The 72,089-nt window shown below is 44.0% G+C and overlaps 1 protein-coding gene across 2 annotated transcripts; it reads right to left on the bottom strand.

The window, feature by feature from the left end:
* Positions 1-5,630: 5,630 nt before the first annotated feature.
* On the bottom strand, positions 5,631-12,346 carry LOC127342861 (ethylene-responsive transcription factor-like protein At4g13040). 2 transcript variants are annotated; one of them, XM_051368883.2, is made up of 7 exons: positions 12,172-12,346; positions 10,600-10,656; positions 8,423-8,529; positions 8,120-8,198; positions 7,199-7,379; positions 6,271-6,392; positions 5,631-6,186 (listed from the first exon to the last, which is right to left on the bottom strand). In XM_051368883.2, exons 2-7 carry the CDS (start codon positions 10,640-10,642, stop codon positions 6,062-6,064), a joined length of 657 nt encoding a protein of 218 aa, XP_051224843.1. In that variant the 5' UTR covers positions 10,643-10,656; positions 12,172-12,346; the 3' UTR covers positions 5,631-6,061. The 2 variants fall into 2 exon arrangements, with proteins under 2 accessions (XP_051224843.1, XP_051224840.1); XM_051368880.2 differs by having other exon boundaries at positions 8,108-8,198.
* Positions 12,347-72,089: the final 59,743 nt, after the last annotated feature.

The raw sequence follows: 72,089 nt of genomic DNA on the forward strand, positions 1-72,089 counted from the left end.
CGGTAACACAACAGTGACTCTACGACTGAAGGCAAATATATTACAACTCTTAGCAGAGTTAAGATCCAAATTTATTACACGCAGAGGTCACTGACCACAATCCAACAAGCAACGGAAAGCAAATTATGTTATCTATATAACAAGACTGCAAAGGGCCTAAGATGCCATAACATAAGGCGACGTCCCAGCCCATAAGTCTCAGGCTGCCGCCTGAGGAACTCCGAACTACTCGTCGACGTCAAGGTAGAAGCCGCCATCAGTTGGAAGGACTTCCTCTGAAACAAAGCATGCAAGGCTGAGTACAGGAACTCAGCAAGACTTACAACCTGTTAGCAAAGCGGGTGTGCGAGGCTTTATGTGGAGCTTATTTTGCGGAAAGCCAATTTTCCTTTGTAAACAGGAGGGAGCAGAAGCTCGTCTATTCAGACCATTTTCAAAAGGGGTAAGAGAGCGATATCAACTCTAGCTCTAAGATCATCATGTTGAATCCACCGAATCTTCATCATCACCTGAACCTGTTACCTAGGATCACCCCCTCGACACCCTGAGAAGGGATCCTTATCACACATTGACAGCAAGTTTTACGATTAGGTTCAAGTTGTCTATGATCATCACGTCCTTTCCCAAGTCGTCCTTAACCATGGACACGGCTTTTCGAAAAGATTTACCCTGCAGGGGTGTACAACTTTACCCACACGCGCCGACCAACTCTTAGTGCCACTAGTATAACACACTTCCTTGGTGTGCTGGCAGAGGGTGGTCGACCAAAACCTTTCCCTTACTTCGCCTATTCCATGAGTCAAACTAACTGGGGAGCTCCATCATCGTAGGTAGCCACTCTCCGAGGCGGTCCCGGTCATTATGCGCAGGGGATCCAGTTCAATGCCTCCAGCATCCTTCACCCCAGCCACGCCTTGTATGATGCACTTTGAAAACCTTTTCCACCTTTCCCCCATGCGTATGGCAAATGGAACTCGCAAACTAATTGACTCATGGGTAAGCTAGGTAAGTTCGGGCCAAGGGGTTCCCATGGGCCCCGTGTGGCTGTACGCTCAGTCTTGGTTCCAGAGGCAAGAACTCAGGTCCTAGTATCGGCGAGAAGGAGTCAAATCACCACATCCCCATGTGGCGGCCCATCCAAGCCTTTAGCATGTTTATTAACATCATCACTGATCTTACCACGTCATCCTGTCAAACTAGGTTCATTCGTAGCTCTGATTCATCAACCGGATGGATCAGACTTCAACAGCTAAGCATGGCTAAGCATAACACATATACGGCTCTAGCGATGCGAACAAGCTCAGACCTAGTTTTGCTGGGAGCGGTGGATCAGTAACTCTGGGCTACAAGGATGGAATTATGCACACATAGGATATCTACAACTACCGATAAAACATATTTGAAGCGGATGTAATATGTAAGAACCAGAAGTAAAGCATTTCGAAACCATATATGAACCAGGTTAGGGCTTGCCTTGTCCCTCGTTGTTCTGATGCTGCTCTTCGGTGGTGTTGATCTCAGGCTCGCGTTCGGTCCCTATCGAGAAGAACCAAATACCGGAAAGGAAGAGCACAATCAAGACATGGTATAATGCAATGCACATACAATATGATGACATGTCATATTAAAGGGATTCGGTTAACCCTAGGTGCATCGACGGAATTTAGAGGGGTTCGGCATCGATCCCGACATATGAGAGGGGCCGATTTAGGGTTTCTTCTAAGGCTCCACATTTAATTGGTTCAAGCATGTATTAAACATTGATAAACAATTAGGAAATGTTTTTCTGATCATTTTGATATATAATTTTATATTTTTCTGATTTAAAATGAATTAATTATGAATTTCCCAAGTTTAATTCATTTTAAATCAATTTCAGAAAATAATAATAAAGTTGGACCCACATGTCATAATTTTATTCTTTTCTAAAATATTTCTTAAATTATTAAAATCCTGACAGATGGGGTCCACCTGTCATATTATTTCCTATTTAAAGAATTAATATGAATTAGTTATTAATTACAGAAAATAAAACAGAAATAAAAGAAAAAGACTTATGGCGTCATGCTGACGTCATGCTGACGTCAGCTGCCATGAGCTCTCTGAGGAGCTCGGCCCGAGCTCAATCGGGCGATTCGGCCGCGATTGAGTCGCGCACGCAGGGGGAAAAAGTGCGGGGCGACGCGGGGAACCTGGAGGAGGCGGCACCGCCCTCGATTGGTCGCCGGAGCACGGCCACCGGCGACGAGCGGCGGAGGCCGGGGCAGGTGGCGCGCGGCGGTGGTGCTACAGGGGGTTAGGGGGCGAGGCGAGGGCACTGGGAGGTTCACCTGCTCACCGTGAGCGCGTTGGAGAGGTCGCTGACGGCCGGGGGGCTTCGCCGGCGGCGAATCGACGGCGAGAGGGCGTCGGCAGTAGGTTAGGGTTAGGGTTGCGTGGGGGCTCGGGAGAGCGCGGGAGAGGGGAAGAGTGGGGAATTAGGGTTAGGGGCGGCGGCGGCGAGCTTCTTATAGGCCTCCGGGGGCGGCGGCGCGCATCTTGGCGCCGGCGAGCAACCAGGCCGCGCCACCGAGCTGCTTGGCGAACGGAGGTGGGAGATGACCCTGGCAAATTTGCGAAAAACCCCCTGTGGGTGGGGTTGGGCTGGTGGGGTGCGGCCTGGGCCACTTGGGCCGTGCCAGGGAGAGAAAAGAGAGAAAGGGGATGGGCTGCGCCCAGGGAAGAGAGAGGGGAGGTTTCTCCCCTTTTTCTATTTTTCTGGGTTTTTTTTCTTTCTCTTTTCAAAATTGCAAATTCAACTTACTTTTAAATTTTGTTTGAAACTCAATTTTGCCAGAGAACAATAAACACACATGGACTTATATTGAATAACAACAAAACCATGTTGTCTATTTTGAAAAACTTGCAAGATTTGAATGAGAAAGAAATAGAGAATAATTTGCATAATTGTTAGGGTTTGATGCAAATTTTACTCAAATGCAAACTACATGCATGAGATGCACATGATCACTCATTTATTTATAAACACAAGGTTGGGATGTTACAGCGGATTTGTCCAGTTCAACCCATTCGGACGCGCGGGCCCGAGATGGATTGCCGCGTTGGAGATGACCTTACATCTTACATAGGTTGTTGCTCCTGGATAACCGTTCGCGGACTGACCTCTTAACAAGTTAAGCGAATTTCAAGAGTAGAAATATTGGCGACTAAGGTTAAGATTTTTATATGGCGAGCCCTCCATAAAATCATACCCCTAAAATGCATACTACCAAATAGACATTGGCACCAACGGTGAGTGTTTTTTTTCGAAAAGGGGAAAAAATCGCCCCAGCTTCTGCATCCAAAGGATGCACACGGCTTTTTTTAGATTATTCGCAAACCTTACAAGAAGCAATACAAAAAATCAACCTCGAAACGACCTCACTAGACCTACAATGGGATGAAGGGGGTGACAATACACCAACTGACATCATCCAAAAACCAAATGCCTTCCCAAACCGCCCAATAGCAGGTGAGAAGCACATCCAGTCAAGCAGACTCTCCGCGCATGTCAACGCACACGCCACAGAAGTTGCTACCGCCGTCTTCCTCGACTCCATCTTCAAGAGAGATCATCGCATTAACCTTGCAAGACCTGCCGTCGATGCCACCATGACGCCAGACGGCTCCGCCATCCTGCACGCATACATCATCCCGCATCTGTCGTCGATACCCTGCAGCACCATGCCACCGAGCCTCAGCGCCAACAATGTGGTAGATGAATACCACTCCACCGACATCCGCCAACATCCAACAGGTGCTCCAAAAAATGATGCCCCAAGAGGTAGAACGACGCAGGGCGCGCCGCCATCGTCCGATCCGGAAGACCCAGACCTAGGGTTTCCCCTGGAGCAGCACGAGTGAGAAACCGCAGACTGCGACGACGATGCCTTCAAGAAGGTAGCGGCGCGACACGTCGCCATCGTCCGCCAACCGAGGTCGGAGCACGGTTTTCACCGGCAGCCGCGCATCCCCAACTCGCCGAGTGTAGTGCCAAGACGGGCAAAGATGACGCCTTCGACAAGGTAACGACGTCGACCGACGCCGCCATCATCCGCCAAGACCGAGGTCGAGGCTCGGTTTTCACCGGCCGCCATGACACCCCGGACTAGATCACCAATGCCGGAAACCTGTGTGAGATCCCATGATCCCCCACATAGGACTACCAGCCTGGCCGACCACCTCCGACGAAGAAGATGACCACCACCACCATGCCCGGGGCTGCTGCCCCAGGTTTCCTCATGACGCGAGGGATGCCCACGAACGCCTCCCTGCCGAGGAGGCAGAGCCACGACAGGCAGATCGTCACCCGCCCCGGCCCAAACGGACCAAGACTGGACCCGATCCACGCCGCCGCCGCGCGCCGCCTGCAGATCGACGCCATAGCCGTCGCCTCCCTGCGCCGCCGCATCAAGGAGAGGTCGGGCAGACGCCGCCGCCGTGCCCTCCAGGTCGTGGGGGCCAGAGGATAGGCCGCCGCCGCCGCCACGCCGCAGGGCTTTGCCCAGCAGCGCTCCCGGCGACGGCAGCGGAGGAGGGGGCCCCTAGGGAGAAGAGACAGCTGAGGGGGAGGAGGGCCCGGCGCGGCGCGGCGCCGCCGGCGCGGGGGCAGAGGAGGGTTAGGTGGGGGGCCACCAACGGTGAGTGTCGTGTAGCCAAGGAGAAAGACGTGTTGCATTTGCTATTCTCAGGTACTCTGCACAAGAGATGCGGACAGCTCTTGGCTTCAACGGAAAAACTGTAGTAGTTGTACAAGTAGACAGATCATGGTCTACGGTTCTGAAACTACTGTTGAGCCAAACTCATACCCTACTTCTGGGTTTGGATTCAGTCTACGTGAAAGAGACCATAGCTAGCACTTGCTGGTATCTTTGGTGGGTGCGGCGCTGATGCACACGAAATGAAGATGTGCCTCAATTAAACAAAACAAGAGGATAACGTCAATACTTGCAATCACAGCTAATGCAGCTAGAGTGACAAAGGAGATCCAAACTCACACCGTGAAGTGGACTATCAGGGAACCTTCATCGCGGCCTGTACCAAGTTTCTTCCACATGTACAGCTATGGCAGAACCTATGGCAATGAGAAAGCTTATCTCTAGCAAATACGATGGGTTGCAACCAACTTTTTACCGAAGTCAGATGCTACGGAAATAATCGAGGCTCACAGGTGAACAAGCATGGTGGTCAGATTCTTCAGCAATTGTTGCTGACTATGTCGGTATGGTACACTCGATTGGGATGGTGGATTTCAAGCATTGTCCAAGGGAAGTGAATCAGGCAGAGGATAAATTAGCTAAAGTTTGGTTTGGTAATAAAATTTTCTATAATTGGATCGATGAACCCCTACGTTTATGCAAACTCATAAACGATGTAGCTGTCGTTGGTAATTAATAAAATCCACAGCAAAGTCCTGCTGCTTCCCTCAAAAAAGAATAGAAATATTGGCTGCACAGCTATAAAACAATATTGGCTGCTGCTGCTACATTTTACCATGTTGCTACCACTGCTGTTAACTCCAATGCTGAAATTCATTGATTGACAATACATATGGATGCATCGGTAGTTTCAATCAAATATACAAGGTGTCAGAAATGGCAACTGTTCTTTAAGGATAACTCATAAGGTGAACTAGTTACATGCTGAGTAAATTTGAGGTAACCCTATCGACAAGATATACACGTTTCTAGCACCTCAGTAAAACACATAAGGTGTCAGAAATGGGAACTATTCTTTAGGGGTAATTCATAAGGTAAACTAGTTACATGTTGAGTAAATTTGAGGTAAGCCTATCGACAAGATATACACATTTATGAAATTGGTACACATTGCTCAGCGAAATTTCCTTCTATAATTGACCATCTCCAGGGATGACAATATTATCTAACCTTTTACCTTTATCAGGCCACAGGGCCTTATGCACATGGATTTAACTATTCAGAGGGAAGAATATCTAAATGTAAATTATATCGAAATGAATCTGATGGACGCTCCATTTGGGTGTCCATAACCTGGCGGCTATCTAAGAAGTCGATGTCTCAACATCTCCATCACGGGAGTGCGAAGACCCACCACCATTGACCATATCAGTATCTCCTACGAACAAGTCCGCCTTGTTACGCCTTAGCGACCCAACCTTTCTTTGTTCTAGAGACAAAGAAGTGAACACAAATTATGCTATGGTATTGCAGTCATTGCTGCCAGGAAGAAATGACTAAGAATGGGTCTTACTTTTGTTGGTTATGGTGTTGCGCGTTATTGCCAAGAAGTCTTCCCATGTGTACGTGCCCAGTTCTTTTTTCTCTTCCTCCGAAAGTTCAAAATTTGGCTCCCTTCCACAAATAAAAGCTGCCCTGCATGTAGATAATATACTTGACTTATCAAATGATATTGAATCACAACAAAACATCAGTACAACAACAAATTAAGCTTATCTGGCCTCAGCATGCCATCACATCCATATCACTTGATCAAAATTTAAAACAAAGAGTGCAAAATTACTGGAGGAGAAAAAAACAAAGTATCGTACCAAAATATTTGGGAACTTTGCTAGCATGACTAATCATTGACTTTTGTTTTAAAAGCATCATGCAAGCATTGAAAAATTATGCATACACTCTTCCACAAGGAAATTCCTTCAAAAAATTCACTTCTCCTATGATGAACTTATAGTGCATGTATGCAAAATGAAGATAAAGTGGGGTGCGCTTTGGGTGTTGTCATTTATGACTTTCTATCTCATATCATTACTGTTGAACTATTTTACTGATACAAATCTCGCCCGAGAGCCAATTAAAGATAATTTAGCAACTAGTAAGTATATTGATTGTAGAAGATAATCCTACAATTTATTGTCATTTATTTAATTTTAGCAATATACTAGAGCAGAATTATTAAACGTTGCATACTAGCTCCTCTCTTACTGCCATCCAGGGCGTTGATGTTCTTAATATGGACGTTAGGTTGTACTGGAAAATTTAGAAAAAATTGTGCGACAATGATGACTGCAATTCTTGTGAAAAGTGTCAAGAGAGTTGAATAGACAAAAAACAGGAGAATGGAAATCAAGCAGAAAGCACCATCATAATCAGACATAAGTGTTTGGTGATGGAAATAATATAAGTGTGCACATGTTAGTAAAGCTTCGGTCAGCTAATACCTATCATATAGCCGGGCTGCTTCATCCTGTGTTCCGACAGTGCCCAAGTGAATTTGTTTCTTGTCAACTTTTATAGCAGCTTGCCATTTCATGTTTTTGAAATAGACCCCTCTCCTTACGCATGGCTCTTGGTCCACATATTGCTTTCTTCTATGTTGATTTCTGCACTTAATCTCCTTGCCTAAAATTACAAGGAAAAAACCAAAAATATAATATAGTGACCACCTGCAGAGTGATTGTGATGTTCATCGCACACGCTATGATCCTTTAGCAAGGATGAAGATAAGGCTAGTGACACTAAAACGGAATGGAAGAAATCAAGAGGTGGTTCTGCACTGGAAAAAGAAATGCATGATGGGTGAATCCTTTAGAAAAAAAGCTTCGAGAACTGAGTGCTAGCTCAGTGGCAAGGCTTGCGAGTGCGCAGCCAGCCAACCCGGGTTCGAATCCCAAGGGGACCGAATTAAACGGGGTGTTATCTAGCGTGTATAAGTCCGCTGCTGGAGAGGTCTCATCATCTATCTAACAACGTGTATAGCCAAGGGAGGGAATCTTCCCCCGTTGGTCAACGTTTTTTAGAGAAAAGCTTCACAAATCATCTAGTCCAGTAATTGAGTAGTTATAATGTTCAATTAGGATGAGAAAAGAAACTTAAACATGAATGTTCTTTCAAGTAGAGCTGACAAATCCAACTTAGACCCTAAATTGTCTTTTTGACAAGGAGATTGCAACCCTCTCAAAGAATATTAATTTTGTGAAAATGTACTGCATGAGTACTAATTTAAAAAGTTGTTAATGGAATCCTATTTTGCTCGAAGGTTCATACATAATTCTAAAGCAAATGACCTACCATATAAAACTACAAAAATAGTATGCTCTTTATATGTAGAAAGGAGATATAAATAATACAACATAAGAAACCAGGACAGTATTGGCTTTTCTCTTCCTTCAAAGAGTCAGAACCATTTGAGGATTCTGGGAGCACATCAGAAATCCTTGTCTGCAACAAAAGGCTTCTTTTATTAGAAAAATTGTCTTTGCAACTGCAAACAACAAGCTTTAAACTTCATTGGCAACCAAAACGGTTCCTCAGAAGAATAACTAACAAAACACATCAGGATTTTTACGGATACAGAAGGCAGGAGAAACACAGGATGCTATTATTAAACATGGCGCTACAGCCGTCCATCAAATTTACAAGGAACATGCAATTGATAAACTTACCAAGGGCAATGGGTGAACACTGAAAAGGTTCATATTTGGGTGTGCAACTTCCTCATGTTTTTCATTATCGACAGGCTTAAGAAGATCAACTGGCAATGCATCTTTGCCTGAAACAAAAGCAAAGCTGATGTAACTGTTCAAATGATAACAAACATACAAAGTTCACTGTTCTATAAAGATGCTTTTTATGTAAATTATCCCAAATACTCCCTCCGTCTAAAAAAGCATGTCTCAACTTTGGACATATTTGGATGTATCTAAATACTAAAATAAGTCTAGATACATCTAAATTTTGATAAAGTTAAGACGTTCTTTTACAGACAGAGGGAGTAGTACTAATAGATTTTATCCTACTTGGGTCCTAAATATGGGAAGGCACATGTGAGATGAATAACATGTTCCGAGAAAATCTCCTTTTCCAACAGTATTTGAGCAGCAGTCCAATCAACAATTAACATAAAAGTCCAGTAGCTTCCATCAGTAACTACATAGCACAACAGAAATTACAAGGGTTTATTTCTATGTATACTTTCATCACTATTTTTTTGCATAAATCTGGTCCTATTCCACGACTGTTCACTCTCTCTTTGCCAATATACATATAATGTGTACTCGTCTGCTTTTGAAAGCGAGTACCAGAAAACTTCATACCACCACTATAAAATTAAAGATGTGGAAAAAGAATGATATGTAAATAATAGTAGTATTCTATGATTTATCTCAACATGAGTAAATTTTAAATTGCACTGTCAGTTTGTATAAACTGGCAGTGAACACGGTTGGAAATGGAAATTCCACATTCAACCATGTAAATTGGACAGACTGACCACTCTGCACCAGGTATAATAGCTCATGTCTGTTCTGAAAGGTTAAGACCTACTATGACAGCGAAGTGATGATGGTGTGTTGCCATGCAGGACACCACGGTAGATGCAGATTTCAGTTGGGCATGTGTGAGCCTATTTGCCCAATGCATGAGGTAGGCTTTGTCCCAGACGGGTCTGATGTGACCTGGGACGGTATACGCAGACAGCCAATTGAAAGGCAGTACGATCAGCCGCTTCCTTATGCCCTATCAGGCTACGAGAGATACACCATTCTGAAAAATAATGCCTGGTTCCACCCATGGACAAGTAAGCCAACTCAGACTTGCAACAAAATTTAACTAATTAACCAGCTTGGAGATGCACCACATTTCGATAAATAAGCCAGCTACGATACGCGCAAATATATTCACAGCCAATGTGGCATCCTCAGTGGTACCTTACCATTGCTAGATCACTCTCGGGGACTCAGGGTGAGCCCGATCAGATACAATGGACATCACTGCTAACACTGGAATATCAGATTCAATTTGCGCAAATTTACATGGTGGAATGTGGTGATTCCACTTATGAAATTCTAGCTGACACTTTAACACAAACAGAAGGGTCACAGTGCAATTTAATCAAACAAAATTGATGCTTGAACCCAAAGGAACACTTTGCTACGTCTTCAGGGAACTAAGAGAATGGTGGGCTTTGCCTTGTCAATTTCCATGATCAGTTCTAGAAATAGAGTGTACAATAATCATACCCATTGCCAGTGAAATATTTAATCTAGTCTGATTCCCAGCATACATCAACATGGAACATAAAATACTGTGTGCCATGCCGCCACCAATTAGAGTACTAGCAGTTCCTATCAAATTGTTCATAACCATGAATCTTGTACTGGAAGCATCTAATTTGTAACGAATTTCAGGCTCATGAAAACTGACAACCTCCAACCACTCCATGGCTGTTAACTACTCACACATCCTCTTCCATTGTTTATAGATCTACCCAGTCCTAATAACACGTGGGCTATGGAGCAACCTAGTACATGTACATGAAAATTGTTTGGATGAAAGTTTGACAAGGGTACTTAAGCACAAAAAAAGGGGGGGAGCAAATCAGAGCTTGTCAAAACTCTTCATATAAAAATATATCATACATTTATAAGCTACAGGATGCATACTATTAAATGTTTTTATTTTTTCATCTGGAACTGTACACACAGGATATCTGGAAGATGTGGTTTTGCACTTCATATACAAAGGACTGAGAACATTTACATATTTCACAACATGAATTATTTGAACAAGTCTTTACAGCATATCCACAAGATGTTTCAAGTTAATACAATGACTGTCTTACCAGAACAAAGGCACAAAAGTCGACGCCTCCTCAAGCTAACCATACTTGAGCTTCCACCTGTGAGAGGATCACCAATATGAGAATATACTACACAAATTAAAGTAACAGTAGACATAATTGATAAGGAAAACATTACTGAGTTAAAAAAATGAAGACTTCGTAAAAGAAAATGCATGCAGTACAAGTAAGCAAGGGCTTCTACAGTTCTGATTATTCCATCCATTACTAATGTGCTTCACAAAATACCAACAGTGCCAGCATTTTGTTACACTGTTTTAATGATCATAACTATTTCTTGGTCATAAGGTAATATCTCCCATGTTGTTCAAAGAAGCGACCTGGTGATTATTGAATATTTGTTCAATACCTCCATAGATGTCATGCCAAAAATATCCTTCCAAACTAGTACATTTCTACACAAACAGTGAAGAATAATCGATACAGCAAATCCTAGTATATAACCTTTATCCTTATTGTCATTCAGATGGTTCTTTTAACAAAAATGGACATAAGAGAGGGCAGTTCTAGCATAATATGGTGTATGTTGCTGACCATAAACCACAATTGTAATATTTTTGGTCTGCTTACACATCCAGTCTAGCTTTCACTGTTACAAGGCCCATAACTTCCATTGGGGCATTCTGAAACAATGACAGGCAGGGAAAAAAATACAAACATGATAGCAGAAAAAACAAACATGACTGCTACTGACAGACCAGTTTTTGATCCATCGGCACTGCATTTTCTCCCATGGTTCCATCACGTGGAGGCTCATTCTGAGAGCAGAGGTGAATTACCCCTAGAAGTAGAAACAGAACAAGGTGGTGTAGTTGTCGCCGCAACCAGTTACCAGAACTGACCAAGCACACACTTGATTCTAGTGCCTAGAAAAATCCTGCTACACATCTCATATCCCAGAAATTTCTAATGGTTGACGACATGTACAGAAACAATCGCAGTTGATCAACATATCACCTCATCCTCCAATGCGGCCCCAAGCACAGGTTGGGCCAAAGAGGATTACAGAATCTGCCATCAAGTCAGGAACTGCAGAACCGACACTTGTACTCATCAAAAACCAATTTTTCGGTGATAATTATGATTCTACTAATCAACGCAATTGAACCAAATCTCCAAGCCACGATTTTTCAATCAACCAATCGCATACAGATATACGGCAGCTGGCAGGAGAGAGGTCCTCGCCCAACCACGCCCCTACAAACCAATCATAGGGTAATCTAAGGAACACCTCGGGAGCCAGGACTGAGGAACACAAGATTTTTTTTTTTTCACAAGGCCACCCCCCACCAGAGGCATCGCCAACCACCGCCCGCCACCTTCCAATCCGAACCCCGCCGGAACAGACAAGATAGAACTGTAGAGCGAGTAAGGAAGTACCGCCACAACCAAGAACGGGCGCGGAGTTCAGGGGAAAGAAAAAGAAAAAGACACGCGGGCCAGTCCTATAAACTCGGCCGATAAGTAAAGAATCACAAGGGGACACTGGCTGCCGGCGGGCGGCGGCCAGAATCCATGGGGCGGTACGTGCAATAGAGATTGTCAAGGACGTACCGGAGGTTTCAGCCGGCCGGCGGCGGCGGCGGTGGCAGGAGAAAGCGCGCGTGGCCGAGACGAAGGCGCTAGCGGCGTCTCAGGAGACGAGGGGGAGGAAAAGAATTTGGTAGGAGAAGTTGGCGAGGGGGTGGCTCACATCACATCTACCACCTTTGCCTCTCGCTGCGACGACTCCTATCCCCCTCCGTCTCCTCCCGTTAATTGCTGGTTTCTCGGGGGAATTTCTCTCCCTAATTTTTGTGAAAAGATCTGTCACGTATCGCCTGGTATAAATGTAGGAAACTGCTGGGCGTCCCCCGGATCTGATTTTCCAGTCCCCGGATCGCTAGCCGTCGGATCGATCATCTTCGATGGCCAGGTCTACTTTTACTGAATGTAGTAAAAAAAAATACCTTCCGGCAGCAAAAAATTAACCCGATTTTACTACATTGTAACAAAAAACGGTTCAGTCACGAAATCAAATAAAAAAAGCTGAGCTCGCCGGAGACCTCGCCGGAGAGCTCGTAGCAAAAAAATTATGCTATTGTAGCAGAAAAATGCTAATGTAGCAAAACCCAATATCATCGAAAACCGAAACCTGCAGCCGATAGCAGCGCTGCCCAATGTTGCAGCAACTCCGTCCACCCAAGACAGCAATACCCGAAATCGTTAGTAGCAAACCTCGAGACCTAAGGTAGCAAAGCATGCCTCCGCCGGTAGCAAAAACGCCCTCCGTCGGTAGCAGCGTCGGACGCCTAAGGTAGCAAAACCGGTCTCTGCCGGTAGCAACTTCGCATGCCTAAGGCAGCAAACTTTCGGAGATGTATGGTACCGGTGCATGCAGGTCCTTGTAGCACCAGCAGGCAGCAGCACCTCCTCATGGGAGCACCACCTCCCCTTCGCCGCACCGCCCGACAACCACCACTCGTAGCAGCACTGCAACCAGCATTTGCAGCTCCGGTGTGAAACACTTTATCTCCTCGTTCTCACTGCTGCCCCTCACGCCGCTCCCTCGCCACCAGTCGTCGCTGCTGCAGACGAGGGATCCTCCTCCAGCTGCTACGGTCAGTTCGGGGACGAAGCTTCGGAGGCCGGGGAATGACAGTGGACGGGGAGGTCGACGAGAGGCAGATACGGTGGCGGCGCAGGGGCCTGGAGTGGAGGCGCAGGGGACCTGGAGCGGTGGCATCGTCAGATCCATCGCGGTCATGGCCTCCCGGAGTGCTGCGAGGGAGGAGTGGTGCTGGTGAGGTCCGCTGCGGTTTGCTCTCCGCTCCGCTCCGCTGCCGTCTGTCGTCCTTGCGGGCGAGGAGGGAGCACCAACGGCGGTTGGGGGCAGGTGGCGTTCCCGCGAGGAGGAGGCCGGCGCGGAACTCGTGCTGGGTCGAGTGGCGGAGCTCGTGCTGGGGCAGACGACGGTGTGGCGGCGCCGGCGAGTGGTGGAGCAGCGTGAGCTGTGGGCGAAACAGCAGGCATCCATGGCCATACGCGAGATCGAAAAGTGAAAAAGCAGTGGAGGCTGGGGCATCGGAGAATCTGGGGAAAGAAAACCGGAGGTGGAGGACGGCCTGTTAGGTGGGGCCCAGTGACACGCGTCACACGCGCGAGCAGGAGGTTGCGGGACGTCCGTCCCCCGGGGGAATCTAATCATTTTTCATAAATGTAGTACGTACTAACATTTTCCAAAGTGTAGTGACTTATTCAATTTTCTTTACTGCTAATTCGTGGTATTATTTGCAGTGGCATAGCCAGGTGGGTGTAAAGGGTGAAGCAGGCCCACCCTAAGATTTGGCCCAGCCTAGGTATCATCAAATTATATAATAGAAAAAAAATGGAAAAAGGCCCAATCTAACTTAGGATTTGCCCTAGCTTAGGAAATTGGGTTAGATCCACCAGTGAGTAGTTGGACGATAGTTTTGTGGTTATGAGCATCTATTGCAGATCCACTGTCCACGATAACTCCGAACAAAAGTGTTGGATAACGTATATCCAATACGTATGAGCGAGTGACAGAACAATACCAAAAATGACACAGAAAATTTTAAAAGGATCTCGCATGGTAAAAATGAAGAGAAACATGGGTCATAGTTCATCATATTTCATAGTTTATTAATTTACAACCATGCCATTGAAAAATTAACACAGTACCGAACCTAACCCTACCCTACAATCGTCGAACCTAACCCTAGGTAGATTGGTCGGAAGACCTAGTGGCGCTCACTGGAGTACCCACGCTTCGGCGGATGCATAATGCCATGTTGAATGTTGAGGCTCTCCAGAAACGTCTGTCCTGACTTTATTGACGAGGCCCCACCTGGGCCCACGCCACAACGTGGGTTGCTCCAGGAGAGGGCACCACGAGCTTATGCCTAGCACGAGCGCCAGGCACTAGTAGGAAAACGATTAACAGGGACGCATCAATTTGTGTTACCTGTGGCGCAGAGACTACGCCACAGCTATCATGCCACTCGTAGCAACTTACTTGCGGCGCACCCTCCTAGTACATATCAGTGGCACCACTGGTAATACCAGTTTCATGGACGACGGCTACCATCGACATCCTCGATCTTCTCTAGCACGGGCAAACCACGAATCGAGACGATTGGAGGTGAACTAGGATGGGGAGATGGGGGCCCGAGGTATGCCTTGACGCGGTGGACCAGCAACGTGTGATGCAATGGTCGGGAAAAGCATCGAAGCGCGCTGGCGTCAATGACCAGCGGGGAAGAATGACGATGAACGCCAACAAGATGGAGAAGAGCACTGTGGAAAACAAGGATATGTCTAGGAGAAATAGAAGGTCACTACGAATGCGGTGAAGGGATTGAAAAGGCTGGAGGAGGTCTAGGGCGGCCGAAATCCTCACCGTAGCGCTGCAGCCGATGAATAGAAACGGCGACCGTGTCGACAATTTGAGGCGTCTTTCTTTGATTCCTTTGGTGGAGAGAAAGCTGGCGTTGAGTCAGACATTCTGGTGGCTTCAGATCGGAGCGGCATGACCGGAAACAACATGGACGCCGAAAGCGGTGGTGTTGCGCTGGTTCTCGGGGATTTCCGTGGAAAGGGGGAAAGGGAAAATGAGGCGGATGCTTTGTGTGGCTGGGGTTCCCCATGGATAAAGGAGGGAGCAGGGTAGGATTCACGTGGAGCCGGTAGGGAAAGTCACGGCGGTAGGGACGGCTCCATCAATCAATTTTGACACTTAGGTTCCCCGTGGCACACCCAAATGTGATGCGCCACTAGTATTAGGTTAGTCATGGCCTTGAGGAAAGTCACGGTATGCTTCACGTGGGAGCTGGCGGCCGTGAGGGAAAGTGATGACGGCAGGGACGACTCCATCTATCAATTCTGACACTCAAGTTACCCGTGGTGCACCACCATATTAATGTAGTGCGGCACTAATATTAGGTTAGCTGTGGTGCATCGAATTATGACCCGTCACTAGTATGTGGGTGCACCCCGGTCAACCTTGTCCCCACTTAACTGTGGCGCATGGATTTAGCTGGTGCGGATTGGAACCCTATGTCAGTTGCGGCCCCGATATATAGCGTCACGATGGGTTCTATCAGGTGCCCTGGATATAAGTTTCGGGTCCGAGCCATTATTGAGTATCTAACCGGGCCGCAAAAAACGCAAAACCGGGAAACCGCCGGAGTTTCCGGTTCTAACATATTTTTTATGATATGCTAGAGAAGCTCTAACTAATTATTTTATTGGATAGAGCATGTAATTAAGGGGATTGAGGGGATTAAATCGCTTATAAGTCAGGATCCCATCAAATCGAATAAAATCCGCTCTAATTTCATTGGACATGGGATTAATCAACCAAGGCTTTGGTTGGACACCCTAGGGTTTAGCAAATCTTTCGATCCGTGTCCTAGCAAGTTTGTTGAGTCATCTCCATGCACCTAAGCAGCTCTTGGCGGAGCCACGACACATCGTTCACGGGCACCTACACAAGGCCCCCCAAAGTCCGGAAGCTCCATCGGCGACGTGCGCTTGTTCCCGAGAAGAAAATGGGCTCCATAGTAACGGCTGATTCGGATGTACTTCAGGCATGTAGATGCTTTAAAACTTGTGCTACATGAGGTGAGTCCATGAGTTCAAACAGCTCATTTTCTTCCCCCCGAATCAGATTAGAGCTACGGGCTACCAAACACGCCATTTGTTCACTAGCTCTTACACAAGCCGCCCCGAAATCCGGCAGCTCCATCGGTGCACCAGGTGCACTTGTCCACCAAATAACCTGCCTACGTACCCAACGATGGGCTGGGTTTTTTAAGAGCTCAATGGCGTGGTAGTGTGGTGACTATGCATCGGACCCAAAATAAACCGACCCTATCTGACAAACCGCTTCTTCAAAGACAGAACCAAGTTCAGCTTGGCCTTTTTAATTTCTCACAACCACTAAAGGACTCATGCATACAGCCACCGAAGAACTCACATGGATTTTGTTTGTTTTCTCTTGTGTAAACACAACTACCCTGGTAATTCTCTTTTAACTTTTCCAAATTATTTATCCATCTTGACGGTTTTATGGGTCAAAAGCTGCATCATCTGGCTACATATCGCAGCCCAAAACTAGGAGCTTTGGCACGTGTGAATTCCAAAACAAGGTTGCCACTTAATGGGTTATCTTAGAGTATCAGCTGTATGTTGCTCAATTTGAACAACTCGGAATGACATTAGTTTTAATAGATAAAAGGGAACTAATTTTTTTTGCAGCTTATCCGACGAGCGGCGTATTGGATTCATCAATGGGCTTTCCTTCTCTCCAGGAGGATCAGCGGGAGATTATGGTTATTGGGTACAACCGTCTGTTAACGGTTACTTAGGACTTCTATTTTCAGGCTACTGGGTGGTGACACACTAGTAGACTACAAAATGGATAAGTCGATGTTGTTATTCATTTTCGATGGTTGATACATGCCTTAACCCTCTTTGATCCGTGATGTAAAACCTTTTTTTTCTGAACCTTGCAATAAATGAAAAGGCAGTGTGCATCGTATCGATGCAGATACTAAGCGTTGCGCCATTACGAAAAAATGGGTTATCTTAGACAAGGAGCTGAGTACTGATTTAGTAGCCGCTTGAAACCCTTTAATTTTGTGCTTTACATTCTCTTTTACATACCTACGTGCTAATATAAGAGACAACTTTCCTGCATCTTTCAGAAGGGTCGTTTGTTTTCCTTCTGCTTAGATACCGTTTATGGACAAGAAAGCACAAGGAGATTATGAAAAGGGTGGCACTGAAAGGTCTACTACACTTCAACCTCGTCTGAAGGCTCAACCGGGTAGGGATTAAACAGTTTGTCTAGATCTACCTAACGACCTTGTTTCCAGCACTGCGTATCCAAAAAAGGGTTTGGTGCGGTGGTACCGTGCTCTTTCCCCATGCCTCTTGATCCTAAGTGCTCGAACAAAAAACCTTTGAGTGTGTATAATTTGGTGGGAATAGTTGGGGCTAGGGTGGACTAACGAGCTGCTCGGATCGTTAAGGCTCGGCTCGAATCGTTAATCTCGTTAAGAATAACAAGCTGAAATCATTGTTCGGCTCGACTCGTTATGTTCTTGCGAGCGCTCGCGAGCAGCTCATTAAGCATAGGTTTTTAGATCCTAATGTAGGAGTTTCAAGCATGGTTAAAGAACACAATTTTGCTTGGCCCATTGCTGCCAAATATTTGAGATAAATAAAGTGACTCGCAGTAAAAACTGGTGAAGCATAGCTTGTTACCGATCTTAACGAGTAGCTCACGAACATAGTCGGCTCGATTGTTTAGCTCGTTAACCTTAACGAGCAAAAAATGATGCTCAGCTCGGGTCGTTAACAAAATGAGCCGAGCTCAAACGAGTCGAGCAAACAAGCACTTATTTAACTCGCTGAGCTTCGAGCTTTTTGTCCAGCCCTAGTTGGGGCTAACTCTTAGCAACCTGGGCGGTGAAAAACGAAACTCTCTAAGAAACTCTATGGCATGCATGGTGGAATAGTACGTCTCCCCATGTGAGCACCTCTCCATTTATCTCATGCCCATCATCTTTCGATGATATCTTGAAGAGTAACTCTCTCATCATTAAGTGGATGATGTTTTGTACAAGATTTGGTGCAACGAACGCAAAATTAAAGTTTGTATAGATGTTCGAGGTATAGTTTTTCGTTTCTTTTGCGTGACATGGTACAAACACAGATGCGCATAAATACGTACGCACATCCTACTACTGTGTAAGTACCTTTGAAAGACTATTGATCCAATAAATCTTAAGATTGAAAAAGTCACCACATCCACCTCGATATCAATGGAACCAGCGCTACTCACTAAAAAATATTTTGCCTTTAAGACACACCAAAGTCTCTAGACACGTGCCAGCTTGGGGAGCATGTCGGTCGATTCAGGGGGATGCGGTGCATGTTAGTTGCCCAGGCCTAAGAGCATCTCCAGCCGCATCCCCCAAACGGTGCCGGATGTGGCTATCGTGGTTGATCGATGGTTACCTTGCTTCCCGACACCTTAGCGGATATTCAAGGTGAGAGAGAAAGTTGACGAAGATAGAATCAGTGGACAATTTACCTAGCGCACGCCTTACTTCTAAGAGATAAAAAGTTTGAATATTCCACATTGAAGTGAGAAATTCAAAACCCTTAGAATTTCAATATTAGTATAAGAGAAGGTTGTATTGTATATTTAAGCTAGATTAAGATCACAATCCAACTGTACACGACAACAAAAAAACACAGAACATCTACGACAAAAAAGTAGAAAAGAGAGGCGATCCTTACACGGCTAGGGTTTCAGCCCCCTCCACAAGTACCAACGGCAGTTTTGTCCTGGCACCTATGACCTTTCAGGTATTGGAGATGTGGCGGACCCCGGCCTATCGCTGACGGGAGGGTTCCCATTTCTTGGTTTACGTTTTTCCTATGTCATCTTTAGGATAGTTGAAAGTGCATGGAGCCCCCGTGTGTGGTTTTGGTAATTAATGACAATCCCTATAGACTAATGTTTGGATTGAGTTATATTTGTTGGAGTTGTCCATAGGCAATGCTTGAACCATATGTTGGCTTCAAGATTGCAATAAGAAGCAAATGAAAAAGATCAAGTGTCAAGTATGTCTTGAAGATGAAGATGAAGTGAGCCCTCAAACTTAACTTCAAGACATCAACATGATGAAGAATGAATAAATGAAGTGCAAGTTCTGTTGGAGATATGCCCAAGAGGCAATAATAAAATGGTTATTATAATATATCTTTGTGTTTATGATAATGTTTACATACCATGCTATAATTGTATTAACCGAAACATTGATACATGTGTGTTATGTGAACAACAAGGAGTCCCTAGTAAGCCTCTTTTATAACTAGCTTGTTGATTAATAGATGATCATAGTTTCATGATCATGAACATTGGATGTTATTAATAACAAGGTTATATCATTATGTGAATGATGTAATGGACACACCCAATTAAGCGTAGCATAAGATCACGTCATTAAGTTCATTTGCTATAAGCTTTCGATACATAGTTACCTAGTCCTTTCGACCATGAGATCATGTAAATCACTTATACCGGGAGGGTACTTTGATTACATCAAACGCCACTGCGTAAATGGGTGGTTATAAAGGTGGGATTAAGTATCCGGAAAGTATGAGTTGAGGCATATGGATCAACAGTGGGATTTGTCCATCCCGATGACGGATAGATATACTCTGGGCCCTCTCGGTGAAATGGCGTCTAATTAGCTTGCAAGCATATGAATGGTTCATAAGAGATGACATATCACAATACGAGTAAAGATTACTTGTCAGGAGACGAGGTTGAACGAGGTATAGAGATACCGATGATCAAACCTCGGACAAGTAAAATATCGCGTGATAAAGGGAATCGGTATCGTATGTGAATGGTTCAGTCGATCACTAAAGTCAACGTTGAATATGTGGGAGCCATTATGGATCTCCAGATCCCGCTATTGGTTATTGGTCAGAGAGAGGTCTCAACCATATCTACATAGTTCGCGAACCGTAGGGTGACACACTTAAGGTTTGATGTCGTTTAAGTAGATATGGAATATGGAATGGAGTTCGAAGTTTTGTTCGGAGTCTCGGATGGAATCCAGGACATCACGAGGAGTTCCGGAATGGTCCGGAGAATAAGATTCATGTATAGGAAGTCACTTTCCAAGTTTGGAAATGATCTGGTGCATTTATGGAAGGTTCTAGAAGGTTCTAGAAAAGTCCGGAATAAATCACCATGGGACTCCACATGGCTTGGCCGGCCAGCCTAAGGAGGAGGAGTCCCAGGTGGACTCCACCCCATGGTGGCCGGCCACCCCCCCAAGGAAGGGGTGGGAGTCCCACCTTGAGTGGGATTCCCCCCTTTGGGTAGGTTTCCCACCTTATGGCAAGTTCTTGAGTTGGGGTCTTATTCGAAGACTTGGAGTCTAACTCTTGGGGGTTCCACCTATAAAAAGAGGGACAAGGGGAGGGTGGCCGGCCACTCTTGGCACCACCTTGGCCGCACCCCTTTGAGGGCCGGCGCCCAAGCCCCCTCTCCCCAAACCCTAGCTACCTCTCCTCCAACACTTCTCCCGCATACGCTTAGCGAAGCTCCGCCGGAGATCTCCATCGACACCGCCACCACGCCGTCGTGCTGCCGAGATTCCAAGGAGGATCTACTACTTCCGCTGCCCGCTGGAACGGGGAGAAGGACGTCGTCATCAACACCGAACGTGTGACCGATTACGGAGGTGCTACCCGATTGTGGCACCGTCAAGATCTTCTACGCGCTTTTGAAAGCGGCAAGTGATCGTCTACCACAGCAACGAGAGCCTCCTCTTGTAGGCTTTGGAAATCTTCAAGGGTTAGTCTCGTTCATCCCCTCGTTGCTCCCGTCTTCTAGATTGCATCTTGGCTTGGATTGCGTTCTCGCGGTAGGAAATTTTTTGTTTTCTATGCTACGAATCCCATCAAGTTCAAGATGAGCCATCTCGAAGAGATCCTTTGCTTGAATTTTTCCATCCATATGGTGATCATGGATATGACAAGATGCGACGAATAAGAAGCTCTCCCATGATGGATTATGGGGGAACAATCCACAAGACTTCGTCAAGCAAGCACAATCAAGAAAGGTGTTCCATGTTGTTGCGGTCAAGACTGTCATCATCGAGCTCAAGTGAAATGCGCAAGATTACGGTTTTCTCTTGATAGGTTTTCTTTCTCACCGGTCTCATAGTGTAGTTGGAGACTGGTTTATAGTTTAGTTGCCGTACTATCAAGAGGGCTCTCGAGAGAGTAACTCGATCGTATCGTTCGGAGCGAGCTCAAACCTTTGCATACTTGCATCATCTTTCTTGGTTGTTATTTGGATCTCATCCATATGGTGTTTTAGATCTTGTGCTTATTCTCATGACAAGCTCTAGTTCATCGAAAATGGATTTCGCATAGATCACTTGTTGCGTTTTCGAGTTTGGTGATTTTATCGGTTTTTCATGTTGAGGTTTTGCACCTCTAAAAATAATAGAAAATCATCCCCCACTAGTTTCCATATTTATTGGGGTAGCTCGTGTCGTCCCCTTTCTAACAAAATTGGTTTCACTCAATTTGGAGATACCAATCTTAAGTTTTTGAGTTTACAAGTTTGCCCACACCGGATAATCCGGGGCCGAATTTTTGCACAACATCCGGCCCCTGAAAATCAGCTAAGGACTTTGGCGTCGGGCTTTCAGAACTCCCCTGGATCCAGGCCGGATATTTAGCTGGATATTTTTCTTGGCATCGGATAATCCGGGGGGGGGGGGGGGGATAATCCGGCCTCTGATTTCCCAACGGCTCGATTTTTCTGGGGGGGTATAAATACCCCCTTCTTCCTCCTTGGGCTGGTGCTTCTCACACACACACACTCTCTCTCTCTCCTCCATTGTTTAACTTGAGAAGCTTGCTCTATCTCTCAATCCCTCTGAAAGTTCAGAGATGGTAAACCTAGAGGGGGTGAATAGGTTTCTACAGATTTTAATTCTTTCTTTGCAATATTAGGCTTTGCGGAATATAAAGATGAGCCTAATGCAAACTAGGTGAAACAACCTATATGAGGATACAATTAACTCAAGCACGAAGGCTCTCACAGGCAGTTATATCACAAGTAAGGAGTTCGGTTAGAGATAACCGATAGCACGCGGAGACGAGGATGTATTCCCGTGTTCCCTTCCTTTGCAAGAAGGTATTCACGTTAGGAGGGGTGGAGGTCCCACGAAGGATTCCCCATGCCACGAAGGCTCACCCTATTCTCCGGAGCCTATCCCACGAAGGAATAGCTCACTCACTTGTGGTAGACTTTGAGGTAGCCTCCAAACCTTCACAATCTTGTCAGGAGCAAATCCATAGCCCGGATGCTTCCGGACCACTCTTGCCCACCTAGGGTTTCCAAGGAACCCTAGAGAGCAAGCTTCTTGATGAATACAAGGGGGGATGAGATTTGGCTTGGTAGAACAGTAGATCAGGTCCTCCTCTATCGTTTCCCCGGAGGGATTTGAGTTTGGGTGGAGGAGGAGGGAGATCTGAGGCTTTTGGTGTTTCTAGCAATGGAGTATGCGAGAGAGAGCTCAAGAACAGCTTGTAGTGTAGTGCCTACCCCTTCAGAGGTAGGAGAATGGGTATATATAGTGTCCCTTGAAATACGGCCGTTGTCAACTTGCAAACACAGCTTTCTCCACTACTAGGAAAAGGCCTAGCCGTAAGACTGCCAGCAGTGGCGCACCATGACTGCCGTGCGCCACTACTACTTAGCAGTGGCGCACCACAAAACGGTGGGCCACTGTTACAAAAGTAGTAGTGGCGCACCATGATTGTGGTGCGCCATAAGTAAGTGGTGACAGGAGTCCAGCTCCTCCCCCAAACTAGTAGTGGCGCACGTCTCTGTGGTGCGCCACTGCTACATTCCTTACCTATGGCGCACGTTGTTGAGGTGCGCCACTGCTAGGACGTGTCCAGAGCCCGTTTAGAGATGATAGGCTTAGCAATGGCGCACTTATGTGGTGCGCCACTGCTACATAGGTTACCTATGGCGCATGTCGTTACATGCGCCACTGCTAGGGGGGTGGCCAGAGCCCATTTAGAGATGAGAGGCTTAGCAGTGGCGCACCACCAAGCAGTGCGCCATTGCTATGTCACCCTAGCAGTATTTTAAATATTAATCTACATAATTATAATTATTTTAAATATTCTACATAATTATAATTATTTTCTAGATTCTATAGATTCTATAGTATTTTAAATATTCTACATAATTATAATTATTCTACTATAGAATCTAAAAAGTGCGTCCGTCGAGACGAGACGGACCGGCTCGCACCCTACCACGGAGAGTCCATCACCGACCGAACACAACAAGGCCACGTTACCCACCACACAGAACAAGGGAAACACACCGCTGCCAAGGAGAAGAAGAGCGCAGAAAGATCCGGAAGGATACGGCCTTCGCATCGCCATCGGCCGGCGCATCCCCTCGCTCGCGGCGTCACCACCGTCCCCTCGTCCCCAGCTCCGCCGCCGGATCGCATCGCCGCCGGCCTCGAGGTTCGCACGTCCAAACCCCGTTCCGCCTCCTCCCTCCCTGTCACCGCCACGGCGCGGTCGGCTCCACCTTTTCCCTCCCGAGTCCTGTAGCGAGCCACTGTTCCATTCATGGCGTGCCTGCCACACACATCACGCGCGCTCAGCGGTGGTGGAGCACCGCCCACCCCTACCACCGGCAGCAATCTCCCGGAGATTCCCTCCCGCACCCGCACTCATCACTCCCACAAGGAAAAAGGCGCTCCCCTTTCCGCCGCCCAAATCTGCCTTTCCCTCTGCTCCCTCGTACGCACGCGCTCCCCTTGTGGGAGTGATGAGTGCGGGTGCGGGAGGGAATCTCCGGGAGATTGCTGCCGGTGGTAGGGGCGGGCGGTGCTCCACCACCGCTGAGCGCGCGTGATGGGTGTGGCAGGCACGCCACGAATGGAACAGTGGCTCGCTACAGGACTCGGGAGGGAAAAGGTGGAGCCGACCGCGCCGTGGCGGTGACAGGGAGGGAGGAGGCGGACCGGGGTTTGGACGTGCGAACCTCGAGGCCGGCGGCGATGCGATCCGGCGGCGGAGCTGGGGACGAGGGGACGGTGGTGACACCGCGAGCGAGGGGATGCGCCGGCCGATGGCGATGCGAAGGTCGTATCGTTCCGGATCTTTCTGCGCTCTTCTTCTCCTTGGCAGCGGTGTGTTTCCCTTGTTCTGTGTGGTGGGTAACGTGGCCTTGTTGTGTTCGGTCGGTGATGGACTCTCCGTGGTAGGGTGCGAGCCGGTCCGTCTCGTCTCGACGGACGCACTTTTTAGATTCTATAGTAGAATATTTAAACATGTCCGTCGAGACGTGTTTGGATATTTTCTAGATTCTATAGTATTTTAAATATTCTACGTAATTATAATTATTTATGCCTTTTATTTTGGTGTATTATGCTATTTTGGATGTTTATTATAGTGTTAAATCAATTTAAAAAGAAAAGGAAAAAAAATGGGGCCGCCAGGGTTCGAACCTGGCCGGCAGGGGTTTGGCACAAACCAACCAGGAACAGAGCCAGTGCGGTACTAAGCGGGATATGTCAATCCCCCCCGCGTTATTGTTTTGACCCAGACATAAGGAGGCAGTGGCGCACCCCTAGAGGTGCGCCATTGCTAAGGCTCATAGTGGCGCACCCCGAGAGGTGCGCTATTGCTAAGGCGTCAGGGGACTTAGAAATTTCCCCTTCTTCCCCCGTCCCGACCAGATCCCACCTGAGCCGCCGTCCCTCTTCTCCCTCGATCTGCCTCGCGGTGCCACCCCTCCCCTGAGCGACGCCACCTCCCACCGGCGGTCGCCACCCCTCCTCTCACGCGGCCTCGACCTCGATCCCCCTCCTCCCACCGGTGCGTGGCCTCTCCCCCTCGATTTAACGCCGGCGACCGCGTCTCCCACCTCATCTGCGACCTCGTCCTCGACCTCGCCGTGGAGGAGCAACACCTCGTCTGCGACCTCGTCCCCGACCTCGCCGCGGAGGAGCAGCACGCCACGCACGCGTCGTGGAGCAGCAGCTGAGCCTCAGGTATGTCTCCGCCCATCGCCGTCCCCCGCCGCCCTGTCTCTTTCTCGCGCGCCCGTCAGTTCCCCTGCTCTAGCGGCGCTCTCGATGTGCTCTGATTTCCACTACCGATGCGCTCTCTATGCGCTCCGCTTTGCGCTCTAGATTCGTTTTGCGTTCTATATGTGCACTAGATTCGTTTGTGCCCTAGGTTCGTTTGCGCTCTGAGTTGATTTGCAGAGGGGCGGATGGTGGTGGTGGTGTTGGCAGATGGATTAGGGGCTGGCTGTTTCAGGTGTGCGTAGGGGTGAGGATATAGTGAAGAAATTGGCAAGAGATTTTCCTATCAATTTTCGTCTATGGTCAGGGTTCAGTAGTTTATCATGTCCCTGCTATGATTATGTGCAATTGCTCCCGCTAAATCTTCATTTCCCTGAATTCATTCTGTTTGATGAGACATAAGTCAACGTTCAGTAGCTTGTCATGTGTGCTCGTTATCCAATTAGTGTAGAAGCAAACAAAACAGAATCACTCATATTGCCGGAGAGTGTGGAGTGTGCCTTTGCTTTGGTCATATCAATCATGTCTATTTAACATCACTCGTATATCTATTTTTCAGAGTGTAGAAATCAGGGGGCCTTTTTACGGTAGGGACTAGGAATTATTGACCGTTCAAGTAGGAGATCTAATGGTCTGAATTGATCAATACTTGTTGATTAAATGAGTAGTATTTTTCCACCAAAGTACAGATTAGGCAGGTAAAAAAGCTACTGACTATTATGTATCTGATATTGCATACTCTATTTGGAAAATAACATGGAAACTAAAAAAGAATTAGTACTTACTATGCTATGGCACTATGAGCACCAGCACTCCTACTGCTGTTAAGCTAGTATTTTTTTAAGAAGAAATGCATTGCAAAATGGGTGTAATTCTGGGAATATGTTGTTGCATGAATGTTTGCATTCTATATTTTTGGAAATCATGGGTTTTCAAACAATCTGCATAGCTTCTTTTTTTTAGAGGTGAGGTGCTGCTAAGTGCATGTGCTAGGTAACTCTTTTATTTTTAGAGTTCAAAGCTTACTGGTGCTTGCTAGGTGTTGTTGCTGCTACTAGGTGCTTGCTAGTTGCTTCCTGGTGCTTGCTAGGTGTTGCTGCTGCTGGTGCTTGCTAGTGCTTGCTGGTGCTTGCTGGTGCTTGCTAGTGCTTCCTGGTGCTTGTTGCTGCTGCTAGGTTGTTAGTTGCTAGGTTGATTGCTGCTGCTGCTGCTAGTACTTTGTTTTTATAAATAGGTTGGTTGCTCACAACCATTTTATATGTCAAAAGATATCTGGTTACACATTGTTGCTAGCTGCAATGTGGTTGTGGTGGCTTTGCTGCTGCTTGTGGCTGTTGTTGGCTGGTTGCTAGGTGTTGCTGCTAGCATATTAGTGATAGGTGCTGCTGCTAGATGTAGTTCTTTTATTTCTGCCATAGTAGTAGCAACAGAATCAAGCTATTCCATCATGAAGTAGCGAGCAGTAGCAAATAAATCAAAAATAACACCATTGGCATGGGCTGCTTGGATTATTCAGTAGAATCATTTAGATGAAAAGCTTACTGACTTTTTATTTCTGCCATCATAGTAGCAAATGTAGCTCTTTTATTTTCAGAGTTCAAAGCTTACTAACTTTTTATTTTAAACATTTGCAAGGCTGAGAAGCAGCTTGGAGCAGCAGCTTGGAGCAGCAGCTGGAGCAGCAGCTTGGAGCAGCAGCTGGAGAAGCAGCTTGGAGCAGACAGGAGGTTTTCAAACAATCTGCATAGCTTATTTTTTTAGAGGTGAGGTGTTGTTGATGCATGGTGCTAGCTGCTGCTGCTAGCTTCTGCTTGCTGTTGATGCATGCTGCTGCTTGCTGTTGATGCTGCTGGTGTATATGGTGTCATATTCTTGTGCATGTGCCATGGTGCTCAGCTGGTGTATATGAGGAACAATTGTACATGTGCCATGGTGCTCAGCTGGTGTATATGGTGACATATTCTTGTGCAGAGATCAACAGAGTTGCCCATTATCGCCGAAATGTTGATTCATTTCCGTTTCGGCGAAAATGGGGCACTCATATGTACATAAATTAGCATAGGTCATGCCCAATTTTTCCGTGAAATCTTGCGCTAATTTATGCATTTTTCCTACTTAGTTCGAACATGGCCGACAACGATGAGGCCGGCGGCAGCGGCAGCAAGCCATTTTGGATGCTAACCGATGAAATGGAGGTGATGGAGTCACAACCTCGCCGTGACGACGGCGAGGATGATGGCACCGATCCAGAGTACCGAGCGGACGATGCCGCCGACGATGACACCACTGATGGTGCCGGCGAGGATGACCACACCACGGATGGTGCCGGCGAGGATGACACCGGCAAACGGAAGAAGCTACGGAGGGAGCGTCGCCCAAATGTGCTCAGCACCGTGAACGAGTGCATTCACCGAAGTGAACGCCAGTGGGCATCCAACGGCGCCCCCTGAGTTAGTCAAAGGGTACTCGGCCCAACTCGGGTGCATCCTCCGGAGCACGGTCTCGATCAACACCGAGAACCTCAGGCATCCCGACCGAGCGAATTTGCGCACCCTCCTCTTCCAGAAGCTGCACGAACGATACGAGTTCCCGGTGGACTGCTCAGAAAAGCGTCTCATGCGGAACAAAGTGCGCAATGCCGCCCTCACGAAGATGAGCACCGCCCTCGCTAGTTGGAGGAACCGAGTGAAGAAAATGATTAATAGTGGTGAGAGTTACGAGAAGATCAAGGAGTTAAATCCCTCGATCACCGAGCAAGACTACGCTGATTTCAAGATCAAGTGCGAGAGCGAGTCAACGTCGGATTCTAGTCAGTGGGGGAAGGACATGCGAAAACTGAACTTAGGCACCCACAAACTTGGTCCTGGCGGTTTTAGGGTGGCGCAACCGAAATGGGACGCCGCGGATGAGGAGCGTGTGAAGAACGGCCTCGAGCCCCTCTTCCCGCAATACAAAAACAAGCAAACCAGGAACTTTCTCCTGGCCCGGTACCGTATTGACCCGAAAACAAAGGAGCTCACCACCACTCCGGATGTGAAGGAGTTTGAGGCTCTTCTGGTAAGGAATGCACCCGCTTAATTAGCTCCTTTATGGTTGCATTCTTATTGATGAATCCAAATTTCTAAATGGTTCATGCATGTTCCTCCCGTAGGCTAAGGAGATTGCTGCGGAAAGTGAAAAGGAAGCTAGTAGCGGCGCGGGGTCCAAGAGCTCCTCGCAGTGTGCCCCTTGGGACAACCCTTTAAATAGGGCATTGAATGCCCACAAGAAGAGGGATCCATTGAGTAAGCCGACGTCGGCTAGTCGTGTGGTCGGCGAAGGATGCTCTATGAAATGGTCAGAATACTATAAGTCGGGGAAAAAGGAGAAAAAGGCCACCATCGATGAGAAGGAGGTCGCACATCTCAAGGCACAAGTTGCGCAGATCCCGACATTGGTCGAGACATTGGTCGAGGAGCAAGTGCGGAAACAAGTGCAACATATCGTGGAGACCCAACAGAGGACGCAACGACAGCAAGTGGAGGACCAAGTGGGCACGACGCTTAGCTCCATCATCCCTACCTTGGTTGCCGGTCTGGACGCGTGGTATAGGGGAGGAAAAAAGGGGCCTCCCCCGGTTCCCAGTTTCACGGGCAGCAACTCCCACAACGTGGAGCCATCGGTGAGTCCGCAGGCGGCAACAATGGTGTCTCCGGCGGCGCCAGCATTGGTGGCTCCCGCGGCGCCAACCTTGGTGGCTCCCGCGGCGCCAACCTTGGTGGCTCCGGCGGCGCCAACCTTGGTGTCTCCCGCGGCGCCATTACTTCAGCTCAATGCACCCGTCGCTGCGGATAATACGCCGCCCGGCACCGTGCCAACAAGCGGCCACTCCATCAGTGGCACGCCCGCCGCCGGCGGTGCCTCGACCTTAGCCGAGCTGGACGCCATCACGGTAACCAACCCTCGTCTCCGATGACTTCCATATCCTTGCCTTTGACTACGCTAGCCATCCCTAACGCCCTACATGTTTTCCGCAGGGTGCCGCCGCCGACGTCCCATGCACTCTCCTGCATTTTGTGAACGGCGAGTTGATCGATGTTGCCAAGGCCAAAATTGTTCAACCGAGCAACCGCCAGTTACACGGTGTACCCATGGCACCCGACGTCTATAGGATTCAACTGGTTCGGGTGCTTAGTGGCTATGACGACGTGGTACCTCCCTTTCAACCCCATGGCGCCGACGCAGATGAGGTCCTTGCCCTCCACCAATGCTTCAATTGGTCCATGGTTTGGCCAAAGAGCCAGATTCATTTGGGGGCGAGCGACACCACCCCACGGACAGCACCCCAAGCCATGCCGGCGCCAAGCCATGGCAAGACCACCCCAACGGTGCCGCCATTAGCCGACGAGGACATGCATATGGCACAGGATCCGAACGATGGTCCGGACGAGGACAGTACGTTCGCCAACCTGGATTGCCACTTCGATTTTGGGGCGGACTACAATCTCAGTAGCCAACCCTCTCAAGCTGCCGCCGAGGGGAAAACCTATTGCAACAAGCAGCGCCTATTCTGTTCTCAGGAGACGCCTCCAGCTGCCGACTTCACCGAGACTGAGCCGATAGCCGAGGTGAGAAGTGTTATCAGTCCTAACACACGGAAGAAGGCTTGCGAAGAGGAGAATGCAGTCCCAATAAATACGAAGCCGAAGGGACGGAAAAGAAAGAATAAGAACGACAAGTCTGCCAGCCAGCCGGCACCGATCCGTGCTCAGGACGGGCCACCAGTGCCCAAGAATATCGAGTCAAGGGTGCATGTGTCGGGTCAGCGGATGCTAATTCAAAGATTGTACGATGCTGCACCCGGTCCTATGCGATCTCTCGTTGACAGTATTCAGTTTATGGAGGAGCGGCGTATCAAGGAGAAAGATCATGGATACCCAGTGTATGTTGCGAAGGTGCCCTCGGGCCATGGCTTTGTCGATAGTGGCTACGCGGAGAAGATCTTCCTGCGGTATGATGACATCTTCGCCATGCTGAACAGTTATCCGCTGCACTACACCTTCATTCGCCTATACTCGCTCAGCAAGGCGATGCGGATCATTAGAAACAACATCCCGGACATCGCGATAGCCGACCCCTTCTACATGCGTGCCGTCCACTTGGCCACCGCCGGAGACCGGGCAGTCGCGAGTGGATACCTCAAAGACTTGTTCCTAGCGAACCAGAAGAAGTGTAACCTCCTCCTGCCTGTATTTCCCGAGTAAGTCACCCCTCACCGTACCGGTCTTAACTCGTGATTTTTTTAGATTTCAATCGTCATGTTCTTAAACATTATGTGTTCTACGCAGAGACAAAACCTGCACACTCATCTCCATAACCCCGAAACATTCTGTGGCCACATACCTCGATGCGGACGGTGAGTCAAAAACCGACTACACGAATGTCAAGGCCGTACTTGATGATGCTCTCAATGGCTACGTCAAAGCGAAAGGCCACATGCAGAGGCCAAATGTTAGGTACGGGAAGCATGTGTTCAAGCACCAAACAAAGTTTCCCTGCGTCAAGAAGCCGCCTTCTAGTAACAAGGATGCCTACTACGCCCTCTATCACATGGATAAGTTCATACGGGACCAGCAGCAGCTTATGCTACCTGAGCATCTCAGAGACTGGGCCAACAAATTGTTGCGGGTCCCTGACGACGGCATCAAGCAAGACTTCTTTCGCATCCAAGTAGAGTTCTGTGAAATCATCTTTCAAGATGTCATTAGAAGCGCGGGGGAGTTCTATGCCGGCTATCAGCCGTCGAACAGTGAAATAGACACAATGCTCCAAATGTAGGGTGACGACTACCGCTCATGGATGTGCTTGAAGAAAGGCGGCGGTTTTATCCACGCTCCTAAGTCCACATAGCCGAGTCTTGATGTGCGAGCCTAGTTATGTAGTTGTGAACTAAAGACGAGCTTGTGTTGTAATAAACTTTATCCAGCACTTTACTTGCATGTCTGTTTAATTACTAGTTCGACTATGTTTGTGAACTTATATATATGGCTCTATCGTTTTCCGCACTTGATTTGGTCGTTAATTTTGTTTGCATATGCCGATGATTAGAATGGTTGGTCACTTGTACACTCGGGGGTGGAGCAAGCGAGCCTGGTGTGATGGCACAAATATCCATGTCTTGTGCATCCTACCTGGCCTCGCTTACTCCATCCCTGAATGTTAAAATTTGTTTTGACCAACAATGTATGAGGCCCTCGTCATTCCATTTGCTTTGGTTTTTCAGAATGCCGATGATTAGAATGTTCGGTCAACTGTACACCCCGGGGTGACGCAAGTGAGCCTGGTGTGATGGCACAAGTATCAATCTCTTGTGCATCCTACCTGGCCTCACTTACGCCATCCCGGGATGTTCATATTTGTTTCGACCAACAATGTATGAGGCCATCGTCATTCCATTTGCTTTGTTTTTTCAGAATGCCGATGATTAGAATGTTTGGTCACCTATACACTTGGAGGAGGGGCCAGTGAACCTGGTGCGATGACACAAATATCAATCTCTTGTGCATCCTACTTGGTTTCACTGACGCCTTCTCTAAATGTTCATATTTGTTCCGACCAACAAAATATGAGGCATTCCATTTAGTTCATAATAGCTACTTGTCTCTTATTTGAGTTGGCACTTCTTAATTGCATAGCCCTTTCTTCCATTTTAGTGCCGATGATTAGAATGTTCGGTCAACAGAGGACCCCGGGGTGACGCAAGTGAGCCTGGTGCGATGGCACAAGTATCAATCTCTTGTGCATCCTACCTGGCCTCACTTACGCCATCCCGGGATGTTCATATTTGTTTGGACCAACAATGTATGAGGCCATCGTCATTCCATTTGCTTTGGTTTTTCAGAATGCCGATGATTAGAATGTTTGGTCACCTATACACTTGGAGGAGGGGCCAGTGAACCTGGTGCGATGACACAAATATCAATCTCTTATGCATCCTACTTGGTTTCGCTTACCCCTTCTCTAAATGTTAATATTTGTTCCGACCAACAATGTATGAGGCATTCCATTTAGTTCATACTAGCTACTTGTCTCTTATTTGAGTTTGCACTTCTTAATTGCATTGGCCGATGATTAAATTTTGTGGTCACTACACTTGGGGGAGGCGCTAGTGAGCCTGGTGCGATGACACAAGTATCAATCTCTTGTGCATCCTACCTGGCCTCACTAACGCCTTCCCTAAATGTTAATATTTGTTTGGACCAACAATGTATGAGGCATTCCATTTAGTTCATACTAGCTACTTGTCTCTTATTTGAGTTTGCACTTCTTAGTTTCTTTGGCTTGTTCATATATGTGCAGATATGACGTGGTATGTCGTGTACAAGGGCAAGGTTCCCGGAGTCTACAACGATTGGGAGGAGTGTCGGAGACAGGTTCACCGTTTTAGCGGTAACAGCTACAAAGGGTACACCACTAGAGCGGAGGCCGAAGACAGATACGCACGCTATCTGGCGGGAGAGTGGACGGAGCGGAGGAGGAACCGGATGAAGACCACTTTCATCGGGACGGTGCTAGTAGTGACTCTAGCTCTCTTCTATGTGATGCTAGTTTAGATGATCGACCTTGTGTAACCACTAGCTCATTTGTGACTTGTAACACCGTAACTTGCATTGTAACCTCTTCTCTAATGCGAATGCTTGTGAATCATGTGTGGCTAATGTGAAGAACTATGTATGGATAAGCTGTGTTGTTGTTTATATACTGTTATATATCCTGTATTGTGCTATTGTACTGTCATATACAACCTGTATAAATACCTGCCAAGATACAAAAAAAAAATTCGAAATCTTAGCAGTGGCGCACTAGTGGACCATCTGTGGCGCACTACCACTAAGTAGCAGTGGCGCACCGCTGCGGATCGATGGGCGCACTGCCCTGTGATCCTCTCCGAGACTAGCAGTGGCGCACCAGGATAAGTAGCAGTGGCGCACGTCCTGGAGAGGGCAGTGGCGCACGTATTCACGCAGCAGTGGCGCACCTCCTCGCTGGACCAGTGGCGCACGCAAGATGGTAGCAGTGGCGCACCTCCTCTACACAGTGGTGGCGCACTGCCTCTGACCAACAGTGGCGCACCACTTTGGAGTAGTAGTGGCGCACTGGAGGACATGTCAATGGCGCACCAGTCAGTGCGCCACAGGTATCCGGGCTAGTAGTGGCGCACCCCTAGTGCGCCACTACTATGAGTTAGCAGTGGCATGATAACAGTGGCGCACCACTAGTGCGCCACTGATGGGTAAAAGTGGTGCGCCACTGATTGCCCTTTTTCTAGTAGTGCTCCCGAGATTCTCGGTCAACCGGGCCACAGACCGGAGCGTCCGGCGCAGGGCCCGGTCCGACCGGGCCAGGGACGGACCCTTTGGTCCAAATCGGGAGGCCGACCGGACCACGACCGGAGCGCTGAAATGTCGCGCAGTACTCCCTCCAGTTGGTATCAGCGCAGAGCTCGGTCGGTGCCGGGGCGCCCGGTCACCCATCCGGTCCGACCGGGCCTGGGACCGGACCCGCCGGTCCAAACCGGGCGGCAGACCGGGCCGAGACAGGGGGCGCTGAAGTGTCTTCCAGTAAGTCTCCCGGAAGGCATTAGCGCAGGGCCGGTTGGCGCCGGAGCGCCCAGCCGTGCACCAGGTCGACCGGGCGGCAGACCGGAATAGGCCGGCGCGTGGGCCGGTCCAACCGGGCCTCTGACCGGCTGGATGCTGTAGACCCCTTTTTGATTGTTGTCGAAGTGGGGGGTCTCTTTAGCCTTCTTGTTCCTTTGATACACCCTTTATGCCTCTTTGGCTAATACCTGGGATTATCCTTTCAAACATGTATTAGGCCAAATACTCTAGCACGGTGTCATTGTTACCAAAATAATGGATAAGGGTAAAATACCCTTACACCCTCCATGATTCTTGCCCCCATTTGAGGGAAAAGAGAGAGGAGATCTAGATCTACATTTCCACCAATCAATATCCTCTCTAAGTGAGGGGAACACACTTGATCTAGATCTTGAAGTTCTTCATGGTTTCCTATTTGTTCTTCCTGTTTTATTCCCCCAATAGCTTTTGTAGCTTTGCTGGAATTCGAGAGAGAATGATTTGAGCATCTTTGTGGTGTTCTTGACATTGCATTTGGTGCATCGGTTTGAGATTTTCACGAAGATTCGTGGTGGTGAAAGAAAGAAGGTTGTTTCTCTTGGGTTCTTGGAACCTTAGACGTATTCTAGGCCTTTGTGGTGATTTATTGGGAGCCTCCAATTAAGTTGTGGTTGTGTGCCCCAACCTTTGTGTAAGGCCCGGTTTCTGCCTCGAAGGAAATCCCTTAGTGGAACTGTGACCTAGGCCTTTGTGGAGAGGGTCACCGGAGAATAAGGTGAGGCGCCTTCGTTGCGCTCGGTGTGTGGTGTGTCTACTGCATCTTGGGGTGAGGCCTTTCTGGCGTTGGTGTGCATTGAGCAACCACACTGATACGTCTCAAACGTATCTATAATTTCTTGTGTTCCATTCTAGTTTTATGACAATACTCACATGTTTTATATAAACTTTATATCATGTATACGCATTTTCCAGCACTAACCTATTAACGAGATGCCGAAGCGTCAGTTCCTGTTTTCTGCTGTTTTTGGTTTCAGAAATCCTACACAGGAAATATTCTCGGAATTGGACGAAACGAAAGCCCAGGGTCTTATTTTTCCACGGAGCTTCTAGAAGACCGAAGGGGATACGAAGTGGGGCCACGAGGCGCCGACACCACAAGGCGGCGCGGCCAAGGAGGGGCCCGCGCCACCCTATGGTGTGGGGCTCCCGTGCCTCCTCCGACTCTGCCCTTCCGCCTACTTATACTCTCCGTCGCGAAAACCCTATTACCGAGAGCCACGATACGAGAAAAGTTCCAGAGATGCCGCCGCCGCCAATCCCATCTCGGGGGATTCAGGAGATCACCTCCGGCACCCTGCCGGAGAGGGGAATCATCTCCCGGAGGACTCTACATCACCATCATCGCCTCCGGACTGATGTGTGAGTAGTTCATCCTTGGACTATGGGTCCATAGCAGTAGCTAGACGGTTGTCTTCTCCTCATGTGCTATCATGTTAGATCTTGTGAGCTGCCTATCATGATCAAGATCGTCTATTTGTAATGCTACATGTTGTGTTTGTTGGGATCCGATGAATATGGAATACTATGTCAAGTTGATTATTGATCTATCATATATGTGTTGTTTATGATCTTGCATGCTCTCCGTTGCTAGTAGAGGCTCTGGCCAAGTTGATACTTGTGACTCCAAGAGGGAGTATTTATGCTCGATAGTGGGTTCATGCCTCCATTGAATCTGGGACAGGATGTGAAAGTTCTAAGGTTGTGGATGTGCTGTTGCCACTAGGGATAAAACATCAATGCTTTGTCTAAGGATATTTGTGTTGATTACATTACGCACCATACTTAATGCAATTATCTGTTGTTTGCAACTTAATACTGGAAGGGGTGCGGATGCTAACCCGAAGGTGGACTTTTTAGGCATAGATGCATGCTGGATAGCGGTCTATGTAATATGTCGTAATGCCCTAAGTAAATCTCATATTAGTCATTGATACGTCTCCAGGGTATCCATAATTTCTGACGTTCCATGCTTGTTTTATGACAATAGTTACATGTTTTGCTTGCACTTTATGATGATTTCATGCATTTTCCGGAACTAACCTATTAACAAGATGCCACAGTGCCAGTTCCTGTTTTCTGCTGTTTTTGGTTCCAGAAAGGCTGTTCGGGCAATATTCTCGGAATTGGACGAAATCAACGCCAAACATCTTATTTTTCCCGGAAGCATCCAGAACACCGAAGGAGAGTCGAAGAGGGGCCAGGGGGCCACCACACAACATGGCGGAGCGGCCCCAGGCCTGGCCGCGCCGGCCTACTGTGAGGGGGGCCCAGGCACCCTCCGACTCCGTCTCTTCGCCTATTTAACCCCTTTCGACCTTAAAACGCGATACCTTTTGACAAAACTCCAGAAAGACTCCAGGGGCGCCGCCGCCATCGCGACACTCCAATTCGGTGGACAGAAGTCTCTGTTCCGGCACCCTGCCGGGACGGGGAAGTGCCCCCGGAAGCCATCTCCATCGACGCCACCGCCTCCATCATGCTCCGTGAGTAGTTCCCCCATGGACTACGGGTTCTAGCAGTAGCTAGTTGGTATTCTCTCTCCCATGTACTTCAATAACATGATCTCATGAGCTGCCTTACATGATTGAGATTCATCTGATGTAATCGGTGTTGTGTTTGTTGGGATCCGATGGATGATACATTATGATTAGTCTATCTATAAAGTTTGTGAAGTTATTGTTGTTGCAATCTTGTTATGCCTAATGCTTGTCACTAGGGCCCGAGTGGCACGATCTTAGATTTAAGCTCTATACTTATTGCTTAGATTGTATCTACAAGTTGTATGCACATGTCTATGTCCGGAACCAAAGGCCCCAAAGTGACAGAAATTGGGACAACTGGAGGGGAAGGCGTAGGTATGAGGATCACATGTTTTCACCAAGTGTTAATGCTTTGCTCCGGTGCTCTATTAAAAGGAGTACCTTAATATCCAGTAGATTTCCTAGAGGCCGGGGTGCCACCGGCTGGTAGGACAAAAGATGTTGTACAAGTTTCTCATTGCGAGCACGTATGACTATATATGGAAAACATGCCTACATGATTAATAATCTTGATGTTCTATCTTAATGCTTTGAATCCTATCAATTGCCCAACTGTAATTTGTTCACCCAACACTTGTCACTTGTTATTGGAGAGTTACCACTAGTGTAGATCGCTGGGAACCCCGGTCCATCTCTCATCATCATATACTCGTTCTATATGTCATTGGAAGTAGTATCAACTATTTTCTGGTGCCATTGCCTCTATGTTACTATTACTGCTGCTGTGTTACTGTTACTATTGCTCTCATATTACTACTGCTTTCACATCACCCCTGTTACTAGTGCTTTTCCAGGTGCAGCTGAATTGACAACTCAGTTGTTAAGGCTTATAAGTATTCTTTACCTCCCCTTGTGTCGAATCAATAAATTTGGGTTTTACTTCCCTCGAAGACTGCTGCGATCCCCTATACTTGTGGGTTATCAAGACTGTTTTCTGGCGCCGTTGCCGGGGAGGCATAGCTCTACTCATAAGTTCACATGGGGAGTACACTCTACCTCTCTCTGTTTTATTTTGTTTTGTTTTGCTTAGGTTACTTTTATCTAGTTTATTTGTGCTTAGTTTATTTCTGTTTAGTGTTATTTTGCTTAGTTTACTTTTGCTTAGTTTCTTTTTGTCTTGTTTCATTTTATACCCAAAAATCCATAAAAATTTGAAAAACCTAAAAATTAAAAACTGCTATTATGGGAGAACCAACAACCTACTTGGAGCTTATAGAATATTATAATAATTATAGAGAATCAAGAACTGGTAAAGTAATGAGTGCTATGATAGAAAAATCGAATACAATTGCTAAAATTTTGCTTAAACGCCATGATATAAATTGTTGCTCTAAAGAGGATACTAAACATCTGAAATTTCAATGTGGCTTTAGTGAAGAAGCTTTAATTAAGAACTATAATTGGAATAGCTATATTCATCTTGGGTTCGAAGAAGTAGAACAATTTGTCTTATTTATGGGAGCTTCTGAGATCGAATCCTTCATGGTTAAAAATTATGAAACTTGTGTTGTTTGTAAGGACCTTAAAGATTATGTCTCTTCTATCCTTAATTTTTGCAATGAAAGTTACAGTGATAATCCTTATATCATTGATTATAAAGAGAGACTCATTAATGCACAAGAATGCACTCACAATTTGCAGGAACCGGTGGAAGAAGAAATTGATGAACCTGAAAGCTCATTGGATGAAAAATAGGAGGAAATTGATGAACCTGAAAGCTCATTGGATGAAAAAAGAAGAGGAGAGTGATGAACAAAAGGAGGAAGAATGGATTAGCTACCCATGCCAGCCTTCTAATGAGAGTAACTCTTTATCTCTTACACTATTTGATTGTCCTCCATGCGTACCAAAAGAGGTTGAATGTTATGTTCCCGTGGATTCTCTTGAAATAGTACCTATGAGTAAAACTTGTGAGAATAATTATGCTAATGTTATCTATGATAATCCATGCTATTTTGATAAATCTTATGATAATGCTTTGTTTGTGCCTGATGTCGAAATGCATGGTACTAAAGATTTTTGCTTGGCAAATGTTTATGATAAAGCTCTAGATGATGGTCCTATGTTACTTGATAATATTAATTGTACTACTAATGAAAATGGGATTGGAGAGTTCTTGACTTTATCTATGAGTCCCATATCTCTTGAGATTGATCAATCATCATGTTATATTATTGATAAAAGTGGGTTTGAAAGTTTTAATCCCACTATTTTTGAGCTTGATAAAAAATTATGTGTTTATGGATCATGAGAAACATGCTTTATGTGATAGTTATATTGTTGAGTTTGTTCATGAAGCTACTGAAAATTATTATGAGAGAGGAAAATATGGTTGTAGAAATTTTCATGGTACTAAAACACCTCTCTATATGCTTAAAATTTTGAAGTTACTCTTGTTTTATCTTCCTATGCTTGTCACTTTGTTCTTCATGAATTTATTTGTGTACAAGATTCCTATGCATAGGAAGTGGGTTAGACTTAAATGTGTTATGGATTTGCTTTTTGATGCTCTCTTTTGCTTCAACTCTTATTTCTTGCGAGTGCATCATTAAAATTGCTGAGCCCATCTTAATGGCCATAAAGAAAGCACTTCTTGGGAGATAACCCATGTCTTTATTTTGCTACTGTTTTGTTGTGTTTTGGAAGTTGTTACTAATGTAGTAACCTCTCCTTATCTTTATTTTATTGCATTGTTGTGCCAAGTGAAGCCTCTAATAGAAGGTTGATGCTAGATTTGGATTTCTGCGCAGAAACAGATTTCTATCTGTCACGAATTTTTGCAGGGTTATCTGTAGGTAACTCAGAAAAATCTGCCAATTTACGTGCGTGTTCCTCAGATATGTACGCAACTTTCATTAGTTTTGAGTTTTCTGATTTGAGCAACGGAAGTACCTCTTTAAAATTCGTCTTTACTGGCTGTTCTGTTTTGGCAGATTCTGTCTCTGTTTTTTGCATTGTCTCTTGTGGACTTTAAGCAAGGCTTTCTAGACGTGGAGAGCTGTAGCTAATGTTTTATTGAGTTCTTGCAATGTGTCACTACAGGACCAAGGTGGATTCAAGTTTTTTGAGTACTAACCCCTCTAATGAAGTTTATGAGAAGTTTGGTGTGAAGGAAGTTTTCAAGGGTCAAGAGAGGAGGATGATATATGATCAAGAAGAGTGAAAAGTCTAAGCTTGGGGATGCCCCCGTGGTTCATCCCTGCATATTTCAAGAAGACTCAAGCGTCTATGCTTGGGGATGCCCAAGGCATCCCCTTCTTCATCAACAATTTATCAGGTCACTTCTATTGAAACTATATTTTTATTCGGTCACATCTTATGTGCTTTACTTGGAGCGTCTGTGTGTTTATTTTGTTTGTGTTTGAATAAATTCGGATCCTAGCAATCCTTGTTTGGGACAGAGACACGCTCCGCTTTTTCATATGAACACTTGTTCTTCGTTTTACTTTTAATGTTCAATGATAAAAGTTGGAAGCTACAACACTTATTGTTATTTGGTTGGAAACAGAAAATGCCGCATATTGTCTTGGATAATTTGACACTTGGCAATTTTTTTGAGCTCTCAAGTAGATCATGATTAAGTTCTTGCACCCTGTAGTGTAAACCTATTAGTGGAGTACTACCGTAGAGCTTGTTGAAATTGGTTTGCATGATTGGTCTCTCTTAAGTTCTAGATATTTTCTGGTAAAAGTGTTTGAGCAACAAGGAAGATAGTGTAGAGTATTATAATGCTTGCAATATGTTTTTATGTAAGTTTTGCTGTACCGGTTCATACTTGTGTTTGCTTCAAATAACCTTGCTAGCCTAAGCCTTGTACTAAGAGGGAATGCTTCTCGTGCATCCAAAACCTTGAGCCAAAACCTATGCCATTTGTGTCCACCATACCTACCTACTACATGGTATTTTCTACCATTCCAAGTAAATACTTCGTGTGCTACCTTTAAAAAATTCAAAATGCTTCTCGATTTGTGTCAATGTTTTATAGCTCATGAGGAAGTATGTGGTGTTTTATCTTTCAATCTTGTTGGGCAGCTTTCACCAATGGACTAGTGGCTTCATCCGCTTATCCAATAATTTTGCAAAAAGAGCCGGCAACGGGGTTCCCAGCCCCAATTAATCACAAATAGACACTCCTCCATGGTATGTGAATGATTGGTAGGCACCCGAGGATTCGGTTAGCCATGGCTTGAGAAAGCAAAGGTGGGAGGAGTGTCATCACTAAATAAAACTAAAATAAAATAGACACTACTTCATGGTATGTGATTGTTGGAAGGCACCCGAGGATTCGGTTAGCCATGGTTTGTGAAAGCAAAGGTTGGAAGGAGTGTCACCCAAAAATGAAAACAACATGGGAGCCGCTCTTCGAAAGTCTGTTTGGCAAGGGGGTTAGAGTGCCCACTACCATTCGTTGACAACAACAAATACCTCTCAAAACTTTACTTTTATGCTCTCTATATGATTTCAAAACTAAAAAAGCTCTAGCACATGATTTAATCCCTGCTTCCCTCTGCGAAGGGCCATTCTTTTACTTTATGTTGAGTCAGTTTACCTACTTCCTTCCATCTTAGAAGCAAACACTTGTGTCAACTGTGCATTGATTCTTACATACTTGCTTATTTGCATTCATCATATTACTTTGCGTTGACAATTATCCATGAGATGTGCATGTTGAAAGTTAAAAGCAATCGCTGAAACTTATATCTTCCTTTATGTTGCTTCGATGCTTTTACTTTGCAAGGCTTTTGATGCTTGTCTTGAAAGTACTCTTCATGAAAAGTTTTGCTATATGTTATCTATTTGTTAGCAACTATAGATTATTGCCTTGAGTCACTTCATTCATTTCATATGCTTTGTAATAGTATGATCAAGGTTATGTAAGTAGCATGTCACTACAGAAATTATTCCTTTTTATCGTTTACCTACTCGAGGACGAGTAGGAACTAAGCTTGGGGATGCTGATACGTCTCCAACGTATCCATAATTTCTGACGTTCCATGCTTGTTTTATGACAATACTTACATGTTTTGCTTGCACTTTATGATGATTTCATGCTTTTTCCGGAACTAACCTATTAACAAGATGCCACAGTGCCAGTTCCTGTTTTCTACTGTTTTTGGTTCCAGAAAGGCTGTTCGGGCAATATTCTCGGAATTGGACGAAATCAACGCCAAACATCTTATTTTTCCCGGAAGCATCCAGAACACCGAAGGAGAGTCGGAGAGGGGCCAGGGGGCCACCACACAACATGGCGGCGCGGCCCCAGGCCTGGCCGCGCCGGCCTACTGTGAGGGGGGCCCAGGCACCCTCCGACTCCGTCTCTTCGCCTATTTAACCCCTTTCGACCTAAAAACGCGATACCTTTTGACAAAACTCCAGAAAGACTCCAGGGGCGCCGCCGCCATGGCGAAACTCCAATTCGGGGGACAGAAGTCTCTGTTCCGGCACCCTGCCGGGACGGGGAAGTGCCCCCGGAAGCCATCTCCATCGACGCCACCGCCTCCATCATGCTCCGTGAGTAGTTCCCCCATGGACTACGGGTTCTAGCAGTAGCTAGTTGGTATTCTCTCTCCCATGTACTTCAATACAATGATCTCATGAGCTGCCTTACATGATTGAGATTCATCTGATGTAATCGGTGTTGTGTTTGTTGGGATCCGATGGATGATACATTATGATTAGTCTATCTATAAAGTTTGTGAAGTTATTGTTGTTGCAATCTTGTTATGCCTAATGCTTGTCACTAGGGCCCGAGTGGCATGATCTTAGATTTAAGCTCTATACTTATTGCTTAGATTGTATCTACAAGTTGTATGCACATGTCTATGTCCGGAACCAAAGGCCCCAAAGTGACAGAAATTGGGACAACTGGAGGGGAAGGCGTAGGTATGAGGATCACATGTTTTCACCAAGTGTTAATGCTTTGCTCCGGTGCTCTATTAAAAGGAGTACCTTAATATCCTGTAGATTCCCTAGAGGCCCGGCTGCCACCGGCTGGTAGGACAAAAGATGTTGTACAAGTTTCTCATTACGAGCACGTATGACTATATATGGAAAACATGCCTACATGATTAATAATCTTGATGTTCTATCTTAATGCTTTGAATCCTATCAATTGCCCAACTGTAATTTGTTCACCCAACACTTGTCACTTGTTATTGGAGAGTTACCACTAGTGTAGATCGTTGGGAACCCCGGTCCATCTCTCATCATCATATACTCGTTCTATATGTCATTGGAAGTAGTATCAACTATTTTCTGGTGCCATTGCCTCTGTGTTACTATTACTGTTGCTGTGTTACTGTTACTATTGCTCTCATATTACTGCTGCTTTCACATCACCCCTGTTACTAGTGCTTTTCCAGGTTCAGCTGAATTGACAACTCAGTTGTTAAGGCTTATAAGTATTCTTTACCTCCCCTTGTGTCGAATCAATAAATTTGGGTTTTACTTCCCTCGAAGACTGCTGCGATCCCCTATACTTGTGGGTTATTAGTCATCATGATATGTATGTGCATTGTTATGCCCTCTCTATTTGTCAATTGCCCAACTGTAATTTGTTCACCCAACATGCTATTTCTTATTGGAGAGACACCACTAGTGAACTGTGGACCCCGGTCCATTCTTTTACATCTGAATACAATCTACTACAATCATTGTTCTCTGTTGCTCATTGCAAACAAACATCATTTTTCACACCATACATTTAATCCTTTGTTTACAGCAAGTCGGTGAGATTGACAACCTCACTGTTAAGTTGGGGCAAAGTATTTTGATTGTGTTGTGCAGGTTCCACATTGGCGTCGGAATCCCTGGTGTTGCGCCGCACTACACTCTGATGTCTACTCACGCTTCTTTTCCTGTAGACAGTGTTGGGCCTCCAATAGCAGAGGTTTGTAGAACAGCAGCAAGTTTTCCCTTAAGTGGATCACCCAAGGTTTATCGAACTCAGGGAGGAAGAGGTCAAAGATATCCCTCTCAAGCAACCCTGCGATCACAATGCAAGAAGTTTCTTGTGTCCCCAACACACCTAATACACTTGTCAGATGTATAGGTGCACTAGTTCAGCGAAGAGATAGTGAAATACAAGTGGTATGAATGAATATGAGCAGTAGTAACGGCGCTAGAAAGTAGCTTGCTGGCGTGCAGTTGATGGTAGTAATATTGCAGGAAGTAGAGATGCAGTAAAACAGTAAATAAGCGATGATTATAGTATTTGGAAACAAGGCCTAGGGATCATACTTTCACTAGTGGACACTGTCAACATTGATCACATAATAAAACCACTCTACACTCTCTTGTTGGATGATGAACACCATTAGTTGTGTAGGGCTACAAGAGCACCTCAATGCCGGAGTTAACAAGCTCCACAACATTCGATGTTCATATTTAAATAACCTTAGAGTGCATGATAGACCAACGCAATTATACCAAGTACTAACATAGCATGCACATTGTCACCATCAGGCTATGAAAGGAGGAATAGATCACATCAATACTATCATAGTAATAGTTAACTTCATAATCTACAAGAGATCACAATCATAAACTACGCCAAGTACTACATGATGCACACACTATCACCATTACATCATGGAGGAGGAATAGAGTACTTTAATAACATCACTAGAGTAGCACATAGATGAATAGTGATACAAAGCTCATATGAATCTCAATCATGTAAGGCAGCTCATGAGATCATTGTATTGAAGTACATGGGAGAGAGATTAACCACATAGCTACCGGTACAGCCCTTAGCCTCGAGGGAGAACTACTCCCTCCTCATGGGAGACAGCAGCGGTGATGAAGATGGCGGTGGTGTCGATGGAGATGCCTTCCGGGGGCACTTCCCCGTCCCGGCGGCATGCCGGAACAGAGACTTCTGTCCCCCAGATCTTGGCTTCGCGATGGCGGCGGCTCTGGAAGGTTTCTCGTACTGTGGCTTATTCCTCCGAAGTTTTTAGGTCAGGAAGGCTTAAATAGACGGAGAATCGGAGTCGGAGGGGGTCTGGGGCCACCAGACAATAGGGGGGCGCGCCCCCCTTGGGCCGCGCCGCCAACACGTGTGGGGCCCCCAGGGCTCTCCTCTGGCCCCTCTCCGGTGTTCTGGAAGCTTCGTGGAATTATAAGATATTGGGCGTTAATTTCGTCCAATTCCGAGAATATTTCCTTACTAGGATTTCTGCAACCAAAAACAGCAGAAAACAGGAACTGGCACTTCGGCATCTTGTCAATAGGTTAGTTCCGGAAAATGCATCAAAACGATATAAAGTGTGAACAAAACATGTAGGTATTGTCATAAAACAAGCATGGAACATAAGAAATTATCGATACGTTGGAGACGTATCAGCATCCCCAAGCTTAGTTCCTACTCGTCCCCGAGTAGGTGAACGATAACAAAGATAATTTTTGAAGTGACATGCTACCAACATAATCTTAATCCAATAATGATGTAAAGCACATGAGATGAATGCAGCGATTCAAAGCAATGGTAAAGACAATGATTAAACAACTGAATCATATAGCAAAGACTTTTCATGAATAGTACTTTCAAGACAAGCATCAATAAGTCTTGCATAAGAGTTAACTCATAAAGCAATAGATTCTAAATAAAGGCATTGAAGCAACACAAAGGAAGATTAAGTTTCAGCAGTTGCTTTCAACTTTCAACATGCATATCTCATGGATAATTGTCAACATAAAGTAAAATAATAAGTGCAATAAGTAAGCATGTAAGAATCAATGCACAGTTGACACAAGTATTTGCTTCTAAGATGGAAGGAAGTAGGTAAACTGACTCAACATAAAGTAAAAGAATGGCCCTTCGAAAGAGGTAAGCATGGATTGCTATATTTGTGCTAGAGCTTTTATTTTGAAAACATAAAGAGAGCATAAAAGTAAAGTTTTGAGAGGTGTTTGTTGTTGTCAACGAATGGTAGTGGGCACTCTAACCCCCTTGCCAGACAGACTTTCAAAGAGCGGCTCCCATGAAAGATTTTTATTTTTGGGTGGCACTCCTTCCAACCTTGCTTTCACAAACCATGGCTAACCGAATCCTCGGGTGCCTGTTAACAATCTCATACCATGAAGGAGTGCCTTTTTATTTTAGTTTTATTTAGATGACACTCCTCCCCACCTTTGCTTTCTCAAGCCATGGCTAACTGAATCCTTGGGTGCCGTCCAACAATCACATACCATGGAGGAGTGTCTATTTGTAAAATTATGAAAGTTAATTAATTTGGGGCTGGAAACCCCATTGCCAGCTCTTTTCGCAAAATTATTGGATAAGCGGATGAAGCCACTAGTCCATTGGTGAAAGTTGCCCAACAAGATTGAAAGATAAACACCACATACTTCCTCATGAGCTATAAAACATTGACACAAATAAGAGGTAATAACTTTTGAAGTGTTTAAAGATAGCACTCAAGCAATTTACTTTGGAATGGCAGAGAAATACCATGTAGTAGGTAGGTATGGTGGACACAAGTGGCATAGTTGTTGGCTCAAGGATTTTGGATGCATGAGAAGTAATCCCTCTCAATACAAGGCTTAGGCTAGCAAGGTTATTTGAAACAAACACAAGTATGAACCGGTACAGCAAAACTTACATAAGAACATATTACAAGCATTATAAAACTCTACACTGTCTTCCTTGTTGTTCAAACCCTTACTAGAAAATATCTAGACCTTAGAGAGACCAATCATGCAAACCAAATTTTAGCAAGGCTCTATGTATTTCTTCACTAATATGTGCAAAGTATATGATGCAAGAGCTTAAACATGATCCATATGAGCACAACAATTGCCAAGTATCAAATTATTCAAGACATTATACCAATTACCACATGTAGCATTTTCTGTTTCCAACCATATAGCAATTAACGAAGCAGTTTCAACCTTCGCCATGAAAATTAAAAGCTAAGAACACATGTGTTCATATGAACCAGCGGAGCGTGTCTCTCTCCCACACAAGCATGAACTTATTCAGAGAATGAAAATAACAAAACTAAAATGAAACACACAGACGCTCCAAGTAAAGTACATAAGATGTGACGGAATAAAAATATAGTTTCAATAGAAGAAACCTGATAAATTGTTGATGAAGAAGGGGATGCCTTGGGCATCCCCAAGCTTAGACGCTTGAGTCTTCTTGAAATATGCAGGGATGAACCACGGGGGCATCCCCAAGCTTAGACCTTTCACTCTTCTTAATCATATATCATCCTCCTCTCTTGACCCTTGAAAACTTCATCCACACCAAACTCAAAACAAACTCATTAGAGGGTTAGTGCATAATCAAAAATTCACATGTTCAGAGGTGACACAATCATTCTTAACACTTCTGGACATTTCCCAAAGCTTATGAAAGTTAATGGAACAAAGAAATCCATCCAACACAACAAAAGAGGCAATGCAAAATAAAAGGCAGAATCTGTCAAAAAAGAACAGTCCATAAAGATGAATTTTTTAGAGGCACCAGACTTGCTCAGATGAAAATGCTCAAATTGAATGAAAGTTGCGCACATATCTGTGGATCACTCACGTAAATTGGCAGATTTTTCTGAGTTACCTACAGAGAACCCTGCCCAAATTCGTGACAGACAGAAATCTGTTTCTGCGCAGTAATCCAAATCTAGTATCAACCTTGTTATCAAAGACTTTACTTGGCATAATAATGCAATAAAATAAAGATAAGGAGAGGTTGCTACAGTAGTAACAACTTCCAAGACACAACAAAACAGTAGCAAAATAAACACATGGGTTATCTCCCAAGAAGTTCTTTTTTTATAGCCATTAAGATGGGCTCAGCAGTTTTAATGATGCACTCGCAAGAAATAAGAGTTGAAGCAAAAGAGAACATCAAAAGGCAAGTACGGAACAAATTTAAGCCTAACCCACTTCCTATGAAAAGGAATCTTGTACACAAATAAATTCATGAAGAGCAAAGTGACAAGATTGGGAAGATAAAACAAGTGTAGCTTCAAAAATTTCAGCATATAGAGAGGTGTTTTAGTAACATGAAAATATCTACAACCATATTTTCCTCTCTCATAAAGATTTTCAGTAGCATCATGAACAAATTCAACAATATAACTATCAAATGAAACATTCTTATCATGATCTATATGCATAAAATTATTACTCTCCATATAAGCATAATCAATTTTATTAGTAATAGTGGGAGCAAATTCAACAAAGTGGCTATCATTATTATTCTCATCAAGTGTAGGAGGCATAGTATAATCATAATAAAATTTACTCTCCATAGTAGGTGGCACCAAAAGACCACTATCATTATAATCATCATAAATAGGAGGCAAAGTATCATCAAAGAAAATTTTCTCCTCCATGCTTGGGGGACTAAAAATATCATGCTCATCAAAACCAGCTTCCCCAAGCTTAGAATTTTCCATATCATTAGCAACAATGGTGTTCAAAGCGTTCATACTAATATCATTGCTACTAGCATGCAAATAAGATTCCATAGGTTTTTTAATTTTCGCAGCAAACAATCCATGTCTTAACTCAAAAAATAGATTAAAAAGCTCATAGTTGCTTTCCATTATGCCTAACTAGTGAAATGAAAACAAGAAACAAAAAGATGCAATTGCAGGATCTAAAGGAAATAACTTCGAGCACTTACAATGGTACCAGAAAATAACTTAGTTACCTGGGACCGAAGTGTGAGTGTCTTTTACCTTTCCTCCCCGGCAACGGCGCCAGAAAATACTTGACTATCTACAACTGGCGCGTGGTTGACGTGGGAGGTAGAAATCTCTGTGGTGTAGCTTTTCTTCGTTCCCCGGCAACGGCACCAGAAAATAGCTTGATGTCTACTCACGCTTCTTTTCCTGTAGACAGTGTTGGGCCTCCAAGAGCAGAGGTTTGTAGAACAGCAGCAAGTTTTTCCTTAAGTGCATCACCCAAGGTTTATCGAACTCAGGGAGGAAGAGGTCAAAGATATCCCTCTCAAGCAACCCTGCGATCACAATGCAAGAAGTCTCTTGTGTCCCCAACACACCTAATACACTTGTCAGATGTATAGGTGCACTAGTTCGGCGAAGAGATAGTGAAATACAAGTGGTATGAATGAATATGAGCAGTAGTAACGGCGCCAGAAAGTAGCTTGCTGGCGTGCAGTTGATGGTAGTAATATTGTAGGAAGTAGAGATGCAGTAAAACAGTAAATAAGCGATGATTGCAGTATTTGGAAACAAGGCCTAGCGATCATACTTTCACTAGTGGACACTCTCAACATTGATCACATAATAAAACCACTCTACACTCTCTTGTTGGATGATGAACACCATTAATTTTGTAGGGCTACAAGAGCACCTCAATGCCGGAGTTAACAAGCTCCACAACATCGCATGCACACTGTCACCATCAGGCTATGAAAGGAGGAATAGATCACATCAATACTATCATAGTAATAGTTAACTTCATAATCTACAAGAGATCACAATCATAAACTACGCCAAGTACTACATGATGCACACACTATCACCATTACATCATGGAGGAGGAATAGAGTACTTTAATAACATCACTAGAGTAGCACATAGATGAATAGTGATACAAAGCTCATATGAATCTCAATCATGTAAGGCAGCTCATGAGATCATTGTATTGAAGTACATGGGAGAGAGATTAACCACGTAGCTACCGGTACAGCCCTTAGCCTCGAGGGAGAACTACTCCCTCCTCATGGGAGACAGCAGCGGTGATGAAGATGGCGGTGGTGTCGATGGAGATGCCTTCCGGGGGCACTTCCCCGTCCCGGCGGCGTGCCGGAATAGAGACTTCTGTCCCACAGATCTTGGCTTCGCGATGGCGGCGGCTCTGGAAGGTTTCTCGTACCGTGGCTTATTCCTCCGAAGTTTTTAGGTCAGGAATGCTTAAATAGGCGGAGAATCGGAGTCGGAGGGGGTCTGGGGCCACCAGACAATAGGGGGCTGATAACCCACAAGTATAGGGGATCGCAGCAGTCTTCGCGGGAAGTAAAACCCAATTTATTGATTCGACACAAGGGGAGACAAAGAATACTTGAAAGGCTTAACAGCGGAGTTGTCAATTCAGCTGCACCTGGAAACAGACTTGCTCGCAAGAGTTTATCAGTAGTAACAGTTTTATAGCAGTAGCAGTAGTGAAATAACAGCAGCAGAGTAACAGAAACAACAGTAGTGATTATAGTAAACATCAGGATTAAAATACTGTAGGCACAAGGATGGATGACGGGCGTTGCATGGATGAGAGAAACTCATGTAACAATCAAAGCAGGGCATCTATTATATACTAAAAGCAAAATAAGAATGTTTTTTCGAGCCACCAGGTTAATCCACATATACTAAGAAAACATAAACCGCTGATTTTATTTTCAACGTCTGAGATTAAAAGTTAAGAAGCGTTACGTACATCTATTATATACTAAAAGCAAAATAAGAATGTTTTTTCGAGGCACCAGGTTAATCCACATATACTAAGAAAACATAAACCGCTGATTTTATTTTCAACGTCTGAGATTAAAAGTTAAGAAGCGTTACGTACAATAATATACATGTACAAAACTACACTTTTGGCACGTCCAAGAACTTCTTTTGCGTGCCAAATAAATGTAAGGAACGATTCCCTCAAAAATATGTAAAGAAAGAGTCCTTACCATATATGGGTATGCATCTATCATGTTTATGGAAGCCATTTTTAAATTACATATCTGGGTAACATGGTCCACGCTATGAAGGAATCACCCGTGTGGCTTTTGGAAAGCAAATATGCTGGCTCCTAATGAGTCCTACATGATTTAGACTAGCTCATAATAGGTATGCAAATTGATTTTATTTTATTTGGATAAATAATATTTTAGAATCAAGGTAAATTACGTAAACTACCAGTTTAAGCACGTCGTAGAGTTGGAAAAATATACTGTGACAAGTTCCGAATATATTCAGGCCATGCCGGCTATATATGCACGCGTGCATAAGGCCGTATATTTAAACTCTAAATACATAAATGTTACTAATTAAAATTTGAAAATATTAAAAAAAACTAGGACACAGTACGTATATATTCACGCCAGACTACACTGCCGAGTACACGTACATCAGTATGTATATACAAATATTCGAAATATATCTACATTGCTAAGTGAAATTCAAAGTCTATAAATTGATAACTAAATTATGAAAATAGTATAAAATACTAGGACATTGTCTGAATATATTTATGCCAGGCTACAATGCCGGCTACGAGTACATGAGTGTGTATATACAAATACACAAAATACATATATATATTTAATTAAAATTTAAAGTGGCTCCTAATAACTTCTACTTGATCCAGCTTTAAGTACGTGGCAGGGACAAAAAAAACTACTAGGACACAATTCTTAATATATTCAGGCCGTACCGTCTTCGCGCGCGTACGTAAGCGTGTATAGAAAAACACTCAAAATTCATTAAAATTGCTCATTGATATCTAAAGTTGATACACAAATTTTGAAAGCAGTACAGAATATTAGGACATAGTTCGAATATATTCACGCCAGGCTATACCGCCGGCTACGTGTACATGAGTGTGTATATACAAATATTCAAAATACATATGTATTGCTAACTAAGAATCAAAATACAAAAAATTATATACAAATTCTGCAAACATTATAAAATACTCGGACATTGTCCGAATATATTCATGCCAAGTTTTATTGTCGGCTACGTGTACATGAACATGTATATAAAAATACACGAAATGCAACTATATTGTTAATTACAACCCATAATGTAAATATTGATACCCAAATTTTGAAAACTCTACAAAATACTAGGACACGATCAGAATATATTCATGTCAGGCTATACTGCTGGGTACACATACATGAGAGTGTATATACAAATACTACAAATATATCTTGATATATTGCTAATTATATAAAAAAATACCCAAATTTTGAAGATAGCTATTAAAGTTTTCATTCGAGTTTGCATGTCTATATATTTAAAAAAGATGAAAGTGATATCAGAGATAAAAGAAAAAATATTATTTCCAAATTTTAATGTTAATGAATTTATTGTTTACGAGTTTCCTTTTTGTCTGAATGTGATGAGTGTCAGATCCTTAACCTATTAGCACAGTTTTGATCGAATGAAGGAGATAGGTTCAGTAGTGAAGAAGGGGTAGTATCTGTTGTAAATAATTAGGCATGTGTTTGCACCGGAGGGAATGATGACTTATACTATTATTATTATTAAAAGTCAATATGATTAAAAACATCTTTGTTGGCACAACGTGTCACCTATAAGGGTGGCTGTATTATAAGTATAATTATAAACCTACAAATTCTTCTATAAATTACACCAAATTTGATATTAGACCTGACTTTTTGTCACAAATGGCAACTTGAAACAACATGTGATAGCTTGGGAGCTAAGTTCTGTTCTATGTGGAAATAAATTATCACATACAAACAAGACATATGAACAGTAACCCTTTCTATGAAAAGTAAACATAACTAACGATGTCCTGTGCAGCTGTAATATATTTATTTGCATGATATCTTTGGTGGTTACAAAATCATAGAATACATTATTGACATAATATGATTATGCATGACTACAAAGTATTAAAGAACAAACTGAAAAAATAACATCAGAGTTAAGATGTTGCCCTCGCATTTGCGAGGGCCACCTTGCTAGTTTGCAGATAATAATAAAACGGTGTCCAAGTACAAAGCAATCAATAGGCATGTGTTCCATATACAGTCGTACGTGCTCGCAATGAGAAACTTGCACAACATCTTTTGTCCTACCAGCCGGTGGCAGCCGGGCCTCTAGTGAATCTACTGGATATTAAGGTACTCCTTTTAATAGAGTACCGGAGCAAAGCATTAATACTCCGTGAACACATGTGATCCTCACGTCACTACCATCCCCTCCGGTTGTCCCGATTTCTGTCACTTCTGGGCCTTTGGTTCCGGACAGCGACATGTGTATACAACTTGCAGGTAAGATTATAAACAATGCATATCATGATGAAATAATAACATGTTCAGATCTGAGATCATGGCACTCGGGCCCTAGTGACAAGCATTAAGCATAACAAGTTGCAACAATATCATCAAAGTACCAATTACGGACACTAGGCACTATGCCCTAACAATCTTATGCTATTACATGACCAATCTCATCCAATCCCTACCATCCCCTTCAGCCTACAGTGGGGGAATTACTCACACATGGATGGGGGAAACATGGCTGGTCGATGGAGAGGCGTTGGTGGTGATGATGGTGATGATCTCCTTCAATTCCTCGTCCCGGCGGAGTGCCAGAACAGCGACTTCTGGCCCCCGAGACGGAGTTTCGCGATGTGGCGGCGTTCTGGAGGGTTTCTGGCGACTTCCACTTCTCTCCCGCGATTTTTAGATCGAACCCCTTAAGTAGTCCAGAGGGGGGCGTCGGAGGCCAGCCGAGGGGGCCACACACTAGGGCGGCGCGCCCCCCTGGGCTGCGCCGGCCTGGTGTGTGGGGCCCTCGGGCCTCCACCTGGCTTGCCCTTCTGGCTCCCTGAGTCTTCTGGTAAAATAGGCCCATTGATATAAATTCCGAGGATTTTCCCGAAAGTTGAATTTCTGCACAAAAACAAGACACCAGAGCAATTCTGCTGAAAACAGCGTTAGTCCGTGTTAGTTGTATCCAAAATACACAAATTAGAGGCAAAACAATAGCAAAAGTGTTCGGGAAAGTAGATACGTTTTGGACGTATCAACTCCCCCCAAGCTTAGCTTATTGCTTGTCCTCAAGCAATTCAGTTAACAACTGAGTGCGATAAAAGAACTTTCACGAACATATTTGCTCATATGATGTAAATATTCTCATGATATGGCTAACACTTAGGCAGTTCATAATAAGATACATGCAAATAAGATCATCTAATAGTTATGTCAATCATGGAAAGGTACCAACAATTAATAATAAGCATCATGAATCATGTCTACAAGCAGGATTGCAATGTTCATAAAAGAGTATGATAAAGTGGTATCTCGCTTGCCCATATTTGATCAGCAAAACATAAATGCTCAGGCACCTCTGAAGTTCATAGAAAGACTAGAAATAGAGATTGTCAAAGATAAAAGCATCAAAGTTATACCACAATCAATCATATTTTGGGACAAGCATATTATACTAAGAATGGAAGTTGTGCTCTCAAGAAAGTGCTCAAAGAAAGGATGGAGACACAACATAAAAGTAAAAGATTGACCCTTCGCAGAGGGAAGCAGGGATTAACATATGCTAGAGCTTTTCATTTTTTTTAAACAGGAGTAAAATTATTTTGAGAGGTGTTTGTTGTTGTCAACGAATGGTAATGGGTACACCAACTACCTCGCCAACCAGACTTTCAAGAGCGGATCCCATGAAGGACGTTATTTCTACCAGCAAGGTAGATCATCCCTCTTCTCTTTTGTTTACACATGTACTTTAGTTTTTATTATGAGTGACACTCCCCCCAACCTTTGCTTACACAAGCCATGGCTAACCGAATCCTCGGGTGCCTTCCATCAATCTCATACCATGGAGGAGTGTCTATTTGCAAAATTAAGTTGCTTACTGATGAATCAGAGCAAAACATGTGAAGAGAATTATTAATGAAGTTATTAACTGGGGCTGGGCACCCCGTTGCCAGCTCTTATTATGAAAGTCCGTCAAAAGCAAATGACAAGGTCGAAAGATAGACACCACATACTTCCTCATGAGCTATAAAACATTAACACAAATTGAGAAGCATTTTGAAGGTTTTAAAGGTAGCGCATGAGAATTTACTTGGAATGGTTTGAAATGCCATGCATAGGTATTTATGGTGGACACTTTGGAACAACTTGGTTTTCAGGGGTTTGGAATCACGAGCAGCGTTCCCGCTCAGTACAAGTGAAGGCTAGCAATAGACTGGGGAGCGACAAATCAAGAGAGAAGTCACTGTCATAATTATGGTTGCGGCAAAATAAATTAACGGGGGCATAAAAGTGATACAAGAACTCTGAAGCAATGTAAATCATCGAGGCTTAATTGACTTTTGTTCAGTCATATGCATGCGTGAGCATGTGCCAAGTCGATACAAATGAATTATTCAGAGGAGGATACCACAATGTCATACCTATTTATGAATAAAACAATGCAAGCAAACATCCATGACATGCTACTCATATTAATAAATTGGAGCTAAACATGAGAGATCATGAACTACTACACTTTCTTTAAATGACATATACCTCACATGAACCAACTAAGCATGCTCACATGGATGAGTATATGTACAAAAATGAAAACAAATAGAGTTCATACCAGCCTCTCACCACAATCGAATTGTCGTAGATCGTCATTATTGCCTTTCACTTGTGTAGCTTGGATAATATGAAATGAAAACCACGCCCCAGCCACCGAAGACCATTGAACTCAAAATGAACTTTACAAAACCAAAGAAGAACAGCAAATATTTTTGGTGTTTTCGAATTTGGGAACAAGAACAAAAGAAAACAAGCAAATAAAGCAACATCTTTTTGGATTTTCTTATAGCAAACCAACGATAGCAAACAAAGCAAAATAAATGCAAGAAACCAAAATAAACAAATGGTGAAGAGAAACAACAGAAATATTTTTGGTCTTTTTGTGTTTTAGGAAAGAAACAAAGCAAAACAAGAAAATGGAAACTAGAAGAGTCACATAAACACAAAGCAGCAGGAATTCATCAAACTTGACAGCAGTACAGTACTCGATTTTTAATAAATTCTTCCACTGCTCAATCGAAAAGTGTTCAACTAATGAAAGTTAGATAACAACCTGGGGAACATGCACAAAAATTGGCTTCGCAAAATATCGTTCTGGCTATGTTTGAGAATTTTTTTGGTAACAGTCTAGAATCTGTTTTCAGGCAGCACTTCCCCAAATATCATCTCCCTCTCATTAGAAAACCACTCAAAGAAACTAAACAAGTATATACAAGTATCCAGCAACCATAATATGCAAAGAATGAGTGATGCCGGTATACCTCCCCCCAAGCTTAGGCTTTTGGCCTAAGTGGAGTTCAACCCCAGCGAGGGTCGCTGTTCCACGCCGGTGGATCATACATGGCGTAGTCATAATGAGGTCCCTGTGCAGAAGAAAAGCGTGGAGGCTCCACATGTCCAAAATGTTGATGCGAAGAACTTGCTGCATCGGATGACGAGTCGAGGTGTTCCTCGGCCTCCTCCGTGTTGTCTCTTGCATGATGGCCTCCTCCCTCTATGTGTGTATTCAGTCCACCTTCTGTGACTGACCAATCCTCCCTGGAATCAAGGTTAAATAGAACAGGCGCAAGCAATCTTACTAGTTTTTCAGTTTTCTTAGTTATTCTCCAAGCTTTCTTATAAAATGTTATCTTGTAAAACAGGTTACCCAAATTAGATGAATTAGAAACAAATTCATGTTTAATCATGGAGACTATATCAAGTTTTTCTATGAAAAGTTGAATATCAAGATGGTGAGGTTCTACTCCATGCAAAGCTAGTAAACGAGAGGCGATGAGACCTCCACAAACTTCGCCCTTCTCACGGTTAGTAGCAAGTCTATAAGCTATCAATGCACCCAAATTATAAGCCCTATTGCTTTGCAGTACAGCAGCTAGAAAAGCTAAATCCTGGATAGATAATTTACTACCATTCTTTCTAGCAAGTACGCACTTGGTAATGAAATAAGCAAAGTAGCGGATAGCTGGGAGTTGAATGCTACTGATTTTACCACCATCCTCTGAGAAACTCCTTCCATGACAAATAATCTCGAAGAGGTTTAAGAGCTCTCGCGGCGATCCCCTTATCTTCTCGCATGATCCCCATTGCGGTACTCTAATTGCTGTACAAAAATCATTGAATGGCAAGTTGACAGTTTTATTATAAATTTTGTACTGAACCATGGGGTTAGATTGCGACCAATTGAACTTAAAATCCTGCACAACAGACATAGTCAATTTGGCATATTGGCATGGTTCTCCGTCAACAAAATCATTCAACCCTGTACGAGAAATTAGATTCTGAACATCTTCCAAGATTCCAGCACTTCTCATGAAATCTGTGCACGGGTAGTAAGAGGGGTATACTCCCTCTTCGCGGTTCACTCTCATGACTTGTTGCACCTCCAATTCTTGTTGGTTTAGTTGATGTCTATTCCACTGCATTTTCTGAAATTTTCATCAATCATTATAAAATTTGATCTGGTGAAATATAATTGAGGGGAACTACTATAGGAACTTGCTAGAGTACTAATCATGCATCAAAACTAGTTTCTACAACTTAGAACAAGCATGTAAGCTCACTAAACATGTTACCTACAGCAGCAAAATATTGAAGATATACTCAACCAAACAAAATTCTACTTGGATAATCGGAGGAGTCACACACCGGAGAGCAAATGTGCCAAATTTCAGACAGAAATCTGGGTTGAGTAAAGAGATCGAGAAATCCTGAGCTCTTGAGCAAAAACACGAGTGAGAGAAAGCTGGTGCTGATTTTTTCGGGAGAGAGAAGAGTGTGGGAGGAAGAGATGCTGAAGTGGGGCAAGGGGGAGCCCACACACCAGGGTGGCGCGCCCCCCTTGCTGGCCGCGCCGGCCTGTGGGGTGCCACCCTGGGGTGCCCCACTGGTCATCCCCAGGTGCTCCCAGGTGCATTTTCGAAAAATAGGACCAACAGTATAATTTTTGTGAATTTTTGAAAACTTTGAAAAATGCACATTTATGGGTATTAAGTTTATTATTACTGGACATGAAATTTTTTGAAATCTCTAATTAACTAAGGAACTTTGCAAATCAAAAAGTGTTACAGCAAGTAAAACAAGTGGAGGGAGAAAGAGATGTTGTTTACCTCCTCTATGCATATAAAAAGTATTTGTTAACAAGGTTGATCAAGTCTTGCCACCAAATAAATTTTACATAGCATAAGAAGAAACAAACCTCAAATCAATCATGTTACCTTGAATTGTATTGATATGGATCCAATCATAAGATTTTGATATCCTTCTTTAGGCTCATATATAGGACAATCGAAAGTTCCAACTTTGATAGTTCTCACATTAGAAATAGTATTAACTCCACATACTTTATAAATCCTCTTGGGGAAATAGACGGTATGCTCCTTATCATCAACATTGAAAGTAACCTTTCCTTTATTGCAATCAATAACAGCCCCTGTGGTGTTAAGAAAAGGTCTCCCAAGAATAATAGACATATTATCATCTTCAGGCATTTCCAACACAACAAAATCAGTTAATATCAAGCAGTTGTTAGTAACTTGAACAGGATCATCCTCACATATACCAACAGGAATAGCAGTAGATTTATCAGCCATTTGCAAAGATATATCAGTAGGTATCAACTTATCTAAGTAAAGTCTCTTATAAAGAGAAAAAGGCATAACACTAACACCGGCTCCCAAATCACATAGAGCAGTTCTAACATAATTATTCTTAATAGAACAAGGAATAGTAGGTATACCTGGGTCGCCCAACTTCTTTGGAATTTTGCCATTGAAAGAGTAATTAGCAAGCATAGTGGAAATCTCCTCATTAGGGATTTTCCTTTTGTTAGTGACAATATCTTTCATATACTTTGAATAATGAGGCAATTTAATAGCATCAGTCAAAGGGATTTGCAAGAATAAAGGTTTCATCCAATCACAAAATTTATTATAGTGTTCTTCTTCCTTTGATTTTAGTTTCTTAGCAGGAAAAGGCATTTGCTTTTGCACCCAAGGTTCCCTTTCATTACCATGTTTCTTAGCAATAAAATCTTCTTTAGTATACTTTTTATTTTTAGCATGCTTTTCAGGTTCATCTTCAACCTCTTCTTTATCAGAAGCATCATTCTTATCCTTATCATTATCATTATCATGTTCATTACCACTTTCAGTTTCAGCATCAGAAATAGAAATACTATTAGGATCATTAACAGGTTCAGAGGATTCTACAACATTTTTATGTTTCTTCTTCTTTTTCTTAGAAGGAGCGCTAGGTTCAGTGCGTTGAGAATCTTGTTCAATTCTTTTGGGATGCCCTTCAGGATATAGAGGATCCTGGGTAGAGACACCGCCTCTAGTTGTTACTTCATAAGCATGTTTCTCCTTAGAATTATTTTTTAACAGGTCATTTTGCACTTTAGTGAGTTGATCAATTTGAGTTCGAACCATTTGAAAATGTTTAACAAGCATCTTAACATCATTGGAGGTTCTCTCCACAATATCATGCAAATTGCTAATAGCTTGAGAATTTTCCATTAGATGATTCTCTACTCTCATATTAAAATTTTCTTGCTTAACAATATAATTATCAAACTCATCTAAGCATTGAGCAGGAGGTTTCGAATACGGAATATCTTCCCTAGTAAAGCGTTGAAGGGAGTTTACCTCAATCATGGATGTAGGGGGAATTATCTCACATATATCTTCTATGGGAGGTAGATTCTTCACATCTTCGGATTTAATACCTTTCTCCTTGAGAGACTTCTTGGCTTCCCTCATATCTTCATCATTCAATTTAATTAAACCCCTCTTCTTCAATATTGGCATCAGAGTTGGTTCAGGTGTAGTCCAATCATCATGATTCCGGCCTATTTTAGCCAATAATTCTTCAGCTTCGTCTGGAGTTCTTTTCCTGAAAAGACAACCAGCACAACTATCCAAATATGCCCTAGACTCAACGGTTAGTCCACTATAGAATATATCAAGTAAATCATGCTTTTCCAATTCATGTCTAGGTCGAGCCCTGATAAGAGAGCAAAATCTTGCCCAAGCTTCAGGCAATTTCTCTCCATCTTCCTGGTCAAAGCTATAAATTTTCTGTAAAGCAGCATGTTGAGCACTAGCAGGAAAGTATTTCCGAAAGAAAACATCAAGCAAATCACCTGGACTTTTAATAGAACCAGGGGGCAAATTATTATACCAAGTTTTAGCATCATCCTTTAATGAGAAAGGAAAAAATTTAGCAACAAAATAAGTACGCATCTTAACATCATCTGAAAACAAGCTACTCATAGAAGAAAGTTCATTCATATGTTCTACAACACTTTCTTTTTCAGTACCACAAAAGGGTGTTTTCTCAACAATAGCTATATGAGATAGATCGAGAGAAAAATCATAATCTTTATCCTTAATGCATATAGGAGATGTGGCAAATTTAGGATCAGGAGATAGCTTATGTCTAACAGTATATTGTGCGAGAAACTTTTTAATTTTTCTTGCATCAGCAGTAGCATTGCATCTATTAATAAAATCATCATTAAGCTCCACATAATCCTCATCAGGATCATCACTAGAATAATCAAGTTCAGGTGAATACACAGGTGTAGCAGCATTAGGAGTTTCAGTATTTTCAATTTGTCTAGACCTATCAATTTTAGCATCTAGAAAGGATCCCAATGAACCACTATCATCAAGCACAGCAGAAACATTATCAATATTATGAGAATTTTCAGATTCAGCAGAAGTACCAGCATGTGAAGCTTGCGGCGGTGAAACAAGTTGACTTATCACAGATGGTGAATCAAGAGTAGCAGAGGTACTCAGAGTTGTACCTTTTCTTGTAGTGGATGGTAATATGGCGACTTTAGGATCGCGAGGTTTACCCATGATGGAGAATTTGCAGCGAACAATATCAATCCAAGTGAACTTCCAAATAAAGCTATGCTCCCCGGCAATGGCGCCAGAAAACTGTCTTGATAACCCACAAATATAGGGGATCGCAGCAGTCTTCGCGGGAAGTAAAACCCAATTTATTGATTCGACACAAGGGGAGACAAAGAAAACTTGAAAGCCTTAACAGCGGAGTTGTCAATTCAGCTGCACCTGGAAACAGACTTGCTCGCAAGAGTTTATCAGTAGTAACAGTTTTATAGCAGTAGCAGTAGTGAAATAACAGCAGCAGAGTAACAGAAACAGCAGTAGTGATTATAGTAAACAGCAGGATTAAAATACTGTAGGCACAGGGATGGATGACGGGCGTTGCATGGATGAGAGAAACTCATGTAACAATCAAAGCAGGGCATTTGCAGATAATAATAAAACGGTGTCCAAGTACAAAGCAATCAATAGGCATGTGTTCCATATATAGTCGTACGTGCTCGCAATGAGAAACTTGCACAATATCTTTTGTCCTACCAGCCGGTGGCAGCCGGGCCTCTAGGGAATCTACTGGATATTAAGGTACTCCTTTTAATAGAGTACCGGAGCAAAGCATTAATACTCCGTGAACACATGTGATCCTCACGTCACTACCATCCCCTCCGGTTGTCCCGATTTCTGTCACTTCGGGGCCTTTGGTTCCGGACAGCGACATGTGTATACAACTTGCAGGTAAGATCATAAACAATGCATATCATGATGAAATAATAACATGTTCAGATCTGAGATCATGACACTCGGGCCCTAGTGACAAGCATTAAGCATAACAAGTTGCAACAATATCATCAAAGTACCAATTACGGACACTAGGCACTATGCCCTAACAATCTTATGCTATTACATGACCAATCTCATCCAATCCCTACCATCCCCTTCAGCCTACAGCGGGGGAATTACTCACACATGGATGGGGAAACATGGCTGGTCGATGGAGAGGCGTCGGTGGTGATGATGGCGATGATCTCCTCTAATTCCCCGTCCCGGCGGAGTGCCAGAACATCGACTTCTAGCCCCCGAGAAGGAGTTTCGCGATGTGGCGGCGTTCTGGAGGGTTTCTGGCGACTTCCACTTCTCTCCCGCGATTTTTAGATCGAACCCCTTAAGTAGTCCAGAGGGGGGCTTCGGAGGCCAGCCGAGGGGGCCACACACTAGGGCGGCGCGCCCCCCCTGGGCCGCGCTGGCCTGGTGTGTGGGGCCCTCGGGCCTCCACCTGGCTTGCCCTTCTGGCTCCCCGAGTCTTCTGGTAAAATAGGCCCATTGATATAAATTCCGAGGATTTTCCCGAAAGTTGAATTTCTGCACAAAAACAAGACACCAGAGCAATTCTGCTGAAAACAGCGTTAGTCCGTGTTAGTTGTATCCAAAATACACAAATTAGAGGCAAAACAATAGCAAAAGTGTTCGGGAAAGTAGATACGTTTTAGACGTATGAGGGGCGCGCCCCCCTTGGGCCGCGCCGCCCACACGTGTGGGGCCCCCATGGCTCTCCTCTGGCCCCTCTCTGGTGTTCTGGAAGCTTCGTGGAATTATAAGATACTGGGCGTTGATTTCGTCCAATTCCGAGAATATTTCCTTACTAGGATTTCTGAAACCAAAAACAGCAGAAAACACGAACTGGCACTTCGGCATCTTGTCAATAGGTTAGTTCCGGAAAATGCATCAAAACGATATAAAGTGTGAAAAAAACATGTAGGTATTGTCATAAAACAAGCATGGAACATAAGAAATTATCGATATGTTGGAGACGTATCACACTCCTTCACCAACAACCTTCACGTGGCCTTCATCTCCTACTGGTTTGATAACCTTGGTTTCTTTCTGAGGGAAACTTGCTGCTATACGCATCACACCTTCCACTTGGGGTTCTGATGTCTACGCACGCTTCTATTCCTGTAGACAGTGTTGAGCCTCCAAGAGCAGAGGTTTGTAGAACAGCAGCAAGTTTCCCTTAAGTGAATCGCCCAAGGTTTATTGAACTCAGGGAAGTAGAGGTCAAAGATATCCCTCTCAAGAAACCCTGCAATTACGATACAAGAAGTCTCTTGTGTCCCCAACACACCTAATACACTTGTCAGATGCATAGGTGCACTAGTTCGGCGAAGATATAGTGAAATACAAGTAATATGGATGATTGTAAGTAGTAATTGCAATCTGAAATAAAGATGGCAGCAAGCAAACATGTAGCAGAACTTGTTGGAAACGGTGTTTCAATGCTTAGAAATAAGGCCTAGGGATCATACTTTCACTAGTGGACACTCTCAACAATGATCACATAACTGAATAAATAAATGCTAATCTCAAACACTCTCTTGTTGGATAATAAACACCATTCATTGTGTAGGGCTATAAAAGCACACCTCAAGCCGGAGTAAACAAGCTCCACAACTTCCGGAGTTCATATTAAAGTAACCTCTAGAGTGCATGATAGACCGTTGCAATTTAGACCGAGTACTAACATAGCATACACACTGTCACCAATAGCTATGAAAGGGGGAATAGATCACATCAATACTATCATAGTAATGGTTAACTTCATAATCTACAAGAGATTACAATCATAACCTACACCAAGTACAACATGATGCACACACTGTCAACTTTACATCATGGAGGAGGAATAGACTACTTTAATAACATCACTAGCGTAGCACATAAATTAATAGTGATACAAAGCTCATGATCACATAAAGATCACACCATGGGAGAGAGAGATGAACCACATAGCTACCGGTAGAGCCCTCAGCCTCGGGGGAGAACTACTCCCTCCTCATCATGGGAGACAGCAACGGCGATGAAGATGGCGGTGGTATCGATGGAGATGACTCCGGGGGCAATTCCCCGTCCCGGCGGCGTGCCGGAACAAAGACTTCTGTCCTCCGAAACGGAGTTTCGTGATGGCGGCGGCGCCCCTGGAGTCTTTCTGGAGTTTCTTCAATTGGTGTAGGGTTTTCACGTCACGAGAGATTATATAGGCGAAGAGGCGGAGTCGGAGGAGCCAGGGGGCTCCCTCCCCATAGGCTGGCGCGGCCAGGGGGCCACCCGCGCCACCATAAGGTGTGGGTCCCCTGCTGCCCTTCCTCGTCTCCCCTTCGGACTTCTGGAACCTTCCGTGAAATATAAGATCGTGGGCTTTTGTTTCGTCCAATTCCGAGAATATTGCCCGAACAACCTTTCTGGAACCAAAAACAGCAGAAAATAGGAACTGGCACTTCGGCATCTTGTTAATAGGTTAGTTCCGGAAAATGCATGAAAATGGTATAAAGTATGAACAAAACATGTAGGTATTGTCATAAAACTAGCATGGAACATAAGAAATTATAGATACATTTGAGACGTATCAGGTTCCCAACGAACGTGTGCTTCACACGTCATCAAGCTAAATTTCTGGCGCCGTTGACGGGGAGATCAAGACACGCTGCAAGGGGAGTCTCTCACATCCAATCTCTTTACTTTGTTATTGTCTTGCTTTACTTTACTTTATTTTCTGCTTTGTTTGCTTTCTATATCAAAAATACAAAAAAATAGTTACTTGCATTTACTTTATTTACTGCATTGATTGCCTTCTTCATATCAAAACACACAAAAAATAGTTACTTGTATTTACTTTATTTTATTTAGTTTGCTTTATTTACTACTGCTAAAATGGTTACACCTGAGAACACTAAGTTGTGTGACTTCACTAGCACAAATAATAATGATTTCTTATGCACACCTATTGCTCCACCTGCTGCTACAGCAGAATTTTATGAAATTAAACCTGCTTTACTAAATCTTGTTATGAGAGAGCAATTTTCTGGTGTTAGTTCTGATGATGTTGCTGCCCATCTTAATAATTTTGCTGAACTTTGTGAAATGAAAAAGTATAAGGATGTAGATGGTGACATTATAAAACTGAAATTGTTTCCTTTCTCCTTAAGAGGAAGAGCTAAAGATTGGTTTCTATCTTTGCCTAAAAATAGTATTGATTCATGGACTAAATGTAAGGATGCTTTCATTGGTAGATATTATCCTCCCGCTAAAATTATATCTTTGAGAAGTAGCATAATGAATTTTAAGCAATTGGATAATGAGCATGTTGCCCAAGCATGGGAAAGAATGAAATCTTTGGTCAAGAATTGCCCTACTCATGGACTGACTACTTGGATGATCATCCAAACCTTTTATGCAGGACTGAATTTTTCTTCGCGGAACCTATTGGATTCAATTACTGGAGGTACTTTTATGTCCATCACCTTAGGCGCCGCAACAAAGCTTCTTGATGATATGATGATCAACTACTCTGAATGGCACACTGAAAGGACTCCACAAGGTAAGAAGGTAAATTCTGTTGAAGAAACCTCCTCCTTGAGTGATAAGATTGATGCTATTATATCTATGCTTGTTAATGGTAGATCTAATGTTGATCCTAATAATGTTCCTTTAGCTTCATTGGTTGCTCAAGAAGAGCATGTTGATGTGAACTTCATTAAAAATAATAATTTCAACAACAATGCTCATAGGAATAATTCTGGTAACAACTATAGGCCATATCCTTCTAATAATGGTAATGGTTATGGTAATTCTTATGGTAATTCTTACAACAATAATAGGAGTGTACCCTCTGGTCTTGAAGCCATGCTTAAAGAAATTATTAGTACACAAACTGCTTTTAACAAATCTGTTGAAGAAAAGCTTGGTAAAATTGATGTTCTTGCTTCTAAGGTTGATAGTCTTGCTGCTGATGTTGATCTTTTAAAATTGAAAGCTATGCCTAATAAAACTAAAGATATTAAGTCATTTGCTACAGCAAACGCTATCCAAGTTCGAATTAATGAAAATATTAGATTGATGGCTGAATTGCATGCTAGGTGGGAAAAAGAAGAAAAACTTGCTAAAGAGAATAATGTAGCTAAAGTTTGGACTATTACCACCACTAGTAATGTTGATGATTCACATGTTGCTAAACCTCCTACTATTAATGGTAAAATAATTGGTGTTAGCAATGTTTCTACTCCTAATGCAAAGCGTGCAAAACTGCCTGAAACTGCTAAAACTGCTGAAACTGTTTGTGATAAAACTGCTGAATTTTTTTAGAACATTGGGGACAATGATCCCATTGCTTTAGATCATAATGGTTTATATTTTGATGATTGTCACATCTCTGAAGTTATTAAGTTCTTGCAAAAACTTGCTAGAAGTCCTAATGCTAGAGCTATAAATTTGGCCTTTACAAAACATATTATAAATGCTCTCATTAAAGCTAGAGAAGAGAAATTAAAACTTGAAACTTCTATTCCTAGGAAGTTGGAAGATGGTTGGGAGACCATCATTAAGATGAAGGTCAATGATTTTGATTGTCATGCTTTATGTGATCTTGGTGCAAGTATTTCTGTTATGCCTAAGAAACTCTATGATATGCTTAACTTGCCACCATTGAAAAATTGTTATTTGGATGTTAATCTTGCTGATAATTCTATAAAGAAACCTTTGGGGAGGATTGATAATGTTCGCATTACGGTTAACAATAACCTTGTCCCCGTTGATTTTATTGTCTTGGATATTGAATGCAATGCATCTTGTCCCATTATCTTGGGAAGACCTTTTCTTCGAACTGTTGGTGCTATTATTGATATGAAGGAAGGGAATATTAAGTATCAATTTCCTCTTAAGAATGGTATGGAACACTTCCCTAGAAAGAGAATGAAGTTACCTTTTGATTCTATTATTAGAACAAATTATGATGTTGATGCTTCATCTCTTGATAATACTTGATATACACTTTCTGCGCCTAGCTGAAAGGCGTTAAAGAAAAGCGCTTATGGGAGACAACCCATTATTTTACTACAGCAATTTTATTTTATAAACAATTTTTTAAAAACTAAACATCCACTTATTTGAGAACCGAGGGAGTAGGTTGTCTAGACTTAACCTCCTGTGGTAGTCAGACCACTACAGCTTGAGTTTGTCTGGCCTATAGGCCTGTGTTGTGGGCGCAGACTTCTCTGCTCCGTTGTTGAAAGAGAAAAAGCAATAGATGGCCCCGCAAAATCTAGAGCATCCATGAGGATAGGCCATTCTATTAACAATCTGAATATTGTGATATTACCAAAAGTATTTATGTAATTTCTAGGTTTTAGGTTACTTGTTACTTTTTTTCGAGAGTACGCAATTGCCTACCATATTTTTATACAAGGTAGAATGTTGTTACCATAATGACAATTCCCCGCGAACATGGGTTGTCAAGACTCCACACACACTCTCTCTCTCTCTCTCTGAACCCTCACTACTAGCGAAAGGCTATTAGTGGTGCACCAATTTCAGATACCAGTGGCGCACCACCACTACTAGCACGCACTGCTAAGGGTTTGTAGCGGCGCACCATTTGGTGCGCCATTGGTAAGCCATGTACTAGTGGTGCACCGCAACTACTAGTAGCTAGGTGCGCCGTTGGTAATTGAGGTTGGTGCACCACTGGTAACCCATGTAGTAGTGGCGCACCACCACTACTAGTAGCTATGTGCGCCGCTGGTAGTTGAGGCTGGTGGGCCACTGGTACTGCACTAGGCACGTCTGTACTATTTTTGAATATAGATTGGATCTGCATATGGCAACATTTTTTTGCTCATTTTTTGTTTGATTTATTTCTCGGTTTTGTTGCTGGAGATGAGGGAGGTGTCGATGACCGGAGAGGAGGGAGGGAGGAGGAGAAGTGTCCGTGGCCGAAGAAGGAGGAGAAGATGCCAGAGAGTAGGAGGAGGAGGAGAGGCCGGAGGGGAGGAGGAGGTGAAGAGGACACAGAGGAGGGAGATTGAGGAGAGAAAGTAGGTCCCCGAAGAGGAGGAGGGAAGGAGGAGAGGAGGCAGAAGAGGAGTAGGGCGCCAGAGAGGAAGGGGGAGGAGGAGAGGATGGAGATGTTGGAGGAGAAAAGGGAGGAATGGGAGGAGGAGATGATGGAGATGTTGGACGAGAGAAATGAGGAGTAGGAGGAGGAGAGGGTGTAGTAGCGAAGAAGGAGGAGAGGATGGAGTAAAGGAGAAGGAGGAGAGGAGGTGGATAAGAGGGTAGTGGTGGAAGGTGCCGGCCAATTTGAATTTTGAAGGAGGGAAACATAGAAGTGGCACACCAAAAAAACTTGAATTTTTTTATCGAAATCTAAAACCTCCGAAAACTCCTATTTTCTTTTGATTTTGAGGAACCTAAAACAACGGTAAACGTCCGTAGGCGGTTAAAATTGGATGTAACTTTTTTTGTAGATATATTTTCATATAATTTTTTTTTATCGCTGGTCGTATGCAAAAAACTGAGCAAGTTTACTAAAACATGGCGCCATTTTGTGGAAAATAAATCGAAATTCATGTTTGCTAATTTTTGAAAAGACTGTTGGATCAATAACGAAAGTATGGATATGGTTGCTCCTCTCTTGCTAGATTTTGCAGACAAGCAAGCCATGCGCACCTGTACTGTGGCGTAGGGGCTGCCGACACATGCTTGGATGCATGTTCTCTTGCCGGTCTTTCGGTCCCGGCGTTGGTCCAATATCTCCAACTTTGGAACGAGATTCGTTCACATGGATTTGGACTCGTTCACATGGAGGATATTACCGATTCGTTCACATGGATTTGGACCGCTTCGAAAGAATTCTCGGCGAAGTTGGCCTACTTGGCCTTTTATGAGGGGCGCACTTTGCGGGAGTGGCACGACCCAATTTGGAAATGCAAGGTTTGCTCAAATTCAAACTTTTTGCGTGAAAAGTGGCATGCAACCCATGCTGGACGAGAGAATGCTTCGCCGTGGATTGACTAATGATTCATGCACCTTATGCTAGAAGTATTCGGAGAATATTGACCATATTCTCCTCTAGTGTCAATTCTCCCGACCAATGCGGATGGCCTCCTCGAGTGGGGGCCATGTGTGCTTGAGTCCTGCCGACCAAGCTGAAACCTCAAGCGTGCTCCCTCTTCCTGCTGGTTCTTAGGTCGATTTTGATTGAGCAAAACAATAGGATCTTCAAGAATAAATCTAGGACGGAGGAGAAACCTCAAATGTAACCCAGGCTTTATGTAGCTCGGTTTTCTTTATCTTTTTTCGAACTTAAAAACTTTTGATTTCAGAGTTTTAGAAAAAATTGAAAAAATATGTAAACGTAGAGAATGTTGAAATTTATCGGGTGTGTAAGTTTTCATATTGAAAAACAACATATATTTCCCTCTGTAAAAATAACAAAGTCTCACAAAATAACAAAATCTAGATTTTAGTGTACTGTTCATTACTATTCACCAATGCTGAAATCATGATTTATTATTTTTGCCAAGCCCAAACTATAACATATTTCAATCTGAAAGTTTACACACTTGAAGATTACAATATTGCCTACATCACAGTAATTTTTGGATTTTTTTAACATACTTAAAATAAAATTTTCATAGGTGATAGGTTTAAAAAGTGGCCTACATGTAGCTCGAGATACAAAAGCCCATTCTCAAGGACGGACGCCCTTTTTCTCGATGCGATCGTTTAGGATGCGGATAGTTGGAAACTAGTGGGTTTTTTGTGAGAAGTTTTTTGTCTCCTTTTGGCACTCGCTTGGTGTGTTGTAAGTGTGGACTTTGTATTTGGTTCTGTCTCTATTTAAAAAAAAGGTATGCATACTTGCACGTTCCTGAAAAAAAAAAGACCTAAAACAATATGCTCGAGATCCAAAGGGTTTGGGGAAATGGGAATATGTATATTGTTTGCTTTTCAATTTGTCGTTTCTGAAGATATATAGTACATATACATTGGCAGTTTTTTAAGAGGGTGTCTATTTTAGAATATTTTCTAGATTGGTCTTATTCGGGATTATGCCCACACTAAAAAGTGAAAATCATGAAACTACAATATCTGATTACATCTTCATTGGTCACAGACGGGTTACAAGAGTATACTTTTACACCAATGGTTGATCAAAAAATCTACCCTGAGATCAATATGATCCTCGAAATAGGCTTTCGCCCCGCTATATTAATATAGCAACGAACTGATACAAGATAGCGACCACCGCTGGGGCAAACAGCACAACAAAGCCCAAGAGAAAACAAAAGAAGAAGAAAAAAAGAAAGAAAGGATGACAAAGCCGGATTGACGAAAACGCTGGTGATCCGCAACCGATGCGCCCTCCGGAAGATTCCCACCACAAGCTTAGCCCTCCGAAGCGTCGCATACCAAAGCAGCACCTTCAAGAAGGGATGCGACGATGACGCCGCTGCCGCCCGGACAAGCCTAGGGTTTCCCCCGGTATGCGGAAGGGCAGTGGGAAGGGGAAACCCCGACGCCCCTCAAGAGGGAATGGTGGCGCCCGCGAGCGTCACCGCGTCGGTGTCGGCCATCGACAAGGATTTCTCCTGTCCCCCAAAGGCCCATGGCCCCGGACACTCCTTCATGCTCCGCCAACCTCGCCGCCCACCAACTCGCTCCACCACGGTCACGCAACCACCACCGCCGTCTCACCGTGGCCCACTGACGAAGACCGATGAAACCGGTAGGAATCACCCCGAGCCGAGGGGAGCCTGGACAGCAGCCACGCGGGAGGACGCCACCTCCACCGCTAGCTACGGTGACAGACCGGACGCAGCTACAGGAGCAAACCAGGCCCCTCTGACCCGGCCGAGCCCGATGGGCTCGTGAAGCTCCCGTGGCCGCGCTGCAGTCCACGCGCCGCCGTCCTAGCCACACTCAGCAGGAGAATCACCACCAGCCACCGGGAGCAGACCTAGGATGCCAGACCTGGCCCGCCCAAGCCCATATGGGGCCCAGACAGGCCCAGATCTGGGTCAGGACCGCGCCGCCCGCGCCGCCGCTGACCACCATGCCGCCTGACACCCGTACAGCACGCGACCGTTGGGAACCCCAAGTGGAAGGTGTGATGCGTACAGCAGTAAGTTTCCCTCAGTTAAAAACCAAGGTTTATCGAACCAGTAGGAGTCAAGAAGCACGTTGAAGGTTGATGGCGGTGAAGTGTAGTGCGGCGCAACACCAGGGATTCCGGCGCCAATGTGGAACCTGCACAACACAACCAAATTACTTTGCCCCAACGTGACAGTGAGGTTGTCAATCTCACCGGCTTGCTGTAACAAAGGATTAGATGTATAGTGTGGATGATGATTGTTTGCAGAAAATAGTAGAACAAGTATTGCAGTAGATTGTATTCGATGTAAAAGAATGGACCGGGGTCCACAGTTCACTAGAGGCGTCTCTCCGATAAGAATAAGCATGTTGGGTGAACAAATTACAGTTGGGCAATTGACATATAAAGAGGGCATGACCATGCACATACATGATATGATGAGTATAGTGAGATTTAATTGGGCATTACGACAAAGTACATATACCGCTGATGACCCACAAGTATAGGGGATCGCAACAGTCTTCGAGGGAAGTAAAACCCAATTTATTGATTCGACACAAGGGGAGACAAATAACACTTGGAAGCCTTAACAGCGGAGTTGTCAATTCAGCTGCACCTGGAAACAGACTTGCTCGCAAGAGTTTATCAGTAGTAACAGTTTTATAGCAGTAGCAGTAGTGAAATAACAGCAGCAGAGTAACAAAGACAGCAGTAGTGATTTTAGTAAACAGCAGGATTAAAATACTGTAGGCACGGGGACGGATGAACGGGCGTTGCATGGATGAGAGAAACTCATGTAACAATCATAGCAGGGCATTTGCAGATAATAATTAAACGGTGTCCAAGTACAAAGCAATCAATAGGCATGTGTTCCAATTATAGTCGTACGTGCTCGCAATGAGAAACTTGCACAACATCTTTTGTCCTACCAGCTGGTGGCAGCCGGGCCTCAAGGGAAACTACTGGATATTAAGGTACTCCTTTTAATAGAGTACCGGAGCAAAGCATTAACACTCCGTGAACACATGTGATCCTCACATCACTACCATTCCCTCCGGTTGTCCCGATTTCTGTCACTTCGGGGCCATTGGTTCCGGACAGTGACATGTGTATACAACTTGCAGGTAAGATCAATAAACAATGAATATCATGATGAAACAATAACATGTTCAGATCTGAGATCATAGCACTCGGGCCCTAGTGACAAGCATTAAGCATAATGTAACATCCCAAATTTCCAATAAAGAGACAAAGAGAGAATTTCCCAAATACCAAAATTGAGAACCAACAAAAACTTTTTCTCATCATATAGTGCTATGCATATAGATTCCTTGCTTGTTTACTTGAGTGTGCAATTGACCATGTTATGTGCTTGTGTGATTACACTCATAACTAAACCCTAACTTTGACCTTTAGATCACCCAAATACAAGAGAAAAGAAATAAGAAAAGAAAAGATAAAATTCATCTCCACACACACATATGGCTTATGCCATTTTTGCAAATACTTAACCTAGACCACTTTGGCTTGCACCATTGGTTGTAAATGGTTACTAAACACTTTTAAACCCTTTTGGAAGTGAAGAAACTCAAATCAAACCAAAATCAAATTCAAATTCCAAGTTACATGCAATATGGTCACATGTGACAATTATAACCTGATGCCTACTTTGAGCCCTGTTATTTCAAGATTTCTCAACTAAACTTTGCCCAACCTTTGCACCTCATCCAAGACAACATAAAAGTGAACAACTTTGCTCAAGCAACCCTATACAAACTCCTTCTGGATTCAGAGATAGCATCAAGCAAAGTTGGGACCAGAGATCAAAGTGAAGATCATGTGCATTTTGGATTTTTGCATTTCAACACCAATTTGACCACCATCACCACCATTCCACTGCAAATATTATTCAAATCAAACCCTCCAATTTTCACTCAAAATTTCCAAAATTCTTTTCTTGCGGCCATTTCATCAAGCACCTTGTGTGCAACATTTTGCCAACTCAATACATTGCAAAACCCAGCAGGTCTTT

The sequence above is a fragment of the Lolium perenne genome, chromosome 1, assembly GCF_019359855.2.
Source record: "Lolium perenne isolate Kyuss_39 chromosome 1, Kyuss_2.0, whole genome shotgun sequence".
Lineage (NCBI taxonomy): Eukaryota > Viridiplantae > Streptophyta > Magnoliopsida > Poales > Poaceae > Lolium > Lolium perenne.

Excerpts from the sequence above, each read along its gene's own strand:
- LOC127342861 (XM_051368880.2), bottom strand. The coding sequence starts at position 10,642 with ATGGTTAGCTTGAGGAGGCGTCGACTTTTGTGCCTTTGTTCTG. Across the intron at positions 8,530-10,599 it reads ACTTTTGTGCCTTTGTTCTG|GCAAAGATGCATTGCCAGTT; the intron begins GTAAGACAGTCA and ends CTTTTGTTTCAG. Across the intron at positions 6,187-6,270 it reads CAACACCATAACCAACAAAA|AACAAAGAAAGGTTGGGTCG; the intron begins GTAAGACCCATT and ends CTTTGTCTCTAG.